The 72,089-nt window shown below is 46.8% G+C and overlaps 1 long non-coding RNA gene across 1 annotated transcript; it reads left to right on the top strand.

The window, feature by feature from the left end:
- The first annotated feature begins 12,889 nt into the window (after positions 1–12,889).
- On the top strand, positions 12,890–38,978 carry LOC113927418. The gene is made up of 3 exons (XR_003521628.1): positions 12,890–13,001; positions 26,148–26,296; positions 38,612–38,978. It is a non-coding gene; the product is annotated as an uncharacterized LOC113927418 (long non-coding RNA).
- The last annotated feature ends 33,111 nt before the right edge of the window (positions 38,979–72,089 follow it).

Genomic DNA, 72,089 nt, shown 5'->3' with positions numbered 1-72,089 from the left:
AGGACAAGTTTGTTAAAATCAGACTTGTGTTACAAATGAATTAGTCCAGATCTGGCTATCTCTGATTAAAAATGAGGGTTTTTACAGAAAAAAAAAATGTTCCAACCACACATCTTTGTAGATACTAGATTTTAAGCACTCGAGACTTGACACTGGGTTTATAATTTGCTCTAACCATTAAACTATATATTTTTTGTTGTTGTTTTCATAAAGGTGCCTCTTATTAATTACCTGGTTGCTTGCTAAACAAAACAGTATATGATGGCTAACGCCACTTGCTACACAATTAAGGCTTGAAATGATTCAAAATGCATTAAGTATTTTGTCTGAAGCACAAGGCTAGCATAAACACAGAATGCTCTTTGTATATTCCAGAGATCACAGAAATGGAGCAGAATTCCTAAAAGGTATAAATATTCAAATTACCGCTTTTAACCATCTTTCTTTTAGTGATCAGTTAAACTCTTGGACTGGAGGAACATTTTGGTCAACTATCAATGGCTTTTTTGTGGGGGCTTCTCTTTCTCATAATCACATTAACCTTATTTTGTTGTCTTTTCCGGTGTCTCCCTGCCTGGTGCCAGGACCCCTTCACTGCCTTAACTTCCAGCTGACCGATGACCCTTTCTACTCAAGGAGGTTCATGCATGTTGTCTGCCTTGGACTGGCTGCCTCCACCTTTGGTAACTCCTTTATATAAATTTCCCAACTGACCAATGTGGACCCATAGGTAGGGGCATCTCTATGCCCCTATTCAGCATGAAGACATTACAGACCTTCTACCTTCAGCAACGTTAAAGATATAAGGGTCAAAGTGTTCATGGGGAATGATGTGGGGAACAAAGGCAGAGAGAAATATAGACAAAATTAAATGTGCTTATAACCTGCAGCCCACTGACGAATCCTTGAGGCGGGCAGAACGTAACCTTCCTCCAGGAAATTCCCAACTGTCTTCATGCTGATGCTTTGTTAGAGGGAAAAACAACCTCAGCTTGACAAGAGCCAGGCCTCCTGGATCCTGTGAGTCTTCTTTAGCAGATCAAAGTCCTCTTGGAAACTTCCCTTTGTCTTTACCTCCTCTAACCTCAAAGTCTATAATCAGTTGCTCCTCACAATCCTGGGGCAACAGCTCTTTCTGCCCACGGGTCCTGTCTCTGTGCTTTAATAAAACCACCTTTTTGCACCAAAGAAGTCCCAAGAATTCTTTCTTGGCCCTGGGCTCCGAACCCCAACATCACTCCAAAACCACATCAGAAAACATGTAAGATGCTAATCTAAAGCTCAGACATATGAAATCACATGGAAATGAGATGATCCAAACACCCTAATTAAAAGGTAGAGATTATTGAATTGGATTTAAAAATCAAATTGAATAAAAGATTCATTATTAGCTGTGCGAAATACTCATTTTAAAAATAAAGACACATATGGGTTAAAAATAAAGGAAAACAAAGAAGATATATCTTGTAACACAAGTAAGAATGAGATGGCTCTATTAATATTAGAAATTAGGTTACAGAATAAAGAACATCATGGGTATAAAGAAGGTCCTTTTATAATCATAAATAATTAAATGAATCAGAAGGACATAATCCTGAACAATTAGTGTTCATCCACCGCACAAAGCAAACCTGATTGCCTGAGGGCTGATAGAGACAAGTCACAATTACAGCTGGAGGCAAGATCCTGACCACAAAACCAGAAAGAACAAGTGCACAGAAAATCAGTAAGGTCACAGAAGACTTAAATAATGCTTTCACCAAGTCGAGAGAATGAAAACCTTTAGATCACCTCAACCAAAGGCATCAGAATACAGAGCTGTTCAGGTGCATGTGAACATTTACCGAAACAGATGTGTTCTGGCCAATAGAATGTTTCAGTGCATTTAAAATAAGTTAGGTCTTTCATGCTTTATGACTACAGTGGAATGAAATTAAAAATCAGCAACATCTTAAACATAAGCTGGAGGTAGATCAACTTTAACCCAAAGGAAGCAGCAAATAGGAAACGCGCAAGATAAAAGATAAAAGCAGAACTAAAAACTGCACAAACCAGGAGATGGTGGGGATGGTGCAGAGGGCCCAAGGCAGGAGTGAGGCGGCCGGCCGGCCCTGCAGGCCCATCAACATTAGAAGGATAATGAGAAGCATGATGCAAGATTTTTTTATGTGAACCAATTTAACAGTTTAGTTGAAATGTACACATTCCTTGAAAGACACAAGCTGCAAAAGCTCAGATCATCTAAGCAGTCCTATATCAATTACAGAAATTTTTATAATTAAAGCTATTGCACAATGAAAGCTCCAGAGCCGGAGGACTCCACTGGTGAATTTTACCAAACATTTAAGGAGGAGAAAATAGAAATTTGAGACATATTTTTTTTCCCAGAAACCTGAAGCAGAGGATGTCACCCCCAATATTTCCAAGAGTCTGTGACACTAGATGCCAAAATTAGCCACATGCATTTCCAAAACTTTCAGAATAATATTCCTCATGGATCTAGAAACAGAAATGTTAGGAAGCTATCAGCAAAATGAGTCACAAATGGCACATTGTGACCAAGAGGGCTTTATCTTAGGCACACAACTTTGGTTTGAAAATCAATCAGTGTAACACACCGGATAAAGAGATTTGAAAAGAAAAATCACATGATCATATCGATTGATGCAAAAGAGATTTTGACAAAACCCAATATCCATCCATGATGGAAGCTCTCCGAGAACAAAATACATAAAGGAATCCCCTGAGCATGATGACAGGCTTCCCAGACAGAGCTGTCACCAACGTCCTCCCTGATGGCAAAAGCAGATGCCTTCCCCTAAAATGAAGAGCGAGTAAGGGAGGCTGTTTTCCCAACTTGGAACCAACAAACACTCATCATTCTTAGGGCACTACGGCAGGCAGAAATAACTAGAAAGACAAAAGTAAAAGTACTTGTTCATAGACAGCATGATCACTTGTGTGAAAAATCCTAGGGAATCCACCAAAAGCTACTAGAATTAATGAATGAATTTAGAACGGTTCCAGGATATGAGGTTAATACACAAACATCAATTGTACATGCCAGCAACAAAGACTAGGAAATTGAAAAGAAAACATTCAAAATAAAATTTAAAAACGTAAAATACGTGGGAATAAGTTTGACAAAAGACGCAAGACCCACTCACTGAAAACTTTAAAATGCTGCTACCAGAAGATAGAGAAAGACGTTACTTTTATAGGTTAAGAGACTAAAACCTCTTAAGATGACAATTCTTCCCAAACTGATCTGCAAAAGAATGTAAATAAAGGTTTCATCCAAATTTTTGTGGAACGAAATACATAAATGAGTAAAAAATACATTTGAGGCTTCAATAGACTGCTTTCAATATGGACAGAACTTGGTTCTTAAACATAAGCTGGAGGTAGATCAACTTTAACCCAAAGGAAGCAGCAAATGGGAAATGCTTAAGATGGGGATGGAGTTTGCTGGAGGCCAGCTGGACCTAGCAAACATCTACACAACCTTCCAACAAACAGCTACAGAACACATGACACATACAACACACCCAGGGACACAGAGAAGCACATGGTGTATTCTGGAGGTTATGCTACATGTTTGGCCACAAAATCAGCCTCAATACATCTAAAAGGAGTGAAATCATACAAATCTGACCACAGTTCCAATGGGATTTAGAGATTTTTGGAAACTAAATTATACAATTCTATATACTAACTGGTCAAAGTAGAAATCACAAGAGAAATTAGAACTTTGAGATGCAGGAAAATATTGATAACACATCACAATTTATGGAAAGTAGCAAAAGCAGTGACTGTGGGAAAAATTGCAGCTATAAGAAAAAAGATTTCATCAATAGCCAAACTTCCACCTCAAGAAACTAGAAAGAGAAGAGAAAACTGGCGTTGTGACCGCAGAAAGAAAGGCCTGATACTGATCAGAGCAGAAAAAAACTCTGGAGGGCAGACAAGGTGGGAAACAACAAAGCCAAAGTGTGGTTATGGGAGAGGTCAACAACCTCGACCCGTCTTCAGTGAGATCAAGGAAACAAGAGAGACTGTTCAAACTATTAAATTCAGAAATGAAGTAAGGCTTCGCTGCTGACTTTGCCAAAGTAAGGAGGATTTTGGGAGCACCTGGGTGGCTCAGTTGGTTGAGCTTCCGATTCTTGATTTTGGTCCAAGTCATGATCTCAGGGTCATGAGATTGAGCCCTGAGTTGGGCTCTGCACTCAGCATGGAGTCTACTTGAGATTCTCTCTCCCTCTCCCTCTGTTCCTCCCTGCCCTTCCTCTCTAAAAAAGAAAAAAAAAAAGTAAGGTATATCTTAAGAGAATCCTATAAATAATTGTAGACCAAAACATCGGGTAACCTAGATGAAGTGGACAAATTCCTAGGAAGACAAAGAGCACTGAGAAGGACCCAAGAAGAGATGGAGCCTTGTAGACCTGTAGCAGGAGAGTGAGTGAATCAGCAATCAGAAATCTGCACAAAGAAAAACCCAGGCCCAGACAGCCTCATGGATACATTCTACCAGATATTTACAAGAGAATTAATATCAATACTTCACAAAATCTTCCGTAAAATAGAAGATAGGAAGCCTTGCTCACCTGCCCCAGGAACACCAGTCCTGGAAAATGAAAGACAAGGCAAATATAAAGACAGACACAGAATCTAATAAGTAAAAAAACAAAACAAAACAAAACAACAACAATAAAAACAGCCTTACAATGGGGAGGGTAAACAAAACTAAATATGCTCATATATAGTGATGAATGTGTTTGTAAATAGCTGGCAAAATAAATGGAGAAAAGTCTAAAAGTGGTATGAATAAGCTATAATGGCATTAAAAACGTAATCCTGCAGATGTAGCATCATGAAAAACCTTATTGCCTTAAAATATTAACCTGAAAACCTCCTAGCAAAACATAACTTACAGAAAATTACTGAAAAACAAAATAGTCCTGTAGAACAGAATTCAACCAGTGGTTTAAACATCTTTCAACAATAAGAAAAAAATACCACTTTGAATAAACGTACTAATAAATGCAAGGAAACATTCAAATAAAAGATAATTTAATCTTAAACCAACTAGAATACAGAAGGAAGGTACATTCCCTATTTTCATTGACAATGCTTGCAAATACTGTGATAGAACACTGATAAATCCATCATGAAAACTGAAAATTGAAGTGTATCTTTCTCATGAACATAGATGCTAATGTCATTTGCAGCTAATATAGTAGCAAAATAAACGTACTCTACAAAAACAGCAAGACACATCACGGCCACGTGTAGTTTATCCCAGAAATGCAAGACAAAAAGTCAATGAACACAACAGAATAGTTTAAAGGAGAAAATATATATAATCAATTCAATAAGTGATAGACTCGATTATAACTAATATATAGTCAGGGTTAAAATAATAAATAAAGGATAGTTATAAAGTACGATCACATATCCTCTCTTGTTCAGGACTGAGCTTCCTTAAAATGTTATATCTATGTAATAATAGGATCCCTTTTCCACTCAAAAGTGTCCAAGTTTAAGACAATACATTTCATAGCGACTCCTAACAGAAGACACTTCATTAAACCTAATAAAACACATCTCAAAAAACCTACAGCAACTGTTGTACTTGCTGGTGAAATGTCCACAGCGTTTGTTTTAAGACAAGCATGGTTGTTCTCATGTTTCCCTTCACTATTTCCCTGGAGATTTTAACCAGGGAAATAAGGAGGTTTTGTTTTTTTTAAGTGCATAGATAAGGATTAAGAAACAAGAATTTAAGGTATTGCCACACATGTAACTGACATCCACTGGAATCCATGATAGATAAATCATTCCTACACAACGCAAAAGGCAAGCCAACACACAAAAAACAGTGCATAACATTTCAATAGAACTCTAAACAAGATGACACTGGATTGTCCAAGAAACTTGTGAAGGTATTATTTACAACCTACAATCATAGAAATAAAAATTAATCCACAATGAAATACCATTTTACATACATTAAATTGGCAAAACTTACAACAGTGACAATACTGAGAGTTGGGAAGAATATGGAATAATAGAAACACTTGTGTGCCGTATGGGGGACAGTAAATTAACACAATCACCACAGGACACATGAGACTTCATCTAGTAACCTTTGAGACAGGCACAGACTTTGACTTAGCAGACACGCTTGTAGGTAAGAAACAGAGAAACTAACTTGCAAATGTGCAGCATCGTGGAAGCACCATTTGTGAAATCAAACCCGGAAGTGACAAAAAGGTGCACCTAAAGCAGAATGGTCAGATCAATTTCTGTGTATTAACACAAGAGCAGAGGAAGCAGTAAACATGAACAAATCACAGCTATACAAATCCACCTAGAAGAATCTTGGGGGTATGACAGTTGGTCAAAAGCAGGTTGCCAAATACTTCCAACACAATGCTGCTCCATGTATGTAAAATTTAAAAACGTAATACACCAAATAATGTGTTTAAGATGAAAATATATACGGTAAAAATATAAAGAAAACACCGTTCAGCAGTAAACAAAGGTGTGGTCCAGGACACACCTCTGATGGGGGAAGGAGAGCAGTGAGACGGTCTACTCTCAAGGTCACATCAGTGTTCTTGTTCTTCAGCTGGGTGGGATTGGCGTTTCTTGTCTGATTTCCAGGCACAATCCAGAGACACTGGGTTCTGTTCCAGAGCACTGCAGTCAAGCGAATATCACAATGAAATGATTCAAATGCCTCTAAAATGTTCTAATATCGTGTGTATGGATCCAAAAAGAACTGCTGAATGCCAAGCTCCCAGAACATTGGTGTCTTGAGCACAAATGCACGGAAGAGACAGTCGTGGCGTCTTGGGAAGTGAGCAAGAGAGGCTTGGAGGAAAGGGAACAGAAAGGAAGACAGGGTGACAAAACAAGAACACAGAACTCTCATCAGAAGGTTAACAGCAGGATCTCCGGGTGGAATTGAGAACGTAACTACCTTCCCTCCTTTTAAAAATTTTGTAGTTTAAAACTTTTTCACAACCGTCTCATATTAAAAGTTTGAATAAAGAACAGAATGTAACCAAACAACAACGAAGGCTGTGAAAACAGGTTCTGGTGGACAGTCAAGAAACCCGTGCTGCTAGGAACGAAGGCCTCTTGAGAGGCTCGGGGCGTTCCAGCCAAGGCGAGCCTGGGCCACGAAGCCTGGGGTCTCCTGCGGATTGTCAGCTCTTGGTCTTCTCTGTCCTTCGTCTTTTCAAAAGAGAGGATGCCGGTGCCCAGTTCAGTGAGTGGCCGCCAGGATGTGGGCTGGGGGACGGCAGGTACACCTGCTTGGCTTTCGGGAGATGGCCCGACACTGAAGGTCATCTGGGAAAGACGCTGACGGTTACTGTGGTGTCCAGCAAGGATGCGTCTGCTCATGGGTCTGGCCGACCCACATGGCTGAGTGTCACGTCACACTCGCCGCTAGAGTGACCCCTTTGCCGCTGGGAAGTGTCCAGCCGGTGAGTCCTGCTCAAATCCGAGGCCGGGCCGGGTAGCCCGGGGCAGAGCGTGCATCTCCCACCTGGACGCCCATGTGCAGACCTCTGACCTGACCCTTGCGCCGCATCTGCAGACATCACGCGTCCCTCTGTGTCCAGCACATTCCCACGCACCACGGGCCAGTCAGCAACCAGAAAACTGGGAGCTCCGTCCTCAGCCTCCCTGGGTGTTCCTGTTGCCCACTCCCATCCCTCATCCCTGCGGGCTCCTTCTTGGGTCTTCTGGTTGTGCTGAGTGTGGTGCCTCTGGAGGAGAGCGGATACCTGGGGCGATCCGTGGGCCTCCAGACTCCCCTCACTCTCCCTCCGGCACTTGGCTATGGTTCCTTCAGGGGTCTGGAAGTCTTGGCCGTTTCTGCAATGCCAAGACAAGCCACGTGTAAGGCAGCAGAAAACAGTCCTCATGTTGTGGGTCTTAGTTAGAGTCTGTTTGACAGAGGACCTAAGTCCCTCTCGGGACCAGGCAGAGGAAATGCAGGCTCCGGGCCCCACTTGCTTGGCACGCAGCAGGGAGGCCTCAGGACCCAGGATCCGCACACGGTGCCAGATGCCCTGCCTCCGTGCGGGGTGGCCGGGCCTACACAGACCCCTGGGCTAGGGAGTTAGAATTAATGCATAAAGGAGGGCATGATGTAGACCAGGGAAATAAGTACATTTGGTCACTTATCCATCATTATCACCTTTTCCTTCCTAAGGTAACCTTGTTTTTGTTAAAGTATCTACCCTTCCCAGTCGGATTGACCTCAGAGAAGCTGACGCCATTGCTAAGTTCCCAGCTAGCCCCTTGGAGAGCTTGATCCTCTGTGGCTACGAGGATCTCTTTCGAAATCTTATTGGTTAGCACTTGAAAATCAGCGATTAGAAGGTCATTTCGTATATAGTTATTTATTTAAAAAATGCAATGTTCTAAAAACTATGAATGTGACATTTAATGGGGATGGAGCAATAAGATGGGGTCGCTAAGGCTTCATAAATTTTTAAATAAAATTAACACACGTAATTTTTAATACACCCCTGGCAAAGTGTCTTAAAATTATAAGAAATAAACACATTCAGTCTCAGCCCTTTTACAGCTGCAATAAAGCTTGTGTTCTTATCTCAGTGTATCAGATGCTTCTTACAAGCCTGGAGTGATCTCAGACATTATAATTTTTATTAATACTGATGTTCTTGTTTGATGTTTTCCATCTAAAGAGACCAGAAGTGAAATCTCGACCAAGTGTGTGACTTCTGATCCTGCTTTAGAAGCTTCTTCTCCATTGTGGACACTGTTTGCCTATTTTCTCCATCCTTCACTTTCCGTCTGTTTGTATCATTGAGTCTCCAGTGTTTGGCATCCAGTATTATCTGATTTCATTCCTGCAGGTGCCAAGAAAAACAAAAACCACAGCAGCTTATCAGGTTCCCTGCAGCTGCAGGATGACCAGGCCCCCTCACCCTGAGTCCCTGTGCTGTGGTCAGCCCCAGGCACCTGATGTCTGCCGAGCCCCCCTGTTCCTTGCACAGCTTAACTTCGTTGTCTGTGGCAACATCATCAGTGGGTGAGGCTGATGTAGCAGAGAGAGATGGGACAGATATTGCCTGGGACTCAGGTCATGGGCTCTTTCCATTCATTTGCACCTGGACTTTTTGTTTGAATAGCTTTTTGGAGGTCCAATTTACATAACATAATTTACCTCTTTTAAGTGTAGAATTCGGGGATTGAATGTTTAGAGTTGTACAACCATACCACAACCCAATCACCCAAAATGATCTCTTGTACCTATCTAGATTTGATCCTCATTTCCACCTGAAGCCCCAAGCAACCACGAATCTACTTTTTGTCTCTATAATTGGCCTTTTCCGGACATTTCATCCAAATAGGATACAGCATATTGTCTTTTGCATGTAGCTTCGTTAGCTCGTGCAGAACTATTAAGGTTCACCTTAATTTTGTAGCATGGTTTATTTGTTTATATGACTGAATAGTCATAAAAAATCCCAGTGGCCATTGTATGGACCTTCAAGACTTGCTTATCCATTTACAAGTTGCTGAACATTTCAGTTGTTACCACGTTTGTATAATTATGGCTAAGCCCTTAGGAGAAGGCCATGTGAACATATGTCTTTACTGCTTTTGGGTGGGTAGCTTAGGGTAGAACAGCTAGATTCATTGGTAACTTGACAAGTGAACTTTCTAAGAAACCACCAAACCATTTTCCAAAATGGTAGGACCAGTATACAGCCGAGCCGGCCACGTGGGAGGGCACCCCTCTCACCAACACCGGTTATATGGCTTTCGGTCATAGCCGGGGGAGGGAGTGTGACGTGGTGTCTCAAATGCTAGCAAACGTTTCCTGAGTGGTTGATGACCACACTGACCACACATGTCTTCATATCATGCTCTGATCTCCTTGGTAAAACTTTTTTGTCTGCTCCAAGCTTGACTTTTTATTCTCTTAGTGATATGAGGTCCAGTGTGTCATTTTGTTTTTTTCTTTCATGGAATGTGCATTTGGTGTTATCTGAGAAATATTGGCATAACCATTTCATAATTTTCTCCCATTTTAAATTGTGACTTCAGTGATCCATTTTGGGGTAATTCTGAGTACGGTCTGATTACAACTTTTGCATGTGGTTATCCAATTGTCCCTGTGCCGTTTGTTGGAAAGCTCACCATTTCAACAGTTGAACTTTCTGAACACCTTTGCTGAAAATCAACTGATAGTAACATTAGTGTTTATTTGTGGATTGTGAGTTATTTTCCATGAATCTTTCTTATATCTGTATCCCAGAACCACATTCTCTTGATTTACTGAAGCTTTTCAGTAAGTTTTTAATGAGGAAAGTGGAATTCCTCCAAATTTCTTGTTTCCAGGTAATTTTGACTACTGGAGATCTTTGCATTTTCACATAAATTTTATTATTATCTTGTCAATGACTATGAAAAGCATGCGGCTTGCCGGCAGGTACAGAATCGAATCTGTGTATGGGTTTGATGAGAACTTCCATCTTAAACATATTGACTTTTCCAATCCACATTAATTTCAGCAATATTTTATAGTTTTTAATGTAAAAGTCTTACTTTTTTTGGTATGCTTATTTCTGGATATTTATTCCTTTTGATGCTAATTCATGTGAATAACTATATTCTAAATTTCATTTCTAAATTGTTCATTGCGAGTATGTATTCTTCTTTTCTTCTCCTTTTCCCTCTTTTTGACTTGCTCAAATATGTAAATGGTAAGACTGGGCATCCTTGCCTTGTTCCTGGTTTTAGGGGAGGAAACATTGAGCTTTTCACCGTTACAGATGAGGTTAACTGGGTTTTTCATCAATATACTATAATAGCTGCTTCCTGTTCCTAATTTGTCCAGGATTTAACCCACCAATGATGTTGGGTTTCATTAAACGGTTTTTCTGCATCTGTTGAGATGACTGTATTTTTTGTCCTTTATTGGTATGGTTTATTATATGAGTTGATATTTGGATATTAAATAAACTTGCAGTCTTGGGCTGAATCCCACTTGGTCATGGTGTATAATCTTTGTATATGTTGTTAGATTCAGTTTCCTAGTGTTTTGTTGAGGATTTTTGCATTGGTGTTCCTAGGAGATACTGGTCTGTAGTTCTCCATTCTTGTGATGGTTTTGTGTGGTTTTGCTGTCACTGTATTACTGGTTCCATAGCAGGAGTTCTGAAGTGTCCCGTTCTCCCTGACTTTGCAGAAGAGTTTTTTGAAGACTTGGTATTATTTCTTCTTTAAGTGATTTGTAGAGTTTATCAATGAAGCTGTCTGTGCCTAAGTTTTCCTTTGTGGGTGGAAATATTTTTCACTGTTAATTCACTTTCAGTATTCATTACAGATATATTCAGACTATTTTTTTTAAAGATTTTATTTATTTATTTGAGAGAGAACATGAGCAGGGGGAAGGGCAGAGGGAAAGGGAGAAGTGGACTTCCCGCCGAGCAGGGAGCCAAACACGGGGCTCCATTCCAGGGCCCCAAGATCATGACCTGAGCCAAAGGCAGATGCTTAACCAACTGAGTCACCCAGGCACCCCCAGACTTTCTTTTTCAAAATCATTTTTTGGTAATTTATGTTTCCAGAAATTTGTCCCTTTTATTTAAATATCTAAATTGTTGGTATAAAGTTGTTTATTGTTATCCTTAAGATTCCTTTGATTTCTGTAGGGTTGGTAGTTATATTTCCTTTTTGTCTCTATTTTTGGTAAGTTTTGTCCTCTCTGTCTCTCTTCTTGCTCAGTCTGGCTAAAGGTTTGTCAAGTCTGTTGACCTCTACGTAGAACCAACTTGGGTTTCACAGATTCCATTGTTTTTCTGTTTTCTAGTTCATTGATTTATTCTCTAGTTTTAATTATCTTTTTGGTTGTGTTTTCCTTGGGCTTAGTCACTTCTCTTCTGGACTTGTATGTGGCAACGTAAATGATTTGGTTGAGATTTTTCTTCTTTCTAATGTGGTTGTTCCAAGGTATAGGTTTCTTGCTTGTCATGACTTTAGCAGTTTCTTATCAATGTAATGTTGTATTTTTATTCCCATCATTTCCAAATATTTTAAAATTTTCCCTGAGATTTCTTTTTTGAAGAAAATTTTAGAAGTGTATTATTTATTATACAAATATTTGTGTATTTCCTGAACTTCTGTCTGCTATTGCTTTTCAAATTTGACTTCGTTGCAGTTGGAGCACATGGTTTATTTGATTTAGTTAATTTTATGTGTATTGAGAATTATTTTATGGGTTAATATATGACCTATCCTGGAGCTGAAGAGAGACAGTGTTTGGAAAAAGGTCAGTTCACCAGGAAAATGCCATAACCCAAATATTTAATGGCCTCTGAATGTATACACTGAGAAGTGCTTTACAACAAATACAGATCTTAGTCCTCCTTGTCTATCCAAGTGTGCTTTATTTTCTCATCCGATTGTTACCCTTCTTTATCATTAACATAATATATGTATGCGTGTATATGTATTTCCCCCAAAGGTGAAATTGCTCCGTGAACAATTCACTGAGATAGTTAACCCTAAGAATTTGAGACTCCACGTGCGTACTTTGATTTGCAGGTCTGATTTCAGTGGCTGTATTCAATGGATAGTGCGCACCGAGGGCGACCGCTGGACGTTTGTCACAGGAAGCAGGCCAGCGACGTGGCAGACGCTCTCTAGGAGGGATGTGACTGAAGGAAACCCTCACCAGGTGTTGAGCTCCGCACTGACCCCGTGTCAGAATCCAGAATTTCCACGGAGAGAAGATTTAACCAATGGCCGTCCTCTGTGGCGACAGTAAAGCCAACAACGCACAACGGCCCTGCAGGGAGTCGAACGCAGCAGTAGATTCTGGAACTGAGTATGGACAACGCCCCGTCGACATCAGGCATCCTGCAAGCCTCCCCTGAGATGTGAAAAGCATGAAGGACGCAATACGCGGGAGATGAAATATTTCGGCAGTTACAAGCCCACAGGTAGGAACACTTGTCTGCTCACGTGCAATACAGGGACGGCAGCTTCCACGTCCAGCCCCTGGCCGCTTGTTACACAGGACCCCCGGGCTTCTGGCCCCCGGCTAGTCACGCCCGGTGCAGAGGCCTCCCCTGAGTCTGGGTTCACGCCCTTGGCCTTACGGATACCAGGGAGATGCCAGGCCGTGCCGGGCACCTCCTAGTAGGGCCCCCCGGGGAAGGCCAGGAGGGGAAGAGGAGGGTCGTAGGGGAGCTGCTGGGGCCCCTGCTCACCCCCCCAACCCCCCAGGGCAGGGGAGGCAGCGTATCCAACACGCGGCTCGGCAGGGAGCAGCACTGAGCTGTCTTGCGCCTCAGTCCTTGACTTGGGATTCTGAGAAGTAACACAGTGAAGGTGGTTTTAAGCCAAGAAGTTTGGGAGCCGTTTCCTGTGCTTCCATAAATGATAAAACAGTGCCTTACACCCACCCACCCAGGAATCCTAAAGACCTCAGTGCTTTGGGTGATGCTTGAAGACTGTAAGGAATTTGGCCTTGGGTCATTCTCTCCTCAGTGTTTGTTTTTGTTTTTTTTTTTCTTTTTTCCTTGGAGTAATAAATTATCTCTATAAATACAATTGGTAAAAATGTTAAAAAATTATTTGTTAAGTAAAATGGGTAAACATTTACCTTAGATTACAGATTGTTATGAATTCAAACGTAAATAATATACATTTTTTTTAACATGAAGCATTTTTGTTACTGAGGTTTCAGGCTCTCTGGTGCTCCTGACCCTCAGTTAACTATGTAAACATGCAATGTGTCTCTCGGGGGGTTTGTGTCTGTGAGCAGGGGAGGAATGCAAACATCAGTCATGTTGCCACCAGGAAAACTCTACGCAATAAAATACCCTCTAGTTTTCAAAGGAACGGCACCAGCCCAGACTCTGGTAAACAAGGGAGCCCACGAAAGGTGGTGTGCTTTAGTCAGCCAGGCCAGGGGGTTCCCAAGCCAGCGAGTGTACCCTGGAATAAAGGATTTCAAGTCTAACCTGAGGCTGGTGCGGGGGCATGGCCAGGAGGGGCTGTCAAGTACTGCTTGTCGTTCTCTCCTGGGTGCAAAGAAGCTCTCAGGGTCAAGCAACTCTTCTTCTCTTTTTGTAAAAGCCAGTTGATGTGTGTGAATAACGCAACAGTGGTTCCCTCAAACCATCACTAACCTTCCCACGTCCCACCTGCCACAAGCTTTTTTAATTTTTTAAATCCAGGAGCCCAGATTTCATTCCTTTTGGTGACATTTTAGAATTAGAATTATGAATTAGGAGATGCAATCCTGAGTTTGCATGCGCTAGTTTGAGGTTGAGGCAAGAATCAAAGATGAGGGGCGCCTGGGTGGCTCAGTCGTTAAGCGTCTGCCTTCGGCTCAGGTCATGATCTCAGCGTCCTGGGATCGAGCCCCGCATCGGGCTCCCTGCTCCGCGGGGAGCCTGCTTCTCCCTCTCCCACTCCCCCTGCTGTGTTCCTGCTCTTGCTGTCTGTCTCTCTGTCAAATAAATAAAAATAAAATCTTTTTTAAAAAACGAATCAACGATGAATTCGAGGCTCTGAGCCTCTTCTGGTGTAGCCCGCATGGACGATTTTTCTCATGTTTCTCCTGAGTATTTTGAACACAGCACCCCCTAGGTGTTTGTTCTATTCCCAAAGCTAAGATTGATCCCTGACCAGTAGGCTGATGAGCTGTGTTAGGGTCTGTGCTGTGGGAAGCAGGAGTAAGGTGCAGCTTCTGCTGATAAGGAGGGCACAGTGCAGTTGGGGGGTGGGTAACAGGAGAGCAGAATTAAGCTCAGACGTTTTTAGGAACTGAGATGATGTCTCCATATACCTGACACCAAATCAGTGGTTTAAAACCTACTGCTTATCACAATTATCCTAGAAGAAGTTTACAAAATCTAGACTCCTGGGCCCAAGCCCAGAGCTGCTGAAGCAAATGGTAATATTCATGGTAAATTCCTGGAGACTGAATTTTCAACAAGTTGTCAATGAATCACATGCACCCAGCCTAGAAGGAGTGTATTGTTTGGGAAAAATTGTTTGGGAACTAGAGATGAGCAAAAACAGAACAAATCAACTGCATGCCTCGCAGAGGGTTTCGTTAAGGGCAATCCTTAAAATGGCACTAAAAGTATATTGAAAGCCCTTTTGGCTTTGGGATGTTTGTGACACCTAATTTTGGCTGTTTCAGTGCTTTTGTACGGACTTTTTGTCTCTCTATGTGGTCCTGGTGGGCGAGAAGGTACTGGGTCTCCCACTTCCTGTTCTAAGGGAAACTCTTCATCCAAATGCCCTCCCTTGGGGGATGCTACTGTCACCCTGGCTGATGTTCCCACCTGGAAGGGAGCCCCACACCAGCAGGAGGCAGAAAGCACAAGAAGGGGGCATGTAACGTCCACCACCTGGAACTCGAACTAGGAACTGGTCTCCGTCTGTTCTGGCTGCTGGGATGAAGCATACGGACTGGGTGGCTCATAAAGCACAGACAGCGAGCTCTCGTGACTCTGGAGGCTGCAAGCTGGAGACCAGGGCACGGTCAGATTCCAGTGAGAGGCCGCTTCCCTGTGGCAGCCCTCTCGCCACGTCCTCACCTGGGGGGATGGGAGCCAGCCAGCTCTGTGGCCTCTCATGAGGGCGCTGACCCCACCACAGCACTGGGGGTTAGGATTTCAACATATGAATCTGAGGAGGACACAAATATTCCGTCCATTGCCGAACCGTCAAGGAAGACAGCTTTGGCGGGGATGAGCATGGCACTCATTTGCAAAGGAAGGCAGACGCCTTGAGAACCAGGGATCCACGCGGGGAGGTGGAGCAGACAGATGATCTGAGGTGATGGGTGTTCCTGTGGGTCGATCGGGGAAAACCAGCCGTGACGAGGAGAGCTGTTTGTTTCCTGCCTAATTATCCGTTTTACTCTGGTTCTTACACACTGCCTGCGATTGTGCCCTTGTGACCAAGAGCTATAGAATCCTTCAGAGTATCACTCAGGAGTGTGGGGCTCCTTCGGAACGCGCTCCAGTGTGTGATCGCCACGAGAGCGTAGGTGAGCCACTGAGCCTCTTCATTCTGCCTCCTCATCCATGAAAATAAAGGAAAAGACAGGTGGTTGTGGAGGGGATTAGTCAGTGTGGTGAGGGTGCGGGACAGCATCCAGCAGAGCAAGTGCCCAGTAAACACTGGCCGTTTTGATTATAGCATTCCTTAATTATTATTATTTTTTTATTATGTTATGTTAATCACCATACATGACATCATTAGTTTTTGATGTGTTCCATGATTCATTGTTTGTGCGTAACACCCAGTGCTCCGTGCAGAACGTGCCCTCTTTCATACCCATCACCAGGCTAACCCATCCCCCCACACCCCTCCCCTCTAGAACCCTCAGTTTGTTTCTCAGAGTCCATCGTCTCTCATGGTTCATCTCCCCCTCTGACTTACTCCCCTTCATTCTTCCCCTCCTGCTATCTTCTTCTTTTTCTTTTTTCTTAACATATCTTGCATTATTTGTTTCAGAAGTACAGATCTGTGATTCAACAGTCTTGCACAATTCACAGCACTCACCATAGCACATACCCTCCCCAATGTCTATCACCCAGCCACCCCATCCCTCCCACCCCCCACCACTCCAGCAACCCTCAGTTTGTTTCCTGAGATTAAGAATTCCTCATATCAGTGAGGTCATAGGATACATGTCTTTCTCTGATTGACTTATTTCACTCAGCATAACACCCTCCAGTTCCATCCACGTCATTGCAAATGGCAAGATCTCATTCCTTTTGATGGCTGCATAATATTCCATTGTGTATATAGACCACCTCTTCTTTATCCATTCGTCTGTCGATGGACATCTTGGCTCTTTCCACAGTTTGGCTATTGTGGACATTGCTGCTATAAACATCGGGGTACACGTACCCCTTCGGGTCCCTACATTTGTATCTTTGGGGTAAATACCCAGTAGTGCAATTGCTGGATCGAACGGTAGCTCTAATTTCAACTGTTTGAGGAACCTCCATACTGTTTTCCAGAGTGGCTGCACCAGCTTGCATTCCCACCAACAGTGTGGGAGGGTTCCCCTTTCTCCACATCCCCGCCAACATCTGTCGTTTCCTGACTTGTTAATTTTAGCCATTCTGACTGGTGTGAGGTGGTATCTCATTGAGGTTTTGATTTGGATTTCCCTGATGCCGAGCGATGTGGAGCACTTTTTCATGTGTCTGTTGGCAATTTAGCATTCCTTAATTATTTTGATGACAAACTAGTGTCTGAAAGATAGACTCCCTGAAGTGATGTTAATGATTTATTTCCTATATGTAAGAATTCCAACTCAGATTTAGTAATTAATTTTGAGATTATGGTCTCAAATATTGGATATAGTTGCCATACCATAGGCTTTTATTTTTTTTAAAGTTTTATTTATTTATTTGAGAGTGTGTGAGAAAGAGAGCACGAGTTGGGGTGGTGCAGCAGAGGGAGAGGGAGAAGCAGATTCCCTGCTGAGCAGGGAGCCCGACGTGGGGCTCCATCCCAGGACCCTGAGATCATGACCTGAGCAGAAGGCAGACGCTTCACCAACTAAGCCACCCAGGCGCCCCTGCCATATGCTTTTAAAAAGGCACTTTAAAAATTATTCAGGAGGAGTTCTGCTATGAATTTTTAAAGAGTACACTACTAAGAAAAAGGAAAATGAACAAAAAGCCTACTCAAGTGTTATGCAAATAGTACTTGTAACTCTGAATCATCCAGTGATGGCACCTTATGTGCATTTTAAAATTGCGTCAGAGCCAACAACTCCGAAGAGGTCACATGCCCTGAAAACCTGTGTCTGGTAAGGAAAAGTGGCTTCAGTGATTGCAGGGTTATTGATTTTAAATAACACCTGAGACAAGTTTGAGTAAACTTACTTCACGAAATGGGGAAGGGAAAAAGTGATATCTCTAAATGAATATATTATTTTCCATGACATGTTATTTTAAATTAGTATGTATGTATCAAAATTAGTAAATTATTACAGTAGACGTCTAATTTAGCCAAATCTTTGTAATTTTGCATAATTAAATTTCTCATTGGGAATAGAGGGGTAATGGCTCAAAAGGGCTTTCGTTTGCCACGTTTCTAACAATAAAGTGATAGCTTTAAGTTGAGATTAATTTCTTTAAATATTACAATAATATTTTTAAGTTCTAAAGAAGAACCCCATAGGGTTTTACAACATACTTTTCACAAGCTTAGATTCTCCTTTTTGAGGGAAGATACCTGACGGTACCCAAGGCAGACTTGTTATAGTGACCAGCACCGAGCAACACGGGTCACTCCCTCCTCGTGCTGCAAGGTATGTGCCGCAGGGCTTGCCATTGAGCACTGCGATGGCGTTTGGAATATATTATACAGTCCAGGGTCCATATATGAATAGATAAATACTATATGGAAAAAAGTATGGATAGCATATAAATGAGACCTGCAGTACAAGGTGCGGCAAACTCACCCTCGCCGCAGAGCGGGCGTCAGACAGACCCAGGAGCACTGAGTTTCTCTCAAACACTGTGTGGCATCAGGTGCTGCTGTGTCGGAGGGTGCCGTGCGGACAAGCCCTTGTCAGCTTCCGCCAGCTATGCTCTTTGCAGCGGAGATAGATCGACAGCCACTTCACCCTCACTGCCGAGGACGGAGCAATCTCCAACAGGATTCAGAAGGGGCCTTAAAAAGCATTTTGGAGTTTTAACATCTAGTCAGCACGGAGGCGCCTGATGGCCCACAAAGGCGTCGGCTGTACCTCGACTCTCTCCAAGTCTCTGCTCAGCGGGTGTGGAGAGCTACGAGTTTCCAGTGCAGGAGCATCATAATCTTCTTGGCTGTGAGACCCGAATGTGGACTTCAGAAAATCATGGTGCAGTGGAGCTCCTGCTTCCTCTTCAGAGGGGCTTCTCCACTTGGGTGGGTGCTTTTCAGCTGCTCACCACACTCCCCAGTGTGTGGCTACCTCTGACTGCACGACAGACCGCCTCGTGTGGGTGGCATCCCACGACTGGCCCCTCGTGGGCACGGACTGTGGCTCCTTCTCTGGTTCTCCTTGGGAATACGGCAGTGTTGGTGAGTCTCGTTCTCCTTGGTTAAAGGAGAGTGTTTCTGTTCATAGCTCTGTGTTAATACACATGACCGTGTTTAGCCTAGTTTAGTTTTTTTTTTTCTTTTGAAATTTTAAATCTGTGTCATGGACCAAAGTCATAACAGCATAGGGGTTTTTACATGTCATGACTGGCATGAGCCGAACTCCTTCTAATGATACTGTCTTGAATCTGCCAATGAGTTGGGAATTGGCAGGATTTTAATGGAAGGAAGTCATCGCTGGGGTCCAGACACACCCTCTCCCTGAACTTCATCTTCATTTTCTTTAAAAATACCACACAAACAAAAAGTAGAGCCATCTGATAGTGATCAATGTTAATCTAAAACAGCAAATTCTTCTTCAACACCAAAAATTCAGATGCACATTTCCTCCCTCTCAGCTTTGCCAACATATTTAAAATCACCATTTCTGATCATCTACATTTTTTGTTACTGTTTCTGTCTGAAGATGTCAAAGCAACATTAAAAACACAAGGCTCCCTGACCTTCCAGGCATCACATGGCAAGCACTCTCCCTCATCGTCTCTCCAGATGGGAAACAGAGGCACAGATTTTATCCAAGGACGTCCACGGCCAAGACAGGGAAGGAGGATGATGTTTTACTGTGGGCTGAATCCTGCTGGCCTGCTTCTTCTCCCTTGAATTCATATTTATGTATCAGTGTTGAAAAGTGATGACTACAACAGCCCTGATTACTGGAGCTCTGAACCTAAAATCAGAACTGGAAAACCTTAAGAATTATCTCACTCAAGTACATCAGATCAGTGGTGACCTATGCTGGTGCTGAAACTTTCCAAAATGGATTTTTCCAGGCAGCTTGCTCCCTTGCTCTGTTCAAAGTGCATCTCTTTGTACGATGTTATTTCCAGGCATGTGAAAATCCGCTTTCTGTAGAGTTTTTAGGTGAATGATTTTCAAGTTGGGGTCCCAGAAACATGATCTATCTTCATCTACTCATTCGACATCTCACTCTATCATCCCTCCGTCCGCCCGTCCATCATCTATCTGCCAATGCTGACATGATATTTTGCTTCTGAGCAAATGGCCTCAGTTTTGTGCGTGGCCTAAATGAAAATTTATTTTCATGCCTGCATATTTGTGAGTCTGTCACTCATATAAACTATAGCTTCTGTCCTTACAGTATCCAGGCCCATGCACATATTCTCAAGTGGGTAACTGCAGTGCGTGCCTCAGGGGCCCGGGGCTGACTGACTTCCAGGGAGAGCGCCGTTGTCTTGGTTGGCTGCGTGTTCTTTCTGCCATAAAAAGAGAGTCATGATAAGATTGGGCTATAGATACTTTGGGTGCTTATTGTGAGTTTTGGGTTCCTCTTGGCTGACTTTATCTTTGTGGTAAGGTTGCATCTTGCTACTTGATTTATCTTGGAAGCAAACATTTCCTACAGCCCCTTCAAGTACCAGATCCAGTTTAATCTGGAAGTGTCCCGGGGTGTAAGGCATACTTTAAAAGCACTGTTTGCAACTATGTTTCTGATTCTGTAACAATCAGAATTTTCTTGTTACAGCGCCACCGGAACGAAATGTAGCAATAACTTGTGTCCTGAGTTTTGTAAAGGCGATTTTGCAATCGAGTTTCCAGGATTTCCACTTTAAAATGTCTACCAGAACAGCCCCATCACTTTCTCAGTTGTAATAAATAAATATGAGAAAGTTCAACACAGTATTTTACAGCGATGAAAATGCATTTCTATCAGTTTTTGAGTTTCATGCCTGTCTCCATTTGGAAAGCAGACTCTGCCTTTGAAAAATGTGTAAAACAAGTGTTCTAGACAAGAAGTTGCAAACTGGCAAACCCACGGTCATCCTTGGTGACCCAAAGGCTCACTTTGCTTAAATGGCATTTTAGAAATCAGGTCTTTTACGTAAAATACACATTTCATGCTTCTGTGAAAAAAAATCAGAAGATTTGACCCTCTGGTCCTATCACGACGAGGACCAGCTGTCTGGAAGCGGATCGAGCCCGCTGCTGCTTGAGTCTCCATGCTGGCAGATTCCCCGTTGAGCCCTGCGGTCCCTCGGCTGTCGGTCGGTTCACCAGCGTGGACCCCCAGGCTGGGACCATGCGTTTTCCCTCTGCTCTTGCAGCTTCAGTATTTCAACCAGCACCTTGCACGTATTTTGCAGCCCCTGATGCTGAGTGGTCTGCATGGATATATTTATATTATAGAATCTCACACTGAACAGAAGGGCAGTAGATTTGAAGGTTTTCAGAAAACCCTTTGAGATCATTGGCAGCACGTGGAGTGGCAACATCAGGATCAGGAGGGAGTCCCCTGTTGTGACCCGTGGACAGAGAGTTGCAGATTTGTGCCACTGCACGGTGTGATAGGCCTCGGAGTATACACAAGAAATCCAAGGGATGGGAGCTGCTTTTCCAAACACGAAAGGGGATCCATTCACTCAGGCCCCATGGTGGAGGGGACGCATGTCAAACACCTGCCCTTCGGGGGAGCCCAGCCCCTCGAGGTGTCTGGGACCCACCACGCAACGGCAGCCCGGATGTGCAGAGGCCTTTCAGCAAAACAGGCCTTTTCCGAGATTTACGGGAGTCAGAGACCTTTTCTGTTCTGCTAGTGTCCCTCTTCGTGTTTTGTTCTCTGTCCCAGCCCCGGGAACAGACAGCTCTGAACACGCTTGGCGCTGCCTCACGGACGGCCTGTGCGGCGGAATAAAGATGAGGGTTTCCCCATTGGTCTTCCTCTTCTTTTTCTCTTCCATTTTCTAGAATATGGTTATAGTAAATGTGCATCAGATTTAAAAAAAAATTGAAAACCAATGATTGCTTTCTTGATGTGAAGCAAAATGAAATTCTTGCTGTTAATTAGAGCTTTATTGGAAATCCCAAGAACTAGTTAAGTGAATTCTTTCTCACTGCCATAAAACAGAAAACATTTGGAATGTTTTTGCAAGAAGCCATAGGGCCCCCTACCGTCCTGTTTGAACAAAGGCGACCATTCAAGGGAACCATCCGCTCTTCAGTCCAGAACCGCTTGCATGTGGCTCTTTGCTTTCCAGGAGCAGGTTTTTAACCATGCCCTTTCCACAATGCTACAGCAGCACGCTGCTGGGTTGGTTCCTCTGAATGTGTTAGATTCCAGATGGCCCCGTGGCACAGGATTGGGACCCATCTCATTCGAGGAGGACCCAGCCTCCCGATGACCGCACGTGCGCACGGGCCCTCTGACCGTCATTGCCGGGCCACTGGAGGGGGTACCTGGGGCTGGAGCGGTTCCGAGAGGACGCCCCCCAGCGTCATGACGGCAAGTGTAGAGAGAGCATGGGGACCGATGCCGGGGGCTCATGTCTGGGCAGCGGGAGGACGGTTGTCGGGAGGTGCCCCTGACTGCACAGCAGAGAAACCCCTGCAACGTTCAAGGCAACCTGTAGGACAAGAATGCTGCCCAGAGAAAGCCGCCCATGGGGCCCTGCAGGGCGGGCAGAGAGGACAACCCAGGTCCTGAGGTTACCCCGGAGGGAAGACCACTGGAGCTGCGGCTGAGCAAACTGGTGGGTCTCCGACTGACTAGAGAGAGGACCGAAAGAAGAGCAGACTTCTGCTTCTGAGAGGGTAGAGGGTGGGCTCTGGGTTTTGTTGAGGGCTGGATTCTGGACTTGACCTGATGTAGGTGCCGGGGCTCAGCATGCATGCAGGGACGCGTCCATGATCTGGCCAGCTGAAGAGCCATGGACTGGACGTGAGCTCGCTGAGGGAAGAGCTGGAGCCGTCAGGATGCTCTGGGGAGAGTCAGGGGCTGGTGGGTCCTGCCAAGGTGCCCGATCCAGTCCGGAAGGCAGTGACTCCAAGGGTGAGCAGGGGAAGCTGGAGGGGCAGTGTCAGGGGTCCCGGCCGGGAGCTCGCTACCCAGCGGCCAGAAAAGAGAGTCAGCGCATCAGGGGCTCACTGGGAGACCCAAGGCTCTGGTCATGGCAGAGGTCGAGGCAGGGATCCGTTAAGGAACGGACACTGAAGCCACCGTGTCAGGGACTATAGCCCAGGAGTGTGGGAAGAAAGGGCTTCAGGTCGAACCAAGAGTTACATGGGACGTTTGCAGGGCCCTGAGGGAGACGTCAGTGGGGGGAGGGTGGGGCTTGAGTTTCGACACGACAGCCAGTAACCGTAAATACAGCAATAGGCATCAGGGAAATGGGAGGTAGAGGTTCTCCTAGAAAGACAGGCCAAGGGAGAAACCAACACCTATCGTTTGCAGAAGGCTGGCCGTGTGGACGTGTGCGGTCTGGCCGTGTGGACATGTGTATGACCTGCTAGGCATCAGAGTATCTGGGAAGAAAACAGGGAAAATGATGCCATGGCAGGTCCTCGCAGGGATCCAGTAGGGGACAGACCTCAAGGAGGCAACCATAGCACGTGCCCAGTGCAGCCTCGGGGAAGAAGAGACATTTGCAAGAAGACAGAGTAGGGCTGGGAAGGGGACCCCCGTCCCAGAGGGAGGGGAAGAACTGCAGGGCGTGACGCCAGTCAGGTAGGTGAGCCCCTGACCACCCTGGGTTAGCCTCAAAGGTCTGGGGGCCCCAGAAAGTCCTCAGCCAGGCAGTCAGAAAAGCAGTTTCTGGAAAGGTGGAGGAGAGACTGAGCCTGGCGAGACCGGGGAGCTCAAGTCGGAGGCCACTGGTGCTCAGGAGGAAGGGAGCTGGTGCTGGCCTGCGCCCCACCATGCCCTTGGGCTCAGGGGCTTCACTGCCCAGTGAGAAGGTCTGTCTCCTTAGGGAGGGTGTGCTGTCCACCCACACGGGCTGGGGAAAGAGCTTGCAGGTGCCTCTAACAGGGACAGGCTTGGGGCACCGAGGAGCGCGGGAGAGAGTTGGGTGCAGGTGCATGTGGGGCGCAGCTGCTCCATCGGCAGCCAGGACCCAACCGCGGCACCGGGAATCTGGGTCGGTACCAGCTGTGCATTAGTTTCTTTGACCAGCACTGAACAACCCTAAACAGAACCCTCAAATCTCTGCGTTAACCAGACTCTAACATCCCTGTGAAAATACCTACAACTTTCCATCTGACTAGACTTTGATTAAAATAAAAGCAAAAATACACAAAATCCATGTGCCCTGCAGGTGCCTCCAAGAGCCTGGAACCATCCAAGCTGGCTTGGGAAGCCTGGGTTGTGGAGGCAGGTCGGGAGCCTGAGCGCCCGGCCACCAGTGCAGGTCAGCACCAGCTCGGACCCGCAGGGCGAGGACGAGATCGCTGCGTGAACTTCTCCGGGAGACAAGGAGGCTTGCACAGTGTTACGAACCTCCCTAAGTCCAAGGGAGTTCATAGACGGGAGGGTTGGACGGGGGGATCTCATCGGGGCTTGTGGCTCAGGGGCGCAGCTGCCCAGCAAAGGTGGAACTTTCCTCTGGACAGTGGGCTCCTCCCAGTTGTGAGTGGGATCTGGTGCCCATCACCCTGGTGCTGTTCTCCATCCACTCCAGGGAACCATCGCTGCAAAGATGTGCCATTATTGATGGGAACAAACTGCCAGCTAACCTAACAAAGTACACTTTTTATGAATCAGAAGCTTTATTTTTATATTTATCGAGTGTTCTTCAATGTATTTGTTGAAATACCTCTATTTGTACCTACATAAATCCATATATTTAGACATAGATCTGTATATTACTATTTTGAAAGCATGAAAGGACAGTGTAGGACGTGTGAGCTGGCGAAGGTATTACTAAACATGTTCACAGTGCGGTCACAGTCACTCCACCATGCTGGACTGAGCCACAGAGGCCCACATTTCTGTATCCTGTGGCTGCCTCCATGGCTGCCTTGGGGCAGAGGGAGAGAGAGAATCTCAAACCGACTCCGTGCTGAGCGCAGAGCCTGATGCAGGGCTCGATCTCACGACCCTGAGATTGCCACCTGAGCCGAAACCAGGAGTCAGCACTTAACCAACTGAGCCCCCTGGCGCCCCTGAAATGCTTTTTAAAAGACTAGGGTAGAGTCACGGAGAGCTTGGCAAACCCTGCCCCCGCTGCAGAAAAGGTGGCTGCATGACCAGGACGGGCTCCATCTCAGGCAGAGAGCCAAGGCCGAGACGGCTCGGGGTCGTCTTGCCAAATTCACGCCGGGCGGATAGAAGACAGCATCTCAGAGGACAAAGGACATCCTTGCACTTTCCACCTCTTGTAAGTTATGCCACTGTAAAGCCGAGGTTGCTGAGCCCGCAGGATGCTGTCTGCCTTCACGTGGCAGAAGGCGCATGGGGGGAGTCAATCACAGAAGGAACTCAGGAGCCTCTGGTCCAGGACGTAGAAAATCGGTCCGCTTGGTGTCTGCCACGTGCTCGCCAGTCTGCAGAGAGAGCCCCCGGGGCTGTGGAGTCTGCCACCTGCCAGGCTTCCCAGTGACTGCTGTGGCCCAGCCCAGTCACAGAAGCAGACACTGCACCAACCGCAGACCCCGTGACTGGCTGTTCTCTTCCCGCCCTTTCCAGGTTGGTGCCTTCAGCAGACGAGGAGCTGCCTCCCAGAGAGTCCTGATACAAACCCCACGTCTGCTGTGGCCGGCCATGCAGACAGCGTCTTCTTCACACTGAGTCCACGGTCCTGCGCGGACAGACGTGGTCACAGCAGGAGCTCCAGTAAAATCCTGTCACCTGCACTTGGATTAGGGGGTCCTAATCACTCAGCAATCACCAGGAACATTAAAAGGATGCCTTGTTCAGAAAAGGAATGTCATCCATTTGGATTTGGGAAGGTAGTTTGCATAGGATACTGGGTTTCCCTGCAGTGGGATTCATTTTCAAGCAGAGATTTTACAGGAAATTCCATGCATGTATGTGGGTGTGTGGGGGTCTGGCTCATGAACCCACACTTCTCCGTGGTGGGTCCTAGACTCCTTCCTGGCAACTTGTGGTACAGCAAAGATCTGGAAAACCAGTGGAATCCTGTGAAGTATGCTGGACACTCTGTTTTCTCGTCTCGTGTTTAGGAAAGTTTCAATGATCACTGCCTCTACTTCTCCTCCAGCTCCAGATCCTAAGTCCAGATGTTTCAGAAGACAAAGACCAAGCTTCAGGAAAAGGAAGCCACCAAGAGGCTGTGGGGACAGGCGGGGTGAAAGTGCTTGCAGTTCCTTATACTGCATCTAAACGGACAGCTGCAGAGTAAAACGCTGGGTAAGAAATGGTCCCCCTAGACTTCTGCACATGCGGGATTTCCCACTGAAACAGCCCCCCATGCTTTTCGTGTTGGTGGAGTTCCCTCAGCATGCCTGCCCAGGCAGCGGACTCAGGGAGAGAGCGCCCTCGGACCCTGGACGGTGCCCGGTCGGGACAGGCATTTTCCGTTGGTTTCCCCGAGCTTGACCCTCAGTTTCCCCGGACTCAAGGTGCAGCGTTCTCTGCCATGGCCGCCACAGTCTCTCTCCAGACCCGTCCAGATGACGAGACTTACATTTCTGTTTGAATGTCTTAGCAGCCCCCTTTTAATTTGCAACATAAAACATTAGGTTTGGTATGGTTCAAAGGGATTTGTGCAACTGATTTCTTCTCATTCTCATCTAGAAATATTGTTTGAAGGGTAAACATGGCCAGAGTCTCAAAGGCTGTACGCATTAACCCGGCACTGGAGTCAATAACCACTTGCTTAGGAAAACGTCGATTGTGTGAGGTCTCTGTCTCTTGATTAACACAGTGGTTCAGTGAAAAGTATTTGTTTGTTTTAAAGAAAGACTTGGGACTTCTGGAGGGAACCAAGCACAGGAGGACAACAGATTTCAGCGACATGGGAGTTGGCCCATGTGGGAGCCAGGCCTGGTGGCACAGCCTGACGATGTAGCCCCTCAGTGGGCCACGCGGCTCTGCCCAAGCATGAGTGTCCCTGGTCATTAACCTTGGATAATTGTTAAACCTACCTGGCTGAGGGCCTCCAGAGGGGCGCCCAGATGTTTGACAGTTGGGCAACCTTTGGAAATGTCAACCTTGTAAATCTAAGCATCCATCTGTCTCGGATGTTGCGCAGGTCGCCCCTTCAAAGCACATCGGTGGATCAGAAGTAACATGAAGGTAGGTAAATAAAATACCTTAAGAAAGTGCTGGGTTTTGAGTTGATGCTTCATGTGAGTGATTATAAGACTAAAACCTCATTAGGATCTTATGAGGTATCCTTGTTTTGACACAGAAGTTGAGACAAGCCTCTGGTGAGGTAAAGGGCTTGGAATTCGGGGACTTGTGCTCCCATATCGGGGTGGGCGCCCCCCAAGCAAGCATGCGGGGATTCGTCCAGTATTCTGAGCAGGTGTGTTCAATGTGACAAGCAGAATGCTCATTTTCTAAAATATCTACTGACCGTCGGAACCGGGGTCCCCCGGGGAATGAGGAGTAGTTAAACACACACACACACACACACACACACACACACACACACACACACACACACACACAATGCCTACCCTGCAGTTTGGCAAGCTCTCAGAGTAAAGGCTTCCTTAACCTTCGCCTTAACTGCCAGGTGTGGGGCCCCAGTCCCTCCCACGCCAGAGGGGATGTGACCTTGCTCTGCACCTTACCAGGGTCCGGCAAGGGGCCCAACACACTGACGAGCCTCAGACCCGTGAGGAGATGAATGCCAGCGTGGGGGGCTGCCTGGGCCGCCGGCCTGTGCAGCCAGCACTCTGCTCCCTGGGCCCCCAGGCCACGCGGAGCTGCCGCTCAGCACTAGCACGTCCTCAAGAACCAACCTTTGTTACTTTCCAGTCAAGTTTCCCCTTGTGTAAAGCTGAAACATTTTCATTTTTATTTTGATGTAAGTCAATTTCCTCTTTTTCAAACTTTTATGGATAGAAAAATTACTTAACATTTTTCATCAAAACCATTCCCGTTGTCCGCGACAACAACAAACTGATGCTTGTCAGCCCCTCCCGACTCAATCCTTCCCTTTGTGAAGGAGTCTAAACTCACCCTAGGGAGTCTCCCTCTGGCTTCACGGGTAACGATAAACAGCGACATTTTAAACAGAAGAAAAAGCGATTGTCCGAAACCGCTCTTGGGAAGCATTGTCTGCCTTGGGGAGCCGGGAGCACACTGCGTGTTCCTCCAAGTTCCTTGGCAGGGACGGGTTGAGGGAGGGTGATTAATAACAGACATTTGGAGAACCATGCGAACATGTGGGCAATCTTTCTTATTCAGTTATGCAGAATATTTAAAAGTAAATGCTATGATAGAATTTTTAGGAAAAACAACCTCAAAGCTTTGGGTTTGATTTACAGATATTGCAATTTTGTTCCGGAGGGAAAACAGTTGTTCCTCTTAGAATTTACCTTTGTATAGAAAGGAGATGAGTCAAAAGCAATCCCCTGATGTGATTGTTTCCAGGGAAAGAAGAAGGAAACGCTACAACCCTGCAGAATGAGATCATCTGCAAGATTATCCCAAGAGATGAAGGAGAAAGAATATGCGTGCCCTTTGCATCTAAGCATTGTACCTAGGTTTTTTAACTTCCAGAGGCGTTTTTAGGGATTTAGACTAGAAAAATAAGGATGAGACCAAACGCGTTTGTGTGGGTAGCCTCCCAGCTCGCCCCCAGGTAGATAGGAGCAAAGATAGTTGCCTGTTTCTCGGGCTGATGCAGCCAAGATAGAGCTGGTGGTCGCCTTGAAACGCCCAAGGATGCAAATGGGTTGGGGCAGAGGAAATACATTTTCTTCTTTGTGGTTCAAGAGGGACTTTCGTTTTATTTTTCCACTTAATATTTTTTGAATTTGATATATACCTACATCTGAGCCACAACTACAGTCCTCCCGTGCGGTCCAGACTATAAATCTGAGGCCTTTATAGAGACCTTCATGGGGCAGTGTCGACTCCGCGTGATGGGGAAACCACTTCTGAGAGAGAAAAAGAAAGGGGAGGTAATCCGAGCAAAGGAAAGACAAATGCCATTTCCTAAATGACCAGGATGCTTCCTAAACATTCCAGATGGGGGAAGATTTCAATTTGGAATCTGATGGATCACAGCTCACCTGTTTTATTACTGAGCACAACTGCTGACCAGACCCATTTGCTGCTGAGCTAGGTCTGTTCTGAATTCAGACTTGGCTAGTAAAAGTTCTGTCATAAAAGCAATTCTTTGATGTCCAATCCTGGCACATAAAATCCAAAAATATGCTTTTACTAAGGTGAGGGAGTGAGTGGTTTGGGTTAGCATGTGAACGGTTACAAATATCAGAGGCTTGGAGGGATAGAAACCCAATTGGAAATTTCACTCAAGCCAGGTGTCTGGTTTAAATTTGAAGAAAAGAATATATTAAATATGTTTTATTGAGCTGTCATGCATGGAACTGCATCCTCACATATCTGAAAACACCCTGGATCACTTTCTCAGAAGCTTGTAGGATCCCAGTGGTTTTTTGGGGGGACGGGGGTGAGGAGAAGCTCTTGCCTTGGCACACTGTCATACGGGGTCGAGAGCCCTACTCAGCCTGAGTGGATTGGGTTCATGGCTGACGGCAGCCCAACGTGGCTGTCAACACCCAAGTGTGGACCCTGGCCACCATCACCACTGGCCCAGCATGCTCTGGGTCAAGATTGCACACCATGCCCACCTAGTCAACAGAATAGTGACTTCTCATGTGTGAAGGGAAGGAAGCGAGGTGTACTTTCTCTGCAGAGGAAATTGGGTGGATTGCCCCACCACTGCCATCCCTACTCGGTTCCCTGAATGGGAATCTCAAGTGATTTAAAAGAAGCAAATGCATGGGTTGTGAAGAATGGACATAATGGACACAGTCCAAAGATGTACGGCATGGCTGTGACGATTCTGACTCTCAAGATTGATTTTTCAAAAAACTTGAGTTACAGAATGTAAAACAAAGCATCTGAGAAGCAGCATTATAAATAAAGTCGTCTGTTTGATGTAATTTATGGAATTCCATAGAAATCACCTTCTCTATATGTTCTCTCTTACCCCTTGGGATTCAGGGACATGAGTGAGAAAATGGCTGTAGAGGTGCCTCAGGCACAGCTTCAAGCGGAGACGGGAAAGTTGCCGGCTGTTACCGTCGCTGTTAGTAAAACCGAACGTTGTTCTGGCACTTTACATGTTAGCACACTGAGGAGAGCACATTTCCCGCGAGCACACGTGCTGATTCTACTGTTCATTGCATGTGTGCCCGCGTGCGAGGGAAGTGCTCCTTCCAGCGGAGAAAGAACACCCAGTGTGCTCGTGCCGCGGTGGCCCGATGTCTCCACCTCACACCCAGCACCTCCAACAGAAAGTTCCAGCAGAGAACAGATTCTCTGTTATACAAAGATTTTGCCTGGGGAATATTCCGGGAGCTAAGTGGCAGTCCCCCAAGCAGCAGCCTCTTTCCAGTTCAATGCTTCTAAAGCTGAGCACGGTTCCAGGGAGACCAATGCCAGCCCTGGAACCCCGGTCCACACCTCTGGCTGCCACGTGTGTGTGGCAAACACACGCCATGGGCAGGGCTCCCATCAGCCATGAGCACTCTCACAGCAAGTGACAGATTGGCAGAGACGTGGAGGTGTCACTCGGAGGTAAAGCACTTGGGTCACTGTGGACATCTGTTGGGCTTTTTTAATACTTACAGCTGCAATTCACAAGGACACTGAACACGTCCCTTCAGAGGAACAGAGAATCAGAGTCAAGCGAGGCAACAACTGCTCAGAATTGACATTTAGTAAAGGAAACAAATCACACACAGGTTGATGTATTCCATTAATTATTGCAATAAATATCATCATGATTTTCTGAAAGACAAAGTTTTCGTGTCAATGGGAAAGACTGGTGTACTTGTGTCTCGGGCAGTGTGGTCCCTTCAGAATCCTCTGGATCATGGTTCTTATGACATTGTCTATAAAAGATCAATTGGCAAATATGTTAGGCTTTGCAGGCTACATGGTCTCTGCTGCGCCTACTCAGCTCTGTCGTTGTAGCTCACAAGAAGCCATACACAACACATAAAATGAATGAGCAAGGCGTGTTCCAATAAAACTTTATTTAAAAAGAAAAAAGAACTGGCAGCCAACCTAAGAGCATGCTTTACTTACACGTTGGTAGTTCAATACCCTTTTAGTGATCAAGCTTTAGCTTCAAAATCCTCTCTATTCTCCAAATCTAGATGAGCATTTGATCATATGTTTTCCTAAAACAGATCAGTGAATTAAAGAAATAGCAACAGAATATATCCCAAATGATACACACACAGAGATGTGAAGAGGGGACAACAAAAACACAGTGACCTGTAGAATAGTATCAGGAATTATAACAGACTTATAATTGAAGTCTCAGAATAGTGAGACAAGAACATTTGAGAAAATAGTGGTCAAAATATTTTTAAATTTGACAAAAACTCCAAATCAATAGATCCAGAAAGCTCAATAAATCCTAAGTAGAAGAAACAGCACATACACGTATGCACAGACACACCAAAGACAGATCGCAAGCTGATGCTAAAGTCCAGTGATAAAGAGAAGATCTTTAAAGGAGCCCAACATACACAAAGGTAAAAATGGAGGAAGACTTTTAAGTCAGAAGGTAATGAAATGACAGATGAAAGAAAAACCAATCAACCAAGAATCTCATGCCACAGCACAACTGTGTGAGCTACCACCACAGACCCACCACAATGCCTGAAACTAGCCAGTGTTGGCAAAGAGACAGGGACATTCACACATTGTCGGTTGGTATGTAAGAAGGTGTAGCCAGTCTGGAAAACAGTTTGGCGGTCTCTCAAAAGATGAGCATCCACTTAACCTATTATCCAGCCACAGGGTCCTATGGATCCACCGCGAGATACACGAAAGCACATGTCCACACAAAGCCCAGCCTCTGATTGCCCATCATTCCATTCTTCATCATAGCCAAAATGAGAAACACCCCAAATACCCATCAAGAGACTAATGAATAAACAAATGGCAAGCGGTCTAGCCACACCGTGGGATATTATTTACCCATGAAGTGCATTCAACAAACTGGATGGATAGGAAAAAATATTATGCAGAATTTAAGAAGGCAGACACAAAAGACTCCATGTTGTATGGTATCATTTACATGGAATGTCTAAAAAAAGCAAGTGCATAGAGAGAGCAGATCAGGGCTCCTGGGGCCGGCTGCGGGCATCAGTCAGGGCTCTCCGAGAGAAAGGTCTACAAGGAAGGCCAAGACATGGAGGACAGTGTGGGGTGCAGCTTGTCTAACTGGGTGGTCACTGCCCCAAGCGACCCCCGAGTTCCCACAACAGCATTGTGTCTCCACCATGGCAGGCTTGCCTTTTACCATTGTCTTAATGCCAAGATTAAAGCCACATTTATTCTACTACAAAGAAATATCAGCCAGAAGCTGTCATCCATTACTACCATTTCTTTTATTTTGATATAAAGAAAATAGAGCTTTTTAGTCGACAAAGAGTTAACAAGCAGGAATGCTGATGATCTATCTTTGCTTATTCTCCTTGACGGCTTTCCTTTTATTTATGGGGACCAGGGGATTGTGGCATTCTCTCAGCCACCTGTAAAACATCTGGCATTCATTTAGGGGAAGCTGGTTCATTAAGGAAGCTGTAATTTATTGGACTATTTTGGCACTGGTCAGGAAACACTCAGTTGTCAATATTCTGGGCAGACTTGTGCGTGGGCGTGTGACCCGATGGGTGTGTAAATAGCAGCAAACACTCTTTAGAAGAAGAGCCCGTGGTTTTAAAAGGAAGCCAAGGTCAACACTGACCACACACGGATTTCTCTATGGCAGGGACTGCAGATAATGGATCTGAACTTGTATTAAATGCCACTGTTTTGTTTACTATATTTTTCCATTCTTATTAATCACAACATAGCCACTAAAACCCAATCAGAGTCACAAAATCTACCAAAGAGCAAAGCAAAATACAGAAAAGATGCTCGGGATCCCGCGCGCCTGCCTGCAGGAATGGATTGTACTGGAGTTTGCCCTCCCTACAGCTGACGGAATGCCCACGGCAAACGCTGCCAGGAACGACATTCTGTCATATGTCACAGTGGGACCGCAAGATGAATAACTAAGACTCTTACCAAAAAAGAAAGGTTAGGACATGGGGTGACTTTCCCATCCCAATTCCAAACCACAATGATAAAGCGGGCTCTATCTTTAGATATTTATCCTATTAGAAACTAAAACTGAAGGGATGTTAGAACTTAAAAACACATGAATATGTGCAGGGAAAGCACATTTTTTGCTGAGGGGATTGGGAGTGCTGTGTTGATGTTGTGATGGGGGATTACTGATGGTAAGCGTGGGCTACGAAGTGGAGACAGTGTCCCCAATAGGATGAAACAGTGCACCATCGGGGCCCACAAGGAGCATTTTACCTGCAAAGCTGGGGCTTGTGGATTCCTTTTCTCAAAAATTTATTTTGAAGATAAAAGTAAAATCTGATTTAGATCTTTGATGATAATTTCCAACATGTGGGAAAATATTTCCTATAATGCCATGAATGCAGAATTGTTAGTGATGCACCAAGGAGCTGAAAATCTCCTAAAATTTGCCTTTCCACATCTGCAAGAAGAGAAAGTTTCTAAGAACTGAGTAAGATCCTCTGGGGATGCTGATCGAAGGGAAGACCCTCTCTGACAAAGGGGAGGGACAGAGACACAGAGAGAAACATAAGCAAAAAACAATAATAAGCAAAACAATACCTTGTTCATGTGTTTGTTTTCCGGGGCTCAGGGACTGATCGTGGGTCCAGGGGAAGGGAGTAGGAGGGAGAAGAATGTATTAATCTTACAACTATGCGTTTTGTTTGTTTCAGTGGTCAGTTTTTGTTCGGTTTGCTTTATTAAAAATTAGAATGGAGCACCGAATTTGAATAATTTCCTTAGGGCAAGAACAACTGGATATGAAACAAATAAAATGTTGCAATTAAAAAAAATAAATCTTATAGTGAATAGAAATTCATTTTTGGGAAAACATACTTGATGTGCAATACCCACTTCGGGGGGAAGGTGCAGACTGCTGACACCTGTTCCAACACTTTCCCACGGCCCACCCGAGGGACCCAACTGTCCTGCTCATATGTGACACTCCCAACCTGCAAACAGCAAATCACGGTACTAGTAACCCCCCATAAAAATTCACTTGTATAGGAACTTGGTTCAAAATACAACATTTGATATTAATTTTGTACATTGAATTTAGGTACGAAATAAAATCTGTCCTGAGGTTGAAAATACTGACTCAGGGGCAAGGTCTACATTTTCAAAGTTCAGAAAAGAACAAAGGTAGGAATGAATTACTGTGTAGTAGGAAAAGGAAATGAATTGATAAAACGTGCTCTATCTTTAGATATTTATCCTATTAGAAACTAAAACTGAAGAGATTTTAGAACTTAAAAACACATGAATAAACCCATTTGTTATTTGTCGACATAAATAACATTTAATGAAAAATAGATATAATTTTCAAGCCAAGCAATCTCTCATGACAAGAGCTGTGTTGCTTCACAATGTCCACAATCTGATGCTGGCTTGAAGGAGGCGGACGGGCTCTCCCACCCGTCCTAGCCTGAAGTCTGTGTTGATAGGAGGTGTTCATCGAAGCGTGCAAAGAACATCAAGCGTCTTTCAGAGATGTACTTAGAAAAAGGAGGATTAGTTTCATAAAATTAGCCTTTCCAAGACACTGGCTCTTCTTCTCCAGAAGGTCATGTGGTGGTAGTTTTCAAAGGTGAGCTGAATTGTGGACTCGGAGCCCCACACGTGGAAGGGCTCCACAGGCGTACCGCGCACCGTGAGCGCACCTGTTACCTCTGCATCATGTTACGGCACCATGCACGGTTGTTCAGGAAACATCAGTCTACGGAGTTATACACAGATCTTCCAAATTTCAGTAAACCTTCTGTTAAGAGTCATGTACGTCGATGTCATCTCCGCTATCAGCAAATTCAGGGGTGTGGCAGCAGGCTCATGGGGCCCACGAAGCACGAAGTCGGAAGTTGCAGTTTTTCACTTGGACGCTCAGAGTGGACCTTGGCAAGAAGTTGTGTTCCTTGAAAGGACAGCCACCTCCTCCTTTCTGAGAACGTGTCTGCCCGATCCCCGAGTCTGAGCGCTCAGAGTTTGTCTGTCAGCCCTCCTCTTGTGTCACCACGTGCTCCCCGGAACAGACACGGCGGTTTTCCCAACAGCGCCCACAGCGGCACACGGGCTTTTCCTGGGGAACGCGTTCATATTTCTGGGTGCGCCAAGAGCCCCTCATGCACACCTCCCCTCTGAAGAAAACAAAATTGAAAGGATGCACATGCAAGGCCTGGGATCTGGTAAAATTCATAGTCTCCCTGGTTTACCAAAGACGGGCAGCTCGAGGGCGCTATCCAGGCCTGGACCCTGCTCAGGTGTCCACGGCATCCCACTGCTGTGTCTGCAACTGTTCCAGGACACATCGTGGGGCCCAGGGCTCCAGGGTCTCAGCACCACCCTTGTTTCCTGTTGGGCATTTATGCACATTTTCTTTGATGTGTAGATGATGCTGAATCCAAACACACTTGTAGGGAAAACCGAGTTAGTCTTTGAAACACACACGTTTGTACTCTAAACCGAGGGAATTCTAGAAAATGCAAAGAATGGGCAAGCACACATTCTCTTGGACACTGTTCCCGTGTGGCCAGTCCTGTCCGGGCATCACCCTGCACCCTCATGAGGGGATGCAGTCATGGGCGACACCCCTGCACGAGTTTGCTGGGCTGCCCCGACCGTGTGGCGCCGGGTGGCGGGGCGGCCGAAGGGCACCAGCAGTCTGGGTGGGTGGGTTCCTGCTGAGGCTGGAGGAGAATGTGCCCTTGGCCTCCCTCCAGCTCCTAGGGGTTTGCGGCGTCTTGATGCTCCTGAGCTTATAGACGCATTTTCCCAAGCTCTGCCTTCATGCTCACATGGCGTGGTCCCTGTGTGTCTGTGTCCAAATTTCTCTTGCAGAAGGGCCCTGTCACATTGGATCAGGGCCAGCCTAGAGACCTTATTTTAGCTCATTACATCTGCAGTGACCTTATTTCCAAATAAGGTCCTGTTCTAAGGTACCAGGTATCAGGACTTCAAGATATGAATTTGGGGGACACCGTTCAGCCCATCACACACACCTCAGTGCTATTAGGGAAACTGCTTTGCTCGCCAGCATCCCCTACAAGGGTCTCAGGAGCCTCAAGGGTCCGCTCTGCACAGCTTGAGAAACCCTGCCATAAATCCTCACTTACATTTTTCTATTGGGCTATTATGATTCCACTATTATTTATTTTTAGAGAGTTTTAAAAATTAGTTTACAATTAGATGGATGAGGGTCGTCGGGTAGCAGTCTGTCTTCTGATCGCCCAGCCTGTCTGGTTCAGCACGGTGCCCGTCTTCATCCTGATCTTCTCTTTATGGTTAATTTGACATCTTCCTCTGTTGTAACTGGATTTCGCTGGTGCACAGGGACATGGAGACTTGTGGATGTTACTTTGTAATCAGCAGCTCTACAGATCATGTTACTTGGACTTTTCAGTGACATTTTGGATGGAGTCCCTGAGCGAGAGTAAAGGGCTGTGTGTTCTGAGCTCAGCTCCCAGTGACCAGTGGACCGCACGAGGGAAGTTGAGAAGATGCGATGTCTCGAACTGTTCCACACAAGGAGACATGGATCCGAGAATCCCAGAGACTCCCTGAACGGGCTGCCAAGTTGCATCTCTGTGCTTCATTTCTGGTAGCCCCTCAGGTGTCTCTCTGTTTGAACCACGCAGGTCCTACCCCAGACACCAGTCCCCGTGTGCCCGCTCACCTCACACCCCGCACCCCGCGTCCTCCCGGCACCCACACTCAGGCCGCACTCTGTCCCCTTCCCTAGACCGTCCCTCTTCATCATCTGCGATCGGGACCCGCTTACCCGGGAAGCCCAGACTCGCAGCACCAAGCACGCAGAGGACGCTCAGTAGAGCCTCGCTGGATTTCACTTGGCATATCTGGGCAAGGGGAGGGCCCAAGTTCCCTTCACCGATGTCCATCAGCTCACTCAGGATCATGCACACCCAACTCCATATACCGGCCTAACTTAACATCCTGGCAATGCTCACCGGAAAAGCCTCCAGTGCATTTTCCTGTCTACTGCATGCTTTAGGGTCAGGGAAGTGGAAGCTCCGGACTCTATGCTCAACTGCATTCACGCTTTTCAGAAACATGAGGTTGCCTCTGGCCTCCAGCCTCAGCCTCAGCTTCCAGGTTCCACCGTCAGCCTCAGCCTCCACCCTCAGCCTTCAGCCTCAGCCTCAGCCTCCACCCTCGGCCTCAGCCTCCAGGCTCAGCCTCAGCCTCCAGCCTCCACCCTCAGCCTCCACCTCCAGCCTCTGCCTCCAGCCTCAGTCTGAGCCTCCAGCCTCCAGGTGTTTATAGACCAACACTGAGGGAGCATGATGTCAATATGCAAATCCTTTACCCCATGTGAGAAGGCAGCCCATTTTTATGTAACAGTTAAGCTCTGAGCTTTAAGAGGACAAATGCTAATTTATTCTAATCATTTACAAATGAGTTTAGGAAAATGGACGTAAGTCGGTCACATGTCTGAAGTAAGGCATCTTGGCAAGAACTTTCTAACCAATATCACATGTACCGACTTCCCCATGGGCTTGCATTTGGTTTTGCATACATACAGTAATGAGGGTAATCAGGATAATGATCTGACCATTTTGCTTTGGCTTTGGTTAACTGTGAATAAATGGAATTCTCAGGGGAAAAAAAAAAACCCTTATTTTTAGATTTTCACTTAAGATGGGTTATGGTGTTCAAGCTACAATTGCAGGAATAGCCAGACTCATATTCTGTTTGTTTCTTAAGATATCCCTGTTTAAGTTGATATTTTTATGTTCTATATAGAGATTTTGTTTTCTGGAAGTTTTCTTGGATGTGGGTTTGATGTGAGATTTCTTATTAGTATAGTTTGTTTCTGAAAATGCTTCTCTGATGTACATGAAGAGGACTTACCATCCGCAGTGTGTTGGTCTCTGTCAAGACTCATGTCCTGAGAGATATAGAATATTCTTAAGTGCAAAGAGGCTGGTACAGGGCCCGGGGGTTCAGGTGTGAACCCGCACTGCCTGAGTGCAAACCAGCGCTCAGAGTAACTAGGAGCTGCATGCTCACGGGACAACAGAGAGGACACCACAGGGCCGCGGGTCCCATGCAATTCAGCAGAGCACCCAGCGTCTCCCCACATAACCTCCTGGCTTCTTCTACCTCCAAGCCGGTCTCCGCATAGGTGGTTTCTGCTTCCTGCATGTACGAGTTTTATAACGTGGATTCTCTTACTGGGTGGATCTGGTGACCCTATTGTGCCCAGCCTTTCAGAGAAGGGTGTACAACCGTAACCCTCATCTGCTCTGTGCGGGGCACTGACTTGGACGCTTTCACATGTGATTTCTAAGACCCAAGGCCACTCAACGAATTGGTGATTTATTTTGCCATCTAGCTTTTCTTCTTTCTTGTCAGGTACCTGGTATGTTGGGACGTTGATGGCTTTCCAAGGCTGCGAAGTGAGTGAACACGAGAGTCTGCTGTGATCTTGCAGAACTTATTCAGAATCCAGAACAAACACTTTATTTTGTTTTCCTTCCATCGTCTGCTTTCTTCCAAAATTCCGTTGCAGAATGAACTTTTTAAGAGCCAAGGATAATGGTGAATATACCATGGTGAACACACTTGAATATTTAACTTGTCACCTAGTATAGATTCCTATCCCCATCTAATATCTAATACAATGTCCGTTAAAATTGCTGGATTTTGAATCTTATCTCCTGATAATCAGGCAAGTCTTCATCATCTTGAGTCGAAGATAACCCCACCAAGTGCAGACCGAGCACACTTTGGGAAAAGAGCGTCCTAACTGCCTGTGGGCATCGTCCCTGCCAATGACTGTGCTGTGACCCGTGGGGAGAGGACACACGCATCTGGCTGACCTGGAGGGTCGCATCCACGTGGCTGCCAATATCACTCAGATGGTCTGTCTGTGTCTCTGCTTCTTCCTGAAGCCGACAAGAGAAGGGCCTGGAGGCTCACGAGCCTGAGACGTCTGGCCAGACACGAAGGCTGGCACCTTCACACGGGGCCTGGGGAGCCAGAGCTGTCTCCTCTTCCTGTCTGAGAAGGGGGACCGATGGTGCTTGTGATGGACGCCACTGCTGGGCCTGCTCTACCTGTGCTCTAGACCCTGCCCTCTGCACAGGGGACAGGCCATCGGGCCCACTCCTTGCTGCCCGTGGCACGGTCACTCCTCTGCACACACCCAGTGCCCCGGTGGGGGTCCCCTGATGGCACCAGGGGATCCCTTCTCTTGAGCGTCTTCTCAGGGACAGGCCTGCTGACGTGGCTGGACTGTATGCTGAGGGTGGGCAGCCCGCTGTGGGGCCGGTGCCTCCAGCTCAGTGCAGCTGTGTCTGCAGTGAGCCCACAGTCCCTTCTGGGCCTGCCTCTGGAAACGTCCCTCCACTTCTCTTCCTCCTGTACGACCGTGACACCCCCTTTCCAGCAGAGTGACCCCCCTCACCAGTTCGCCCACCAACCCAAACCAGCCTGCTCACTCTGCCACCACCGCTGGTAAACCTGCCGGAGTCAGCCTGGACCTTCCTATTTGGGTCTCTGGCCCTCCTGTAGAGTCACTCCGCTCTGGAGGGGTGTGTGTGCACAGTGCACGGTGTGTGTGAGTGTGTGCATGCTGGGTGTGTGTGTGTTCACTATGTGTGCACACTGTGAGTATTGTGAGTGTGCATGCACAGTGTGAGTGTGGGTGTATGCACTGTGTGTGCACAGTGTGTGTGTGAGTGTGCATGCACTGTGTGTGCAGGTTCCCTATGTGTGCACACTGTGTGGGTGTGTGCGAGTGTGCATGCACTGTGTACTGTGTGTGTGCACAGTGTGAGTGTGCATGCACTGTGTGCATACAGGTGTGTGCACTGTGTGTGCACAGTGTGTGGGTGTGTGCGAGTGCACACACATTGTGTGCACACTGTGTGTGCACAGTGTGAGTGTGTGAGTGTGTATGCACTGTGTGCATACAGGTGTGTGCACTGTGTGTATGCACAGTATGTGTGCGAGTGTGCGTGCACTGTGTGCATACAGGTGTGTGCACTGTGTGTGTGCACAGTGTGTGTGAGGGTGTGCACGCACTATGTGAGTGCGGGTGTGTGCACTGTGTGTGTGCACAGTGTGGGTGTGTGCGAGTGTGCATGCACTGTGTGCGTGCAGGTGTGTGTATTGGCATTTCCTCCACTACCCTGCACACCGTGGCGCCCTTTGGGGCATCTGTGCTTGGGCAACCCCCACCCTGCTCACGCTGCGTGTCCCTGATTGTCCTGCATCTCTGCTGGCCGTCAGCCTGCAGCTCACTCCTGCATAAGCTCAGCTCAAGCCTCTCTGCTGAGCCCAGACTCACATTCGCAGGCATTTGGGGACTGCTCCCTTTGGACAGGATGTAGGACGTCCAAAAGGGCCAGTCCAGAACTTTTATCCATATTTGCTCCATCTGCATCAATTCCCAACTCTGAGTCTACAGCGTCCGTGACTGTGTCAGTCCTGAAATCTGGGGGCCAGGCTGGTGTTTACCCCGCTGGGGATCTCCGTCATTCACCTGGGACTTCCCTGCAGCTACTTCTAAGCTGCCTTATCACACATGACCAGGGTTTTCCCCCTTTACTTAAAATGCTAAGATTTAATCGTAAGGTGCATGGGCTAAATAAAAGGAAGCAGGAATTCCATCTGGGGTCACCGTCACGGGCTGCTGGACCCCCCTGCACACAGACCAGCCTCCCACACAGACTGGAAAAGCCCCGTGTGAGGAGCTGCCTGTGAGCCTAGGTTACGGTGAGGGCGTGCCCACAAAGGGCGGGCAGGGGTGTCCACGGGGCTCCCTGGGAAGAGCGGCCCCCCAAGGGGCCTCTCTACGCGGAGGCGGCGGGAACCTGAAACCATCCTCCACCCCACTTGGCCTCCATGGATAATATTTCAAACAAGTGAATGATGATGTGGGAACATTTAGTTCGCCACCGCAATATGTTTATCCCAGTTGAACTAATTTTGGGTGAGGTGCATTCTGTTTGGATTGAAAATGTGATCCAGAATGGGAGGAGCCATGTTGATCCCCACCCGTGCCTTTCTGCCTGGGGGGGTTCACTTGCGTGGGTTCTCCGAGCGGGCCTCAGTGCGCACATCGCTGGTCTCTGAGCTGTGGGGTCCACGGGCCCCTGACTCTGTAATATTTGGAGTTTTCTTAGGTGGATTTTATCTTGAAGAAGGGTATGACTTCAGATATTAACAAAAACGGAAATGAATCAGTTCATCCATCCCTGGGGAAAATGAATTTTTCCAGAACCCAAGATCCCATAGAGTTAAATCACATTTATCTTGTCATTGAGAAGGGATTGGATGCCATCCATTCCATCGGGCCTGCTCCCAACCCCCAGACTTCAGACCTCCCAGTGGGGTGGAGACAGCAGAGGGTCAACGTTTCATTTAGAAACCCTGAGATTCTCCATCATTATCACTGTTTCACCTCTGGGCTGTGTCTGTATTTGTGATCAACAGTCCCCAAAGTCTTCCTTTCCTTCCCCCAAACCCGCCCTAGACTGTGGTACAGAATCTGATCTTGGCAAAACCACATTGATTTTTCTGAAGCGCACGGGACGGCGTGACGTGCTCATGCCCTGGTGGGTGGCTGGGTGGCGTCCGTGGGTCAGGAGAGGTCCCATCGTACCTACGGAATGAGGCAGAGCACAGAGTCTGTATTCCCCTACAGAGATTTTACATTTGAGCATTCTGGGGCAGAATTAGTTTAACGTGAGCCAGCTGTCAGCTTTCTTTTGCTGCTGATGTTTCAATCCACCCTAAAGTCCCTGGAAACGCTTCCACTCGGACTTCGCTCCACACATAAAATACAATTAATTATGCTGGCCTTGTCTTCTTCCCCAGGGACCACAAATCCCATTACATTCAAGTTCGACTTAGAGGAAAAGAATGTTAATTTTTCCAAAGCCCATTATTCTAGAATGGAAACGCTTATGTGGTATTATTTCAAAATTTCTTGATCAGCAAAAGGGATTTTCTAAAGAACCACTTGGCCAGGGTATTTCTCGTTGCTTCTCTTCATTTTAAGAAGTTTTGCATAGTGTGATGGATAATGTACAAATAGAATCAAATCTGTCTCTCTTCCCTCAGCATTTACATATGAAGCATGTGAGATACACAAATGCATTTCTCAGGATGGCAACTAATGTGCCTCTCATGGGCATGGTGGGGGCATAGGAGGTCCTTGTCATCAGGCTAGAAAGCTGAATTTCTGATTTTCTGCTTGCTACCACCTACAGAGTGCAAGTCTATATATGTGTTTGTATGCATATAATATATATATGATTTTTAAATTTTGGAAAATCTTACCTAAAAATAATTCAACTGCATATCGCTAGCTATTCAAAAGCAATCTATACATTGGAGGCAATTCATTCATTCACTCAGGAATCATCAATGCAATGCGCCCGCTAACCACACACTGAGGACACAAGTCTGGAGGCAGGCACGTTTCTGCACGTCCTCTGCCTGATACCTAAGGAAGAACAGCTTTCCAAGAACGGACCCAGCATATTCAGGGTTCTCCATGCTCCTTAGACTCCTGTCTGGGAGAACACAGTGGTAGCAATGGTGCAAACGCATCAGCGAGATGGGCTGGCAGTTTGAAAACATGGATGAGGCTTAAGACACTCGGGCTTTCTGCAAAGGAGGGGCGCGCCGATTAACTAAACGGGAGAGAAATGTCCACAGCCTGCCGAGCATCTGCAGGAATGAGTGCCCTCGCACCAACCGGTAACACCTGTCACGAAGTGTGGCTTCACCAGCCAGGGAGCAGAGGGTTTTATTCAGTGGCCGATGTCATGACGAGTGACAGATACAGGGACATGCTCTGCTTGTTTCATTTTGGGTATCAGGAAGCTTGTCCCCAGAGCAGACAGACTGAAAAAAAATGAAGGCATTGACGACAATTTGGATTCATAATCAAGTCTCCAATAAACTCATGTATTACTGTTTGATCCATTGGAAAATAATTAATGATTTACACTACTAAGGTGTTATGTGTCCTGTCTTATCAATAGTAATGGTGACCATTCACAGCCTCCATGTGCCTGGCAGTCTGTGCAATGAGCTGGTCATTTTGTCGTGACCTCTACGTAGTGTCCTTGCCTAGCAGGTAGACAGTAGGTTCTTAGTAGATGCATCTTGAATGAATGATGGAAGGGCCTGGGCATGGGATGGAAACAGAAATAGACGACTGTAATATGGTCAAACCAAAGTTACAGGGTGTATCAGCGGGGGTTCTCCAGAGAGACAGAACCAATAGGAGGGAGGGAGGGAGATTGATTATAAGGATTTGGCTCCACAGTGGTGGGGTCTGGCCCGTCTGGACCCACAGGGCGGAACTGCCCGCTGGAGACCAGGCAGAGTGGAGGCCATCGGGAGAATTCTCTCTTCTTGGTGGACCTCTGTCTTCTTCTCTTTAGGCCTTCCACTGATTTAGATGAGGCCCAACCAAATTTGGTGAGTCATCTGCTTTACTCAAAGTCTACCAATTAAAACATTAATCATATGTAAAAAATAGCTTCATAGAAACATCTAGACTGGTGTCTGAATATCTGGGCCCCATGGTCCAGCCAAATTGACTCTGACCCGGTGTCTATACACCCACGTGCACACACACCGGTGAGATCCGGCTCCATGCAGCTATCAGCCAGGCACCAGAGGGGGTGGGAGAGAGGCATGGTGCGCTGCCGGAGTGCTTCACCTGTTACAGGGGGGAGGCTTCGGAGGAAGAGAGCTGTCACGGACGACCGAGAGCCACTCACTGAGTGGCGAATGCGTGCGGGAATGCATGGCCCGTGCCCCCAGGCGTTTAGTGTTTAATGCTGAGGACAAGTCTCAAAGGGATAGACTCTTTTCAGGAGGAAGCTGAACCTTAGAGGGGGCTGGGTGAGCTGTCTGGGTCATGACGCTAAGCAGGAGAGCGGGGGTGGGCACCTGTCCACATCGTGCAGCTCGGGCAGCAAGAGCATCAACACTTCCCAGTGCGTCGGCCTCCTGCCCGAGCACCTGGTCCTTCCCCGCACAGTAGGCCAATCACTCTCACAAACAGGCATGAGGGGCATTTCTCACTGTTTCAGGGGCCAGGAGATCTCCCGCTGGCTCCATGGACTGGTTCCACGTGCACACAGGGCCTGCCCCCTCACACCACACACCCCACCTGGTCACCTGGTGCTCCTGCACTGAGCCGTGAGCTCCCCGCCATGCACCATGCATGTGCCCCCTGTCCCCCCTGCTCCTGCCCCCAGCTAGGACAGGATGATTAGGTTTTGGGCAGGAAAAGTCAGAAAGTGAGCAACGACAGCGTAAATCCTGTGGGACCCTGAGCGTGTGGCCCCCCGGTCCACGGGATCCCTGAGATAAGCTCTGGATGGAGTGTCAGTGAGGCAGTGAGATTCTGGTAGCTGGGGGGCTCATTCTGGTGGCTGGGGGGGCTCACACAGGGCAGGCCCAGAATGGGCTCCAGGGACACAGCAAAACTCAGAGAATAAATGACAGATGCTGCATCCACAACCAGGGCTTCAGTCAGCATTGATGCCCACGCTCTTGGCTTCTGCACGAGTAGGGAACTAGAGAATGGTCCTGGGTGCCACGTGTGCAAGGCAGTGGAGGCCAGCTGGAGGACACAGGGTTCCAGTAAAATACCTCCTGCGGGCAGGGGCCGCATTTGCACTTGCCGCATGCTTGCTATGCATTTTACATCCCAGAGGCCTTAACTTTAGACCAGGGACAGAACCGGGATTGTTTAAAATCTTCCACGACATAAATCAGTGACCTAGCATGGCCTTCCCACAGTTGGCACTCGGCCGCCATGATTATCATGCAAACTTTCCAAAGGGCAGGCTTCTGCTTCCTGCCTTCCATGTGGGCAAGCCGGTCAGGAGGGCTCCGCTGGTCCTTGGGGGCGACATCGGCTCTGATGGCAGTGTCTGTGGGAGGGGTGGGGCACTGCCCCCTCCCTGAATCATGCCCCCCATTCTGTGGGATCCAGTTTCAGGGACCAAGCAGATGGCCTGGTCAGAGGGTGAGGGTGTGGACAGCTGGTTGTCAGCTCAGCACTGAGCCGACGCCGGTGCCTGTTTTATATGCATTAGGCCTTCATTTCCCCATTTGAAAAATGAGGGATTAGGTCTAAAACGTTTCCCACTTCAGCTCTCACACTCTTGCCATTCTAGTTGAGGGGTAGTTTCTTCTTTTCTTTTCTTTTTCTTTTTAAACTGGTTAAATAATTAACTTTTTTATTTTATTAAAAGATTTTATTTATTTAGGGGCTCCTGGGGGGCTCAGTCAGTGAAGCGTCTGCCTTCGGCTCAGGTCAGGATCTCAGGGTCCTGGGATCAAGTCCCACATTGGGCTCCCTGCTCAGCGGGGAGTCTGCTTCTCCCTCTGCCTCTTCCCCTCCCCCTGCTCGTGCAGGCTCTCTCTCTCAAATAAATAAATAAATAAAATTTTTAAAAAATTTAAAAACATATTTTATTTCCTGCCCTCAGGGAGCTTACAATTGGACCCAGAGCAACCCTATAATTCAGTCCACATGATGGCAAAGTGATGTGGCTCAGGCGGCACATCGTCCCAGAGCTCCGGAGACAGGAGTTATCACAGGAGACAGGACTGAGCCGTGGAGGCTTGCTAGGGGTGCGTGAAACCTGTGCAGCACATGCAGGGATGGGGAGGGCAGGCAGTGCTTGGGGGGACCGTAGGAGGCAGGTGAGGGTCAGGCCAGGCTGAGGGCTGCAGAGGTGAGGACCTGGTCTTTCTGTGGGGCTCTGGGAGCAGCCCAGGCAGGGCAGAGTCCAGCAGGGACTACGTGTGCATGGGGAGGACAGGACAAAGTCATAGAGACTATGAAGGGAGGGGATGGATTTGAGCTGGGGGTGTCCTGAATCGCTGAAACACCGCAGAGCAGCTATTCTCTGAACGGTAGTATTAAGACAACTGAGTGCTCTTGATACGGGACAGTTTTAGAGAAGAAATAACAAGTCTGAAAGGTGAGCTCAAGGTGGCTTCCTGCAAGCAATTTGAGGGGGGTGGAAGCCTGTGGACAGCAGCAAGAGGGTCTGGGAGGTGACAGGGCAGAAGCCGGGCACAGAGAATGAGCCCCAGATGGTCTGGAGGCTCAAGACTGGGTTCTGCCAGCGTAGCGGGCAGGAGGGGAGGGATTTGGCAGAATGATGAGGAATCTCCCTACCGGTTCATGCTTTGAGGTGATGGAATGCACATGTTGAGCTAGCTTTGTCTCAGGGAAATATCAGAGCATTGTGACAGGGTGGCTGTGGGGAGATGCCAGAAGAGCCCCTTTCCCCCATGTGCCTGTGAAAGCCCTGGCGTGTGGGGGCCCTTTTCACCTCCCGTTGTGGTCCCTTCACCTCAGGCTGCACTGGGGCAACACCTCCAGGACACATCCAACCTGGAGAGAGCTTGGAAGTTGTCCTTCCATCCTTTCAACAAGAAAAAGCTGAACAAAGTGAAAATCAGTGACTTCTCATGGACCTATATCAGAATTGGGTTGCTGGGAAAACTACCACCCCCAAATCTAGAGAGACAGACAGACCAAGGGGTCACAGCCAAGTTCAACTTCCTGGGGGAGAAGTCATCAGCCATAACCTGGGAAGAAAGTTCATGTGGTAATTTAAAAAATTTTTGGAGGCTGAGTGTGGACAACTGTGAGAAAAAGTGACCCCAGGGGCTATAGTCACAGACCCAACAATTTCCAAGGCTTTACCCTCAGGTGCCCCAGCAGCTTCTGAAGGCAAAGAATCAAGAGAAACCCTCATGTTTCTGGCAGGAGGAAGTAAAAATAACCATTTTGAAGCTCGCTGTTATGGGCTGAATTGTGTCCCCACTCCCCAGATTTATATGCTGGAGTCCTAATCTCCAGGACCTCAGAATGCGACTGTATTTGAGGCTAGGGTCTTTGCAGAGCTGATCAAGGTAAGATGAGGTGGGTCCTGATGCAATATGATCAACGAGATGTGGACACAGACACACACAGGGTAGAAGTCATGTGAGGACGCAGGGTGAAGACACCGTCTACACTCCCAGGAGGGGCCTCCTGCCCACATCAGAGTATTGGACTTCCAGCTTCCAAAACTGGGACAGAATAAACAGTCTGTTGTTTGAACTGCACATTCTGTGCTGTTTGTCACCATAGCCCGAGGACACTAATGCATAGATCCAGAGTTTTCTACATGAAAAAAGGTAACTCTCAAGGGACAAAGACTTAACAGAGATCTACCTCACTTGGGGGAAGGAAATTACCCAGCACCAGCCCCTCTCACCTTCCCGTCTCACTGAAGGGGATAGAGAAAAAGCTAAGCGACACTTGGGAAGGTTACAATCTGGGGACATGTCCACAGAAGGGAAGAGATAACATCATCAGATTATAGATGAGTAAATCAGCACCTTGCTGGCAGGTCCAGTCAGTAGCAGGGGGCTATTGGGTGCACAGTGTGCAGGGTGGTTCTGAGAGTTCTTAGAGACCCCAAGACCAGGGGGTCCACAACAAGGACCCTAGGGACACTGGGGCCTCAGAGACCACAGCTGCAGCAAGTGCTAAACACAGCCCAGCTCCTCATGGTATTAACATAAAATCACACCGAAGGCCTATTTACCTCAGTTCCCATGACCTAATACATCATGTCCGGCTTTCAGCTAGAGAAAATTAATACATGATAAATGGCAAGAAAAAAATGCGCATGAAGAGAAAAAGCCAGCATCAGAAGCCAGATTTAGCTATGACACAGATTCTGGAATGATCAAAGAGTGAATTTTAAATAACTGATTGGTAGGGGAAGGGCTCTAATGAAAAGCCGGGCAGCACGCAGAATGGGTGTTATCAGCAGGGGGATGGGAGCTCTAAGAATGTGTCACAACCAAAGCTCAAAATCGAAACACTAATGGCAACGAAGGATGCCTATGAAGAGCTTATTAGTAGATAGAGCATGGCTGAGGAAAGAATCATGGAGCTTGAAGGTATGTCAGTAAAACATCCCATACTGAAAAACACAGAGAAAAAAAAGAAGGAAGAAGGAGGAAAAAAATGACTATTCAAGCACTATAGGAGAATTATGAAAGTGTGTTGCACCCATAATGGGGATAACAGAAGGAGAGAATAGAGCAGAATATTTGAAGTAATAATAGCTAAGAATTTTCCAGATTAAATGACAGACACTAAACCACAAATCCGGGAAATTCAGAAAACACCAAGAAGGATAAATACCAAAAACCCACACATTAACATACCAGTCTTCAAAGTGCAGAAAACCAAAAATGAAAAGAAAATGCTGAAAGAGCAAAAGAAAGTACAACCTTACATATAAACTAGGAAGGTTGGATAAATGGTTGGGAATCATGTTGGACTCCTCATCAGGTCCACACAAGAAGAGAATGCAGTAAAATGTTGAAGAAATATTTTTCTTTAAAAATGTTAAAAGATAAAGAATACACCAACCAAGAATTCAATACCTAGTGAATTATTCATCAAAAATGAAGGAGAAATCGAGATTTTTGCAGAGGAACAGAACACGAGGGAGTTCTTTGCCAGTATAGCCATCCTGAAAGAAATGCTAAAACAATTCTCCAGAAGAAAAATGATAGAGCTCAGAAGCTCAGATCTACATAAAGAAAGGAAGAGTGTTATAAATGGAATAAGTGAAGGTAAAGTAAAATACTTAATTTCCTTATCTAACATATAGCTGTTTGTTCACAGTAATTACGTGACACTTTGCTGGGTGGTTATGGCGTATCAGTTAGTGAAATGAACAACAGCAATGTTATTAGGGACAGGAGGGAGGCATAAGGAATTCTGTGTGAGTACCCATGACACGGTGCAGGATATTTGAAAATGGACTCAGATTAGCTGCATATGTATACTGCACACTTTAGGATGAGCATAAAGATTTTCTTAAAGGGAAGTATAATTGATATGCTAAGATAAGAGAGAAAACGAAATCATATAAACTGTTCAATTAAAACCAGGGAAAGGTGAGGTGCCTGGGTGGCTCAGTCAGTTAAGGGTCTGCCTTCAGCTCAGGTCATGATCCCAGGGTCCTGGGATCAAGCGCTGCATCAGGCACCCTGCTCAGCAGAGAGTCTGCTTCCCCATACCCCCGCTCATGCTCGTTCTCTCTCTCACTCTCTCTCTCTCACAAATAAATAAATAAAATCTTTAAAAAAAACTAGGGAAGGCAGGAAAAAGAAGTATAATGAATAGAAAACACTTATAAATATGGTAGATATTGAATCCAACTATATCAATAATCATTTTAAACATCAGTGGTCTAAATGCACCAGTTGAAAGACAGAGCCTGTCAGAATGAATAATATTAGTAACAATAATAGTAATAAGCCCAACTACATCCTGCCTATGAGAAACCCACCTGCGAGGTGAAGACACAGATGAACCACAGTAAGGGGTGGGGGATGGCACGCACCACTGGCTTAGAGGAGTTGGTGTATTTGTACTGATGTCAGAACAGGTAAGGAAAGCATTGCGCCATAATACAGTAAGGGGAGGGAGAGAGTGTGATCGCTCCCTGTCTCTGCTGGATTCTACAGTCGTCAGTACCCAGTAAAATAACTTGGAAACTGAACAATAAAAGGAACTACATTTTCATAAGAAACCCAAAGGGAAATACTGAACAGAAGCCCTAATTCTAATTTTTTTAGTATAACCATTTGAAACAAAAGGTCCTGCTGCCTTTCAGTCTACTTACCCATAGGCAGAGAGAAAGTACTCTCTCTTCCTCCATAGACTGACCAGCCTTCCTGGGATGGCCCTGCTGTCAGCACTGAGAATCCCATGTTCCAGGACCTCTCAGGGTCAGACATGCCAGACAGCTGGTAGACCCAAGCAAGGCCATCTGTGCAGGTGAGGCACAGGTAATGGTGATCTTAGAAATAGAATGTCTGGATTCTCCTTAACGTCTCTAAGTCTTCCTCATCATCATGTGTCTACCCCATTATCCCTGCTACAAACTCTTCCCTGTTGCATTGAATAGGCTTCATCTTCTCTTTCTGAGAAAATTTACCCAGCTGCATGGAACTCTTGAAGATTATGCTTCATCCTGGATTTCCCCTGATAGACCCAAATGCCTATTTTTGAGAGCTTCGAAGCAAAATATCTTCCATAGCCACTTGAGTAGAAGTGACCCACTTTTAAGTCATTATGCTTTGATCTTGGAAGCTCCCCAAGTGCTCAGCTCTGCTCAGCCTTTTGTTGGGTGTAGAAGGCTCTGGTAGCACTTTGCGTCTCACAGAATCAACTGAAACAGTGAAGTCATAAGAGACTGACCCCTCCAGGTGTAGGCCAACTGAAAGAGAACCTTTCAAAGGTAGGTGGCGGGTTGAGTTGCTGGTAGTTGGCCAAGGAAATGTGTTCTGAGAGCTATAGTATGGCCTCACTCTGGACTAGCTTTCTTATTATAAGATACTTGACGTGATCTGTGAAATATGCTGATCCTATGAAGTGTAATTGCTAAAGGCTCTGCAGTGGGTGAAAATAAGGCATGAGCTGGACATTCAGTCCAGGATCCATTAGAGGGTGAAGAGCAAGGAGCCGTGTTTGCCTGCAGTGAGCAGAGCACTTCTCCACAGAGGGCAAATAGCCATAAGCCAAATCCACCATGGATTAAAAGAGAAGTCAGCACCTACAATTTGGCGTGGAGACACTAATCTCCACACTATGCTGCAAGCATATGATATATGGCAAATAAAATGAATGCAACACTGAGACTGTATTTCTCTTTCAGAAAGTGTTTTGTTTCCGGGATACCATGAAAAGGAATATTATATCTTATCAAGTAATGTTTTACTATATGGTTCTGTGAACAATCCAACAGACTCCGGAAGAGGAAGTACAGAACAATGGAAGCTAATTCTCTGCTTTTAGTAACTGTTGGGACTCTCCAGGTGTTGTTCAGACTTCTCTTTCTCAGACAGAAAGTATGGGTTTAAATACTGACCAAGGTAAGAACTATCCCAAATTTGCCTCCAGGACATGAAATAACCACATCATGATAAATATCTCATTTTTTTTAATATCGAGAAGAATTGATAGAAAAAGAGGAAGATGGGGGAGGTCGAGAACAGACCAGGCCAGTGTCCCTTCCATGGTTCCCAGGAAGGACCCCACATGCTCACTTGACTCTGCTGAACCGTGGAGGTGTTTTGCTCGGCCGTACCTTGCATGTAGCGTGATTCCTTGCTCTCATTTCACAGCATGAACACATTATTAATCAATCACTCAGTGACAATTTAGCAAGTATGACAGACCATTGAACGATGTTGGAGTTAGGCGCGGCAAACAGCACACAATCAAAAACATGTGTAGAACTTTTGACTCCCCCAAAACTTCACACTAACAGCCTACTGTTGACCGGGAGCCTTACTGATCACACGAACGGTTTATTAACACGTATTTTGTATGTTATATGTATTATATACTGTGTTCTTACAATAAAGTAAGTTAAAGAGAAAAATGTTATTAAAAAATCGTTAGGAAGAGAAAATACATTTACAGGACTGTGCTGTATCTATCAAAAACGGAATATAAGTGGACCCGTGCATTTGAAACCATGCTGTTCAAGGGTTTGCTACAGTATTTTCTTGGCGTACATTATTAAAAATGTTTTAAAAAGACAAAAATAAGGGGCGCCTGGGTGGCTCAGTTGGTGAAGCGACTGCCTTCAGCTCAGGTCATGATCCTGGAGTCCTGGGATCGAGTCCCGCATCGGGCTCCCTGCTCAGTGGGAAGCCTGCTTCTCCCTCTGACCCTCCCCCCACCATGCTGTCTGTCTCTCATGCCCTCTCTCTCAAATAAATAAATAAAATCTTAAAAAAAATTTTAAAAAGACAAAAATGAAAAAGATGCATCTTCCTTAAACTATATATTTTAATTCACTGTAATAAAACAACACATATACGTCAGAGATGATTTAAAATGGGGATTGTTGCGAAATCTACGACAATGGAAATTTCAGAAACCACTGAGAAATTTTAGAAACTGATATGAGCAGTTTTCAAAAGAACCATTCAGACTGCATCTAAACAGAGTAAATTTTACTGTGATAGTTTGCAAATGTCAATTTCAACATTCCCAAGTACAAAGTTCAATTTGTAATAAATGGAAATTTTAAGAAGTATTCCAAATTGCTGTGTGGTGTTGGCATCTGTCAGTTATTAACGGTTGGGGCGAGCCACGGCATTGAACACATATTTTTGGTAACCTACAGATCCAGGAGCCAGATATATTTAGACGTGATAGAAACTTTTGGAGCGTTAGCAGAAGAAAGCCATACTAAATCCAATACCGAAATTAAATTTAACCAAATGCTTTACCCCAGCATCTGCTTCCTACCCAGTTCAGCGAATCAGACTGGGTCCTGAAATTCTCAAACTGAGCCAGACCCTTTGACTCATCATTTACAGGACGGTCTCCCATAAATGTGCTCGCGCGGCCGCGTGGGCTTGCCTGCTGGACGGACTTCTTCCCGGGTTCTGGCCGCTCTTTGAAGCAGAGCAGTGGGGCACCGAGGGGCAGCACTGTGTGTCCTCAGTGATGGCAGGAGGCGGGGTGCCCCGCCCGCCCCCAGTCCACACCAGACTCCCTTCTCTGCCCCACCCTCTCTGGAGGGTGGCTGAAATCATCTCAATTGTACCAAAATCACTGTGTCATCAGAAGTTCCGTGGACCCCATTCTCCAGCCTGGCCCCGGGGCCCCTGAGCACAGACATGCTGGAACTGTCAGTGGTCAGGACTCTGAGTCACCTGGGCATGGGGATTCATCATTCTGTGCCTTGGTTTCCCCTTATGGAATGCGACCCACGGCACAGACTGCGGCTTTGGTGAGGGTTAGGTGGACAAGGGAGTGTAGAGCACTTCGTTCAACGTCTAGCACTGAAACTGCAGGCTACTGTCAAAATTATTATTTAAGGAGAAGAAGACAGTGTGGTGAGCACAGGGTGGGGGTGGTGAACCTGGAGGAGCAGAGCCAGCTGAGAGGCGCCTCCTGGGAGCTCACCTCTGACCTTCAGAGTCCCTACAAACTGTGCTGTTCTCTCAGCTCCCGCCGCCCCTGCATTCGGAACTAAGCCTCCTGGACTTGGTGACGGGTCCTCACAGTGGTTCGTGGGGCCCACTTTTGCCTTTCCAGCTCGGCTTTCGTGAGCTTGCTTCCTCCTCGAGAGCAGGAAGACCAAAGCCTCCTGTTCTCTGGCATTCCCAGCACCGCCGGCCACAGCAATGGGCATCCCGCGGGGACCGAACAGGTGCAGCTCACGGACCCTCCAAATGGGGGCGAGGCCGAGTTCCTCTGCAAGGAGGGGCTGACCCGCGGGCAGGTGCTTCTGGCTGAGAGTCAGTGCTGATTATCCGGAGTTGTCTGTGAGTGAGCCTGCCGATCCCTAACACTCACCAATTACACACTCTTTCGTGTCCTCACTAATTTCCCTGACAGTTTCTTTATCGCGGTTGTGCACGGAGTGAGGCACTGTGCTCAGAATCAGTGTGAATAAGGAAGATGGGAATAGTTAGATGCAGACATATAATTAAGGTAAGACTATGATACAGGAGGAATATGTGCATAGTACTTTGAGACCAGAGAAGCCAGCAATTCAACAGGAGTTTTGAGTGACGGAGAGTTTCCTGGCAGGGAGCACCACTCTGTGCGGGCGACAGTCCTCGAGGGCGTGCTCCCCTGGGAGGCTGGCGATTGCACAGCTGGTGGGGGCTTCTGTGGGGGCTTCTGTGGACTCTCAGAGCCCCGGATGGAGTTCAGCCTCTGTTCTCCAGAGAGAAGGAGACAGAGATGATGGAACAGATTCGAGTGTTCACAGAGAAAGCTCTGGGGGGCAAGGTGGAGCGTGGTGGGATGGGCAGGAACTGGCCTGCCATCTGGGGCCGGAGCGTCTGGGGGTCTGGGCGGGAATGTGGCGCCACAGGTCAGTGAGTGGGACAAGTCACCACTTTCTGCATCAGCCACCCGTTCCAACAGCAGCCAGTAACGAGGAGAAGCTCTGCGCTCCTCAGCGTCCCTTCTGGGCCCCCGACATGAGTCCTAGGCAGGACGGTGGCCCAAAGCACATACAGTTACTGAACACAGAAGGTGGAGGTTACAGAGGATGGGGCTGACGGGAGTCTGCCATAATGATATATTGTGGGATTGTAAAGAATTCTAGAAGAATAAAGCAGGTATCCAATAAGAAATGTATTGTTCCATGGATAGCAATCAAAAACTTCAGTTTTATTTGTAAAAATTATACACCCTATTGTAACAATATTGTACTTCACGTAGACACGCAAAAGAAAACCTTCCTGGGAGACAGGAGCTTTCTATCACAAGAAGGAAGAAAGCCAAGGAGCCATTTGAAAGGAATATATATTTTTATATCCATCTCTCAGAAGAATTCGTTGTTTTCCAAAACATGCACCGTGCACTTTACAAGCTCTGCATTTTGAGTTCCGCACAGCATGGCGGAGAGGCAGAAGGTGGCATGTTCCTCATATAACCCACCTAACTTCTCTTCATCCTGCCCCATGCCTGCTCTTTTCCTCGTGTGAGCCTGTCCTGACCGAGACTAGTTCACGGATGGTGAGAACACGCAATCGAGGGCCCGGGGCCCCACGGTCTGTGCCCCAGGACCAGGACAGACCACTGGCTGAGCACCTGGACCAAATGATCCGGAGTATCCAGTGCCATGGGGGGCAGCATCAAGTCCCATCCCGGCCCCCACCCAAAATGCCTGATTTTGGGGGAGGCAGTGTTGGATGGGACTTAACACTGGAGGTGATACTCTCCTAGATTTTACGGGCTTACAGGCAGCTACGTGCACTGGACGTTTTTACGGGTTTGCCCCCATGTCTAACCTTCAAACTTGACTTAAAACCCTTGGAAACACATGCACTTATCCAATATATACCTGGTGACTTCCAGTACATTTCCCACGACGTTTCCACTAAGGACAGTGTCTTTCATACACAGGGTAAGGGCTGATGCCCCGTCATTGCCCGGCTCTGAGGTCGCTGGCCCATTTGCTCATTCGGCAAGTGGACGCTTAGGCCAAAGCCGTCGGATCAGAAACGGCCCCATTCCATGATACTGTGTTAGCTCGAACTCAGTCACCTCGCACACATCCAGACACGGATCCGGGTGGGGCTGATGTCTCGGCCACACCATCCTCCCTGCCACAGCTGCCAGGGCCCACGCTGTGGATGTGCCCATCGGCCACGTGTGTTTACAGAGTTATCTCCTCCAGGTGCAGGCCGTGGAGACCACTGTCCCTCGGCCCTTGTTCATGTCCTCTCCTTGTGTCTGCACTGTTTAGTTCGGGCGTGGTGGGGTACTCACACGGCTCACCGTTGCTTCTTCGGACAGTTCAGTTACAGCCCGTCTTCCCAGACGGGCAACAGCTTCCAGCGTATTCACTGACGTGTTGCCCTCCACCTGGCCCGTGACCCAAAGGAGAGGGCAGAGGCCGGTCCCAACCTGGACGTGTCCTCGGGGCCTGGGGTAGGTGAGGTGGGCAATGAAGGAGAAGCCAGCCTTCGAGGGAGTGACCCAAAGCCATTCCGCAGGAAATGTCTGCGTTTCTCATGCCCATAAATTATTAGCAGGTTTCGTCCAGGCCTGGTCAAAACAGAAGTCCTCTTATGTCCAGAATATTCGGTTAAGAATGCAATGATAAACACGTGACATACACATAGATTTAAAATATGTTTATTGTAATCATGCAAGACAGAATTTATCAAAATCCCAGTGTCCGCAAGACACACGTCTGGAATGGTGTTACATACGGTGAGTATTTCTGATGTGAAGTCACATGTTTTATGGCCAGTAATTAATAACAATAAAAATAGCTTTCGTGCATCTATGGAAATTGAGTTTTCTTTCTATTCTCTTCATAGGAAACACTAAATTAGGAATAGTCATTGGTACATGGAAAGATGGTAAAATAGTATGCAGAAAATTGGGGAAAATTTAGTATATATTAGCTAGTTATTCAATAAAAATATTATATTCTGCTTGTAAGGATCTTATGTTTGGAGTGTTTGTCAGATTTTTTAAATGGATAATTTGTTGAGGTTTCTTTTCACATTATGAGTCAATGTTCACTCTCGTAACAAATTTTCTGTTTGTGCTTTGGTGTTATTTTTGTTAGAGGGCTCCCTGAATTATCTGTGTGCTTCCCCCCGAATGCATCCCTCTACCTGAAAACATCTCAGCTGTGTCCATGGACACTGAGCTTTATTCACTGCTCATCTGCTTTGTACTAGAATTACGGGGGTCAGTAATGGTCCTAAGGGCTGTGAATGCGTTCCATGGTCAGTGGGAGCATATGAAGGAATTACCAAGAGAGGACACAGGGGAATCATCCCACATTTCTCTGTCTCTTTTCAAAAGGAGGCGAGGTGACGTCCTGGTGTTTCAGCCCCCAGTCCATGTGACTGCAGGCTTCCCATGAAGGAAGCCACAAAACTCACTCAAAGCCATGGCTTCATCCTGCCGAGTCTCCTGAAGGAATTTTGAAGGGACAAATGAAATTGGTTGTTTGTGCTCCTGTGTTGTTCTCTGCGCCCCATCCCGAGCCCCCTCCTCTCTGCCCACGGGTACAGCCGGCGAGCCCTCCTGGGACCACCTAAGGGGGGGACAAGCCGCCCAAAGCTCCAGAGGGAGGGAGCCCCGGTCTCAGGATCTGTTCTGGGACAGCTGCTGGGCTGTGGTTGGTCCCAGCCTGCGCTGGAGGCAAATCTCAGCCTTGCCCCGGAGCCATGGGTCCCGCAGCCGGGCCGCCCCGTCTGGGTGCCCACCGAGGGCACAGGCACCCAAGCTCAGGCTTGAAGTCAGAAGATCTGGGCTTGTTCTTGTTTTCTTGGCTTGTAGGGATGTGGGAGGGTAATGGACTCTTTTCGAATTCTATGTGAAATTTTTAAGTAAATGGGGAAGCTCCACCTTTTCTGATGATCGTGAAAGTCAGGAGAGAGAAGGGAAGGGGGCCCCTGGCCAGCTGGCAGCACTGGCTTCCCATCCTCAGGGTCCCTCACCCTCAGGACAGCAGGGTTTCCCTGGGTGCCAAAAGGTTCCGACACAGTGGGTGACCACGGAGCCTGGTGGCTGCCACGCAGGTGGCCAGTCAGCCAACGTGCGCCTCCGGCCTGAACATTTTCTCCAGCGGCCCTGCTATTTCTGAGCCTGACCCGTGTGCATTATTTCTGGATTCTGGGCTCCAGGCTTGGGTTCGTGAGTCATTAGTGGTGAGGGCCAAGGACCCACGTCTCTGTCTTCAGGTGACAGCGTGGCTCCCCGCCCGCCCCCGCCAGTGACAAAGAGTCCACTGATCCCTGCTGCACAGAGCGCTCTCGGTTGGCAGGTCTGCGGCCCTGCCCTTCATTTTATGAAACAGAGACTCATGATGCTGTATTTACGGCATGTCTGCAGGCTGTGGGCATGCGGCGTTCAAGCATTCCCAACTGTAAGATCCTAGAACAACGATGCTGTTGATTTCCACGGCTAGATTTATCACTCAGGGAGGTGTGGAGGAGAGGGCTGACGGTAAACAGAGAAATGCACTTCTGGAAACTATTATTTATGGGCTGCTCAGGAACTGACCCCGAGACATGGTTGCGCAGTTTCCAGTAAGTGGATGCAGCAACCGAGTGGGGCCTCCCCAGGTGGTGGCCGCCGGGGGCTGTGGTGGGGAGGGTGGCCCTGGTGCTGCAGCCAGCCCTCCCATCCCGCCTGGGCCGCCGAGATGGACGCCCCAGTACCCACAGAGCCCATGGGGCCAGCACTGCTCTGTCATTAGCTTGGCCGCACGGCACAGCCGAGGATTCCTGCATAACCTCCAGACTTTATTAGTAAGAGCTGTTTTTGTTTTTCTGTATCTAATGAAAGGTTATCCTAGGCCGCCGGTCAGCAGAAACCTGTGGAAGCAGGTTGTCACAGAAGGGAAGTCCAGTCGGCCTGGCCCGGCATCACCAGAGATGAGGAACCGATAAATACTTGTCGGAGGATGGAGCTTGGCCAACTCTGTGGTTCATTTCTCTCTCTTTCTTTTTCCATTTCAAAAAGGAAATTTAAAATGCATGACACACTAGTGGTTGTTTATAAGAAAATAAAATTTCAGGAAGTACTAAAAATAAGGCTGGGTTGTTCTTTCTACGTGCCTATTCCTCATCTTTTTCTTTAATGAAGGGGAGCCTCTTTATGGGCACATTGGCAGGTTTAACTGCACCGAAAAGGAGACAGGTTTAGTGGTGGACAGGTCTGTAGAGTTGGTTAATATTTAAAAGGTGATTCATGTCCAAATTTAACTTTTACATAATCAAATGAGGTCAGTACCTGTTGGGAAGAGTAATCACAGGGAAGGCTTGGCCGTGCAGTGAGCCAGCCCAGCCCTGGGAGAGAACAAATAACAATTTGGGGCTCTGCTCACAAATGAGCTGGTTGATGCAAAACTTTTAAAATAAAGCTCGGAAGCCCAAGTGCGTATGGTCTTTTTTATCTGATATTGTCTGGTAACCTGTCTGTGGCTTTTATTCCACTTCTTCTGGAAGAAAATCCAGAGGCTTGCGTCCTGTCTTTTCTTGTCCCTCGAATGGCGCCCAGACGCGGATGTCAAGCCGATGAGGGTCTCCGTCGTGGTGGACGCCCCACTCGGGCCCCTGCGCTCTGGGGTCGGGGGCCTGGGATGCCCGAGGTGCCTGCCACGCCGCACGCCAGGGCAAGCCGGGAAACGCTCGCCGACAGAGCACCCGTCTTGTGGGGTTCCTTGTCTGTTCTTTCCAGGCGGGCCGCGTGCCGAGGAGACGCGTGGACCCCGAATTCAAACGTCGCGCAGGCGCCCTCGCGCCCTCATCCACCACGACGTGCGTGGCCTGGAAGGACCAGTGCTGGTTTCACTTTCTACGCCACACTCTTTCCTGGGGCAGGAGGACAGCAAACAGGGAGCAAACTGGGTCCCAGCTGAAGCAGACACACGTCCCACCCTCTGGCCCCTGCCTCGGTGCCGCACGCCAGCCTGTCTCCCTACAGAGCACCTCTCCCTGCCCCTTACACCAGATGTTTAAAAATCCGGCCTCGTACCACACTGGATTTTGTTTCTGTAAAAACTGTAGAAGGTTTTTAAAGGATTGAAGAAGCATCAGTATGATGTCTCCTTCGCTTCATTGTTTCCTATGATGTGTTGCTGATCCTTGGGCCTATCTGAGACTCATTCCCAAGTGAGAACCTCTGACCCCCAGAATGTTTTAGGCAGTTTATTGAATGCACGAAGCGGAACATTTTGGACTATGCCTTGACTGACCTAAAAGTTGCAACAGATTTCCCTGTTTTGGAGCCAATGAAGTTGTTTTTAAACTTCAAACATTTTAACAGACACTTGAAAAACTGGTGGAGCAAAGGAATTGTGCGCACAGTAATTATCCGGGGGACAGTCTTACTGTTTACCCCTCCTTGTTCTGTGGGAGGCCGAATAATGGCCCCAAAGACGTCCACATCGTAAACCACCATGGAACTGTGACTATGTGGTCACCTCCGTGGCAGAAGGGATTTTGCATGGGGATTGGGATTAGGGTCCAAGCGGGGAGCCTCCCCACAAGATGGGCAGATGGTCCTGAGTTATCCGGGCGGGCCTGTGTAATCGTAAGGGTCTTACAGGAAGGATGCCAGAGGGTCGGAGCTAGAAAAAAGAGGACCGGAGTTTGGAGGGGCTTGAAGATGGAGGAAGACGTGGCCACGTGGCCAAGGCATGCAGGCCCCTCTAGAAGCTGGAAAAGCAAGAAACACCCCCACACAACCAGAGGCTCCAGAAAGAATGTGACTGCTGACACCTTGATTGCAGACCTTTGACCTCCAGAACCCAAAGAAAGGAAATCTGTGTTGTTTAAATTCACTAGTTTGCAGTGATTTGCGATGGCAACAAGAGGAGACTAGCACACCCTCCGGTGATTTCCTCTGACCGGCTGCTCCTTGCACGTCGCCTCAGGCCTCCGGCCACCCGGCCTCTCTTTCAGGGTCCTGCCAGTCTCTATGAGGGGTCGCTACCCTGGACCAGGGCCTCCCTCTGCACCCACCTCTCTCGCTTTGTGTCCCCCAAGTGGGAGGGAACGGTGCAGGTGTCCAGCACTCAGGACAGGGAGGGGATCTGTGGAGGGGGGCAGGTGGGGACAAAGGGTGGGAGATGGCAGGCAGGTGGGGCATCCACCTGCTGGGCATTCAGGTGCAGAACATGGGCCCTCTTGGTGCGCGATGCGTCTGGGATCCAGGGTTCAATGTACGTAGCATCAGGAAACCTTGGATCCAGGGTTCAATGTACGTAGCATCAGGAAACCTTGAATGGATGATAAGTACTACCGGGTTTTTTTAAAAAGAAAAACTGAAGTCACATGGGTTTTAGCTGTGGAAAATTAATAGTGATCAAAACTAACCATGTGACTTTCTCTAACCTGCACGCACAAGATATTTTCACTTTTAGATATTTGGTTCCAAATTTTGACTACAAACATAGAGTCTAGAAATATGTATTCTGTTTATGCTTAGAAACGAATGGTTTTCTTTTTTATTTCCAAAAAAGGACACATGGTCCAAACAGAATGTTTGAAAGTAATTTCTATGTTTGGAATATTTTTAAAACAATTCTGTATATTTCAGCAGCTCAGATTATCTATATTAAAAGAAGGCATCAGATATTTTGAGAACATTGTGACAAATGGGATCTGAATTAGACTTCCCACATGTGAATTCTGTGCTCCTGAGCAGGACAGTGCTCGCTTGTCTGACAGCATGCCGGAGAGGTCCTGGAGAGGGCAGTCCACTGGTAATTTTTTTTACGATTTTATTTATTTATTTGAGAGAGACAAAGAGACAGCCAGAGCACACGAGCAGGGAGGACAGCAGAGGGAGAGGGAGAAGCAGGTGCACCCCTGAGCAGGGAGCCCGATGCGGGACTCGATCCCAGGACCCTGAGATCATGACCTGAGCCGAAGGCGGACACTCAGCCGACTGAGCCACCCAGGCACCATGTCCACCGGTATTTTTAATCAGCTGATGCTGTTTCTCTCCCTCAGTGCCTCTAAAACCATCTCGCACAGGTGGCTATGTTCCATGAGGCATCATTCTGCAAATGTTTAGTTAAGCGTCCCCCATAGACTTACATTGCACAGTTGTGCTCACGTAGGGTTTTGGTTTATAAAGAAGTACAAGTCAGGCTGTGCCTGCAGAGAGCTGAGCAGGTACTTGGGGAAAAGCAAGTTTACATGCCGCACGGAGAAGGAAGACAAAGCTTGAGGGAGGGCGCCCTCGGGGGCCCTGAACTGTCTGTCCCGGTGTGCTGGGCCAGCAGAGGAATGACAGGTCACGGCCTGCACCGTTGCCAGGAGGTCTCACAAATGGATGGGACGTGGGCTGGAGGGGGGAGGGGACTGTGGAAATAGGCTTCCACGGCACGAGGGCCCAATCTGGCAGCACAGAAGAAAGGGAGTCCCAGTAGTGCAATTGCTGGATCATAGGGCTCTATTTACCCCAAAGACACAGATGTAGTGAAAGGAAGGGCCATATGCGCCCCAATGTTCATAGCAGCAGTGTCTGCAATAGCCAAACTGTGGAAAGAGCCGAGATGCCCTTCAACAGATGAATGGGTAAAGAAGATGTGGTCCATATATACAGTGGAATATTACTCAGCCATCAGAAAGGATGAATACCCAACTTTTGCACCAACATGGATGGGACCGGAGGAGATGACGCTCAGTGAAATAAGGCAAGCAGAGAAAGCCAATTATCATATGGTTTCACTTATTTGTGGAACATAAGGAATAACATGGAGGACATTAGGAGGGGGAAGGGAAAAATGAAGAGGGGGGGAATCGGAGGGGGAGACGAACCATGAGAGACTATGGACTCTGAGGAACAAACTGAGGGTTCTAGAGGGGAGGGGGTGGGGGCAGGACATGCTGCCCACACACCGGCCAGGCTGGGAAGCCTGCTCTGCCCCTGCCGGTCCAGGAGGGACAGAAGGACCTTGGGAAAGAAATGTCATCATTACTAAAACTCCAACTTTTCTAGGAAAAGGACATCTTGAAAAAAATATCAGACCAGAAATGACATGGTTACTTGCCACCAAATTTGTGTACACTTGTCACTGAAAATACGTAAAATCTGAGCTTTATCATGCATGGCTTCCCAAACGTCTCTATGCCTTGGAGTCCTCCCGTGCAAACGGAGCAGAAACAACCCCTGGGCTCTTGTGCAGATTAGAGAGCGCTGAGACAGGCCAGGGCTTAGCACAGGGTCAGGAATCCAGCTGTACCTTGTTTCACTCTTCGGTTCAGTACTGAAGTTCTCGCAAGAGGACACTGAGGCTGTTAGGCCCGAACGGTGGCGTTCACTCCCCACATCACAACCTGCAATGCTAGTGTGTGGATCACGTGCATATGAATACATGTCGACCTTCTAATGAATCCATGAGTTTAATACCGAGTGCATAAAGAAATTTCTTCCAGTTGATTATTTACACCCCATTGTAATATTTTAGATTTGGTTTTCTTGTTTTTAATTTTTCTAACTTTACACATTTCTATTATGACTTTATTGTGTTTTGGTTCTTACTCTTTTTTGTTTTACAATTGTGCATTTTTATTATGATCCTAATGCATTAATTCCTGGGAGCTCCAGCTGTTTACTCTGCAAACCCCACACTTTGTGGTGAAGGCTCCTGAAAGTGCTTGAAAGTTTAGCCCCCTGCTCTTCTTTTCTCCACAGCTACTGATGCCCCCTCTCTCCCTCAAGGAAACTCTAGCCAACGGAGAGGATTCTAGGTAACTAGATGTCCTTAGCTCCCCTCACAGACACCAAATTCACACCCCCCCAACACGTTATGCGTGCTTACCTGGTCCTTGGTCTCATGTGTTGGCCTCACTGGGGAGAACCGGGCAGTCTGTGTCTTCCCGGAGTTTTTAAAAGACCCTCTCAGGGACGGGCCACCCCGAGGACGCCAGCGGCCTTGCACATCTGAGCTTCCACTTTGCTGGTGGGCTGAGAAAAAGCCCTTAGGGACCGGCCCTGCTCCTGGGGTGGGTCGTGAACGGGCAGTGCTGTCTTCCTAATCAACGTCATTCTTCCTTGCCGTGATCCCAACGCAGGCCCACGGAACCCCTGTCAGGCTTCCTTACGACAACGGTTTTCAGGGTTGTCAGCCATAGGATGTTCTGTTTCCTTCTCCGCACCAACCTGAGGATCCCTCTCTTTTCAGTTTTCTATCCGTGTTTTCTATTTTCTATACGCATGGGACATGTATGATATTTTTCCCCATTGTTTTAAAAACGTTGCCTTTTCCCCTTTACTGGCTCCTTCCTACTTACGGCATTATTCTTGTCACGTTCAGTTGCATTTGAACACAAAGTATTTTGGTTCAACTTGTCCCCACTTTGATTATGTTTAATGTTCTTGTCTCTGTACCTCCTTGACCAATTGATGGCATTCTGTCTTGATTTCATGAAATGATGGGTTTTTTCATCTTTGTAAGTCTGACGATGGTGTGGTGATTTTTTTTTTCTCTCCCTAGACGGTTGAACTTAATTTATGTGAAACAGAGTAACTTTATCTGTACAAAGTTGGGAGTTAAAGAGGTAAATCTGAATCAAAATTTTGCCTCCTTACGTCAGACCTATCAGCATATTGAAAAGTGTTACATTCTCCTTCCTCATTCAGCCTCGTTGGAACATATCGAAATCATCCTTGGCATTTGCCAAAGAAAATAATATTCATTATTTGAATACCAGATAGTCACAGACCATGAGAGACTATGGACTCTGGGAATCAAACTGCGGGTTCTAGAGGGGAGGGGGTGGGGGGGATGGGTGAGCCCGGTGATGGGTGTTAAGGAGGGCACGTACTGCACGGAGCACAGGGTGTTATACGAAAACAATGCATCGTGGATCACCACATCGAAAACTAATGATGTACTGTATGGTGACTAACATAACATAATAAAATAAAAATGAAAAAATGAAAACCAGACTGTCTAACAAATTTTAGTGCACCCAACAAATCCAGGTGTTTGCCCTGGTTCTGTGGCAGGGCCGCCTTCTGCCTGGTGCAATGGCCACAGCAGTCCACGGGAGGGCACCACAGACCTGCGTTTCGGTGCGTGCGGCGCTCTCAGCCGCGGGTCAGAGCACAAGCTGCTTTTCCAGGCGTTTCAGGTTGTGTGTGTTTGCTTCTCCAGGTGTGCACTTTCACGGATACATTCAAGAAACATACAAACCGATAAAAGGCTAACAGGATACCACAAGAATCTTTACATGTGCCGAAGAGTTATTTACAGTCCAAAGGGATCTGATGAAGCTCATGGTCTCAAAATGACAGTGTGTGCACACGGGGTGCCTAGGTGGTGTGTGTAGGCTGGTGCGCCTGTGTGAGTGTGCGTACCATGCGTGTGCTCTGGAGCACAGCTGCATGTGTGTGCCTACGTACAGACACCCCCAACGGGAAAAGAAGTAGGCTGGCATTTACGCAGGGCCTGACTTACGCCTGGTCTGCGGGCCTCCAAAGCCCACGACCCTTCCTCTCAGAATCCTGCCTTTTCCATAATGGGGACCGAAAGGCCGGCACACACTGTGCTGTCAGAGCAAAACCATGACATTTCTGCTTGTCCACAACACATATTCTGGTGAAGTTACCTATACAAGTGTGCGCTTCCTTCTCTGGTGGACAAGGAGGAAATTCCAATTAGATGCTCTGGAATTCCAGGCCGGTCCTACCCTCCACCCGCACTTCCTTCTTGCTTTCCTCCTTCCCTCCCTTTCTGCCTTTACCGCGCCCCAAGTAAGTGTTTGAGGCACCTGCCACAATGATTTGCTGTCTGCCCCCTTTGGGGTACGTACCCATAAATACAAGGAAGCAGTCCTTTCCCTGTCGTCCTGCCTCGGCGTTGGCCTTGCCTCTCCCTGTGTCGAGAAGGCAGGCATCTGACTCCTCAGTCACCCCTTCTGGCCCTTCACCTGCCGCGGCAGCACCTCCCTCTGTTTCTCCTTCCACACCCTCACGAGGACGGGGGCAATTCAAACCTGTCTTCTGCAACCAGGATCCAATATCTGCAAACTTTCCCCCAAGATTTTTCTTTTCTTGCTTGTTTACATTTTCCCTGTTCATCTTCATTCTCACATCCAAGGAGAAAGTCCTATCGATTCTATGTTCCTGTTCCTCGATGTGTGCCCCAGCTTCTGTGTTAGACTCAGTCCTCACCACCCACTGCTTCGACTGCTGGTCCCACCACATAACTGGTGTCTTATTTTCAGCTTGGGCACGTTCACACCATCCACACGATCCTTCTTGCTGCGTAAGAGCAGTCTTTCTAAAATGCAGATCTGGTGATCTCTGTCCCCTGGTTCCAGCCGTACGGTGGGTACATAGCTTGGAAAACCTTCCCCAGCAAGCACCAAACAAAGCTAAACATTGTGTACTCCTTTTCATTTTAAACTACTGGCTCAACTCAGTAAATGCAGAATCCCCAATTTATTGGACAAGTAACAACTAGAGCCTTGTGTTTAGCTTGCAAGACTGGGAAGGTGCCTACTGTGCAGGCCTAGGCAAGGTGGGCATGGAACCCAGAGCAGGCAGGGAGCTGAGGTCTCTGACCTGAACGTGGCATCAACGCCCAGGCGGACACGTGAACCCTGGCACACTGCCTGTGAGCAGGAGAGACCAAAAGATAAGCCTGTGCCTGAATGGGCACAGAATCTGATTTTATCGCCCCTGCTTGTCGGCATCCCAGGTGAAGAAATTAACACAAAAACTGGTCCGAAGGTAGTAATGTCATAACCACAAAACACATGTGGTTATGTTCTGGGAAACTGTTTGAGAACCCTGATGGTATATTACACTTTAAACAAAAGAAGGGAAAAAGAAATCTGAAAAAAGAAAATAGCTCACAATAAAAATTGATAGACACACAAGGAAATAATACATCATAGTCAAAAACCAGTTGATTCAATAAGGATTCCACTTACTAGAACATACAAAAAAATTGAATAAAGACTTAAAACAAGTTTATTTAAAATTAGAGACATAAGAGGTAATAGAGAAACTATAACAAAATAATTAACTCTAAGAAAAATGAATGGGTGGATTTGAAAAAAAAAAAACAAACCCAAACTTCTATAAATAAAAATGGAGTCGCTGATTCCATTTAGTGAATGTGTAAGAAACAGAAGAATAGGTAAATTAGAGATAATCCAAAGAAATGACCTGGAAGTCAGCGCTGAGGCAGTCTTGAAAACGGGATGCTCAGATCTCCCTCGGTGGGAAGCGCAGTGGACTGGAGCCCCACCTGCTGCTGCTGTGGACCCAGCCTTGCATCTGTAGGCAGCCACCCTTCTCGCCGTCTGCAATTCAAAGTAACTGAGCTGGGCGAGAGCAGTGAGGCAGGCCCTTCCTGGGAGACCCAGGCTGGCCCTCTTCCCTCTTCTCCCTCTTCCCACAGGAGCCAGACATGTGTTGGGTCTGAAGACTCCCCATCCCACCTTCCAATGCATCTCTTGCAACATCTGATCCCACATTTCAATTCTTTATGGATATATTTTCCTCTATGTCACTGAGCACAGTATTAATGCTTGCTTTAAAGTCTTGGTCTAATGAGTGTAATATCTGGGTCAGTTCCCAATGACCGTCTTTTCTCTTTAGATTGAGTCATATTATCCTTGAAGGTTGTGTAAGTTTGGATTCTTTTTTGACTTGTGAATATTTTTTTGTTCAGACTCTGGATTTTGTTATATTCCCCTGAAACGTGTTCTGTTGTTGTTAGAGCATAGTAATACCTTGGTTGGAATCAAAGTGCAAAGTCTATCTCTGGATGACAGCTCAGATCTCAAGTCACATCTTTTATCCTTAGCTGGCCTTCCTGAGTCTGTCTTGCATATGCATGGTCCAGGGTCAGACATATTAGCACAGAATTTATGAATGTCCCTTTCTGTATCTCCTTCCTCGGGTTTCCACCCAATTTTTCCATGTCTACGGATACCCCACATTTTAACTTCTGGCTCTGCAGGTGACAAAGACTGCACACTATCAACTGGACTTCTAGGTATCTCACATGCTCTCTGAGGCCTGGCCTCAAACTAGAAGCTGTGAAGACAGAAAATCAATTCTGTGCAAATTACCTTTCTCCAGGTGATGATTCCTCTCCAAAACCTACCCACTTTTGGCCATGCGATAAACCATAAAAATGGGAAACCCATCCCATGCCTACGGTGTGCCAAAGCCATCTCCCATTGGCTCACAAGAACCAATTGCCAAATATTCTGCAATTTTCCAACTGATTGTAAAGTCACTTATAGTTTGAAATCAGACATGGTGGGAATATTAATACCATGATAACTGACAAACTGCCAATCAGGCACCTCTCTCTCTTTTGGGGGGATGGTGGTGGAGAGACCAATTTACAACTACACTATTGCTCAACAGCATTTGCCGTCTTATTCCTTCAAATGTTGACTCCTCTCCAGAATATGCCTGGTTTTGATCACTCTCCACTTCCCCCACATAGTTACTTGTGTGCATGTGTTTGTACCTGAGAGTGTATCAGTGCGTGTGTGTGTGTGCGTGTGTATGTGTGTGCCTGTGTGTGTGCGTGTGTGTGGTAGCAGCAGTTCTACAAAGAGAGCTTGTTGTTGTTACCTGAGGGAAGGTGGGTCAGTAGGAACTTGCTAAATGATTGATGTGAGTAAAAGCCCTTTCACTTGATTTTGAATGAAAAGTTTCCCTGTTACTTCTTTCCGAGCTCAGCTTATGATCCCCGTTTCTCTAAATGTCTGTTCTCATTCCACCAACAGCTCTCCCACTCTGGAGATGTTAATTTTTGGTCTGATCCATCGCAGTGCTCACAGAGGGCTTTCCAACCTGTGAGGGTTTAAAAAAATAATATATTTAATCATTTAGGACACTAAAATACATTCATGTCCAGAGAAAGATAGAGACGTTCCTCACATGTTCTCTACATAAATAGCTCACTGTTTAACAGAAACACTTACAGTTCTCCAGTCCCAGAGGTTGTCCACCAGACTCTTATGTTTTGGTCATGAAGACTGAGCTTAATACCTAGTGGTGAACATTTATCTTTCATTCATTCATAAAACATTAATTACGTGGATAGGCAATAATCAAGGGAAATAGCGTATCTATAACTATTACAAGAACGTTTATGTTCTGAAGTGAAGGAATAACGTGATGTAACAACCATGAGAGACAAAGTGACTAGGGACTATATTTATGAAAAGTACAGTCATGTAAGCAATATTGCAGCTGATATTTGAAGGATGTAAATAATTACAAAAGAGCTGAAGAGTTAAGAAATAAATATTCTGACATAAAGAATCCTATGCTTAAATTTCCTAGGATGGGAAAGAGTTTTTCAGCATCTTGAAATAAGGGAAATAAGTCCACGTGGGTGGAGTTTAATTCTCCAGTGTGAGGGTGATACTGAGGGGGGCAGGTGCAGAAGCAGGGTGGGTTGGGGAGAGCATGGTAGACCAAACTAGGAAGTCTGGGTTTTACAGACACTGTGATGGAAGGTTAAAATCAGGAGTAATCTGATATAGTTCATGAGATAGAAAAATAGCCCTTTCCCCTGAATTGCCAACGGATTAAAGAGGACCTTCAGGACAGTAGTGCAATCAAGGGCTCATCAAGAGGCAGTGGTTGTGTGAGGGGAGAGGTTTTGGTGGCTCCCAGAGTGGGGCAGTGGAGATGGACTGCATCGCAAGAAACAGTGTTCCAGTATAACGTGGGAACCGAATCCCTAAAATCACCTGACATAAACCTCAGGTAGAAGATAAACTGCTTGCTGGAATACAGGGAAGGAACAAACAGGTCAAAGAAGGAGGTGTTTGGCTCTGGAGTTGTTCTCTGTTCCAGTACCATCTCACGATTCCCTCCAGAATAACAAGGTCTGATGAAGGGTTTGATGGGTGGCAGTGGGCTGGGGGAGTGAGGGAATGACACAGCATGGCGACCTGGAAGCAAGACCTGTGAGAGGATATGGCTGCAGAAGAACAGCACAGAGCCGTGCTGGTGAGACATTTTAAGGGGAAAAGTCAAACAGGTGACTGAAGATACATGGCTTCGGAGCTGGGCAACATGATCTAGGCTGGGGGAGAAGCTTAGAGTCCGCAGCCTGCAGGCCAGATTGACAGCTATGAGAATGCATGAAATTACCGCCCCCCCCTCCGCCGCTGCCGCAATGGTTCTGTTGATTTAATGCGTATTTCTGGGCATTTCTTCCTTCTTACCCCATTTTGTAATTCACCAGGTATAGTAGACTGAATGGTGGCCCTGAAGATATGTCCATTCTTAATCATTGGGACCCATGGAAGGGATCTTATTTGGAACAAGTGTCTTTGCAGATGTGACTAAATTCAGAATCTTGAGATGAGATCATCCTGGACTGTCCCCTGGGCCCTAAGTGCCATCCCAGGTGTCTTTATAAGAGAGAGGTGAGGGAGACTCAACAGAAGTGAAGGGGGTGGTAAGACCTAGACCACAGCCAAGAAAAGCCAAGGAATGCTGGCAGGTCCTAGGAGGTGGGGCAGGAAAGAACCCTCTCCCAAACCCCAGCAGGAGACTGGCCTGCCAACACCTTGATCTTGGAGTCTCCAGACAAGGAGACAATAAACTCCCTCTGTTCAGGCCCCAGGCTGTGCAGTTTGCCAAGATAGCCCTTGGAGACTAGCATGGTGGGTGCTGAGTAGGATCTGGAAATCTTCCTTTTGAACCAAAATCCTAGGTGGTCCTGGTTTGTGGATTCCATTCTGGGAAATGAGGACCCAGGGAGATGCTGTGTGATGGGAGCTTGAGGAGCATCGGAATTACAAATTTAGAAGAGGAAGAGCGGCTGGGTGCTGGGGGAGGCACAAGATGAAATGGGAGAAAAGCAGTATTTGGCTTCTAAGTTGTTTTTGTCTGGCTGCACCACATATTGCACCTCAGAAAATGGTCCAGAAGTGATTAAATTTTGCATAATGTTTTTCAGCTCTTCAAGCTTTATGCCTCTGTCCCAGTTTGTAACCAAACATTCCCAGCAGGTGGAAGTGGTCACACTGAATGAAACCCAAATGATCTTCAAAAGGCTAACGTGGTGCATTCTTGTGCTGGCAAAGGAAGAAGGAAAAGCTGCAGAAGCAGTTCAGGCCACTTAGTCCCTTGGTCCCTCACTGCCCATTACGACTCCAAGCTCTTTTAAGCCTGGAACATGCTCTTTATCTCAGCTGGGTGCATTCCTTTCTTTTCTTCAAAGGATTTTCTGGCATTCCAATCACGAATCTGAAATTCTGCTTCAGAAAATATCTACCACAATCTCATCTTCTCACCTTCCACATATACGGACCTGCAAATAAGATTTGTCCAAAACGTATATGCTGTAACCTTGGGTAATGTTCCAAAGCAAACCAGAGTGCTGCTAATGAAAACATGACCCCAGGTTTACGACAAACACAAAATGTTAAGGCTCTTGGATTTGATGTGTCTATATTGACACTGCTGGAGACTGCAATGTTCTATTCTAGAATTTTCCCTTGACCTAAACTAGACTGTGTTGGAATTTGTCTTCCCATTGCTTCTTGAAATATGTCATCATTGGTTTGGAAAAATGTAGTGTTCCAGTTTCCACTGGAAAAACTCATACCTTAAAATCTATGGTTTTAATAAAGGTCCTTCTTAAGGAATAGCCCCAGGAAAAGAAAGAAGAGAGTGAATGGATTTTGCTGAGCTTCCACTGTGTTTAAAGCTAGTTTTTTTTTTTTTAATTTATTTATTTGACAGAGAGCAAGCACAAGCAGGGGACAGCAGAGGCAGAGGGAGAAGCAGGCTCCCCACTGAGCAGGTAGCCTGATGCGGCACTCGATCCTCGATCCTGGGACTCCGGGATCATGACCTGAGCTGAAGGCAGACGCTTTAACGGCTGAGCCACCCAGGCGCCCTAAAGCTAGTTTTTTTTTAAAAAAGCTTTATTGGGAGCATAACTGATACACAAACGTTGCAGATATTTAATGAATGCATTTAGATGAGTTTGGACATGTGCACACATCCACAATACTGTCACCACAATCACGGTACTGATCTCCATCACCTCCATAAATGTCCTTGTGTTCTCTTGTGGTATTTTTGTTTTCTTGTGTGTGTGTGTGTGTGTGTGTGTGTGTGTGTGTGTGTGTGTGTGTGTGTTAGGAACACCTAATACGAGCCATAGACTCTTAACCTATTTAAAAGTGCGCAATATGGCATGAACCATAAGCACCATGTTGTAAGGCAGATCTCTAGAACTCATTCATCTTGCATAACCGAAACTTTATACCCAGAAAAACTAGTGTCCCTTCCCCTTAACCCCTCCCAACCACTATTCTATTCTCTGCTTCTGAGTTTGTTCTAGATTTCTCAGTCGAACTGTATTTGTCCTTTTGTGATTAGTTTATTTCACTAGTGGGAATGTAAAATGGTGCAGCTCCTATGGAAACCAATACAGAGGCTCCTCAAAAAGTTAAAAATAGAACTACCACATGATCCAGCAATCCTACCTCTGAGTATATATCTAAAAGAATTGAAATCCGAGTCTCAAAGAAGTTCATTGCAACATTCACAATAGCCAAGACATGGAAACAACCTTAATGTCACCCATGGATGAATGGAAAAGGGAGTTGTCGTGCATCCGTGCAGTGGACTGTGGGCCAGGAGGCTTTTAAGATGCTCATAGCTACATGGTTGTATGAATTGCATGTTTTTCAGAGAGGTACTTGCAGGAGATCTCACCTGCTTCCTTGAAAATTTCAACTGAATCCCCCTCAGATATCTAAAAGCCAGTACATACAAAAA

This window comes from Zalophus californianus, chromosome 7 (genome assembly GCF_009762305.2).
Source record: "Zalophus californianus isolate mZalCal1 chromosome 7, mZalCal1.pri.v2, whole genome shotgun sequence".
Classification (NCBI taxonomy): Eukaryota; Metazoa; Chordata; class Mammalia; order Carnivora; family Otariidae; genus Zalophus; species Zalophus californianus.
Note: the sequence above shows the minus strand (reverse complement) of the source record. Positions and strands in the feature narration are given on the sequence as shown.